Here is a 72,089-nt window from a genome sequence, read left to right as displayed (position 1 = left end):
CTTGTTTTTCACGCGTTTTAATTTTGTGGTCTCTTTTCTTCCGGGCACTAAGAATGTTAAGGCAGACGCCCTTTCTAGGAGTTTCTTTGCTGATTCTTTTAATGTGACCGAGCCTACTACTTTCCTAGGTGAGGGGGTAGTTCTTTCTGCCATTTCGCCCGATTTGAGACGTGCCCTGGAGGAATTTCAGGAGGATAAACCTGAGCGTTGCCCTATGGGAAGATTGTATGTTCCTGACCAGTGGAGAAAGAGAGTGATGTCTGAAGTCCATTGCGCCGCATTGGCTGGTCATCCAGGTATTTTTGGTACCAGAGATTTGGTGAGTCGGTCTTTTTGGTGGCCTGCCTTATCTCGTGATGTCAGGAATTTTGTACAGTCCTGTGGGACTTGTTCTCGGTCTAAACCCTGTTCTCATTCTAGTGGGTTGCTGATGACCCTGCCGGTGCCCAAGAGGCCATGGACCCATATCTCAATGGATTTTATTTCTGATCTTCCTGTCTCTCAGAGAATGAGTGTTATCTGGGTGATTTGTGATAGATTTTCAAAGATGGTCCATCTTGTACCATTCCCAAAGTTGCCATCTTCCGCTGAGTTGGTACCCTTGTTTTTACAACAGGTGGTTCGGTTACACGGGATTCCTGAGAACATTGTGTCCGATAGAGGGGTCCAGTTTGTGTCCAGATTCTGGAAAGCCTTTTATTCCAATCTGCGAATTCAGTTATCCTTCTCCTCCGCGTTTCATCCCCAGACCAATGGGCAGACTGAGAGAACAAACCAGACCCTGGAGTCTTATTTAAGATGTTTTATATCTGCTGATCAAGATGATTGGGTCTCATTTTTGCCCTTGGCCAAATTTGCTCTGAACAATAGAGCTAGTTCTGCCACCTTGATGTCACCCTTTTTCTGTAATTTTGGGTTTCATCCTCGATTCTCTTCAGGGCAAGTGGAATCTTCGTCCTGCCCAGGTGTGGACACTGTGGTTGAGAGAAAGCAGCAGATATGGGACCAAGTGGTGGATAAGTTGTCACTCTCTCAGGAAAAGGCCCAGCGTTTTTCCAACCGGCATAGGACCATTGGTCCCCGGTTTAAAGTGGGTGATATGGTTTGGTTGTCGTCTAAGAATATTCCTATGAAGGTTGCATCTCCAAAATTTAAGCCAAGATTTATTGGACCTTATAAGATTTTGGAGATTCTTAATCCTCTTTCTTTTCGATTGGCTCTTCCAGTTACATTCAAAATCCATAACGTATTTCACAAATCACTGTTAAAGAAGTTTGTTGAGCCAGTAGTTCCTGTGGCGGCACCTCCTGACCCTGTATTTGTTAAAGGCAATGTGGAACATGAGGTAGAGAAAATATTGGATTCTCGTTTGCTTAGACGGAGACTCCGGTATTTGGTCAAATGGAAGGGTTATGGCCAGGAGGATAATTCTTGGGTCTCTGCCTCTGATATTCATGCCAATAAATTGGTTCGTGCTTTTCACCGGGCCCATCCTGATCGGCCTGGTGGCATAGATGAGGGTTCGGTGACCCCTCCTCAAGGGGGAGGTACTGTTGTGAACTCATTTTCTGCTCCACCAGTTGATAGTTCTCCTTCCGTTCTCCCTCTGGTGGTGACAGGAGGTAGTGAGGTTAGTTTAATTGGTAGTGATCTGCCACCTGATGAGGAGGATAGTGATTGGATCTCTGGAGTATCAGACTGGATATAAGACAGCCGACGCCCTATCCTGGTGCTGGTGATTCAGTCTGCTTCTCAGGTCTTGGACTTCAGCTCTGTTCCAGTATTCTCAAGCTAAGTTTGTTTTTGCTAATGTTCACACTTGCTCTTGTTGGTCAATTCAGTTTTTTGTGTGGTCAGCCAGCCCCAGCTGGGGCTGTGCTGAATTTCCACTCTTATTTATCTTTAATTGCCAATTTGCCTTTTTTGTCCCTTATTAGATTGGCCTCTTTTTGCTCTGTCTCAGAATATTTCAGAGTGCTGATATAGTGGGAGAAGTCTAGTGACTTCAGGGTTAATTTTGCTATCAGAAGTGTTGGACATTATTTTGGTAGAGTTTTTGGCAGATTGCAGACAGTGTCTTTCCTTTCCTGTCCTTTCTAGTTAGTTTGGCCCCATCGTTTGCTCAGCCTATTTTCCTGCCTGTGTTTGTGTTTTCATCTTGTTTCACCGTCAAAACATGCGGGGGGGGCTGTCTTTCCTTTGGGGTCTGCTCTGGGGCAATTAGTTTTCCCCTTTTCTTGCTTTAGGTTTATTTAGCTCTCCGGTTGTGATGAGGCGTCTGGGTTCATCATAGGTGCGCTCCACGACTGCTGCTAGTTGTGTGGTTAAGATCAGGGATCTGCAATCTGCATCATTACCAACCTCTCTGGTTTTCTGGGACTTAGCTTTTTGTTGTCCTCCTCGGTGACCCATTCATAACAATAGCCGCTTGGAAAAGGGCCTCCAATCTGGACAGGCTGGGGCGGGCAGGTGGTGGACAGTCCACTGCGGGACTGAGCACGGGGGTCTGGCTCCTTGGGGAGCCCTGGCTGAGTTCCCCCTCGCCTTCATTGGTATTGTCCTCCACCACCTCCTCATAGACCATAGCATTAGCCTCCCCCTTTGCCTTACTCCTGGTGCCTTCTGCCATCTTGGGAACCTCTGGTTACTGACACAGGTGCAACCCTGGCCTTGCACACAACTTATTATATTTTCACTCTGACCATCTAGTGCTGGGCCGACCTTAAGACCCCAGCAGTGAAAGTTACCGCTGGTAGTCTCTAGTGTCTGGGAGTAGGGGTCCCACGCACACTATTACTCTGATCCCACCGCTGCCACCAATGTGGAGGACACAGGACACGTTCCTCCAACGTCACCACTTTGACGTAACTACACAGGCACAGCTCTCCGGCGCCCCCCCTGGTCTCTCAGGTCAGTAAGGGAACTGCACCTAGAGCAAATGGCCGCCGGGGAGGATGTCCTGTTACCTGCTGGGTATTCTAAGATTCGTGATCAAAGTAAAAGCATCAGCCCAAGATTAATTTTATAGTTTAATTGCCTTAAGGGCGCACTAGATAATTGCAGAAATATGCAGAAAGCTATACAATAAAATTACAGTGGATTTGCAGTCAGAGTAAAATATAACAATAGGGTACAAGACTTAGAGATATTAAGCTGGAGGTCAATTTACCAGGTTGCATGTGGGTGTCAGGAGCTCTGCAGTCCACAAGTACAAGAATCTTAGTTGCTGGACAGTCCCCAAAGCATGGGCCGCTGCTCCCCTTGGCAGGTCTGTCCCCAGTTTTTAGATCATCATCGTCTGGTTCTTCTGAGAAAGAGTGTCTGTCTCTGCCATGGGCTGCTAGTTCTTAAACACGCTAGGTTCCTCCCCCTATGTCAGAGGGTGGGCTAATAATCTCCACCCTTTAGCTCTCTGCAGAACTTATTCCCAATATCTAAGAAAGGGGGTAACTTTCTACAGCATGGTCGGATCAGGACATGAGAGGTACCAGTGAATGCGGTTTGTTTTGCATGTCGTGTGGAGAGCAAACATGGCCCCATTGGGTCACTGTGGAGGGCCAATCTCTATATCTCAGGTCCCAGCGCCCTCACCAACTCGGGAGTCACACTGCCAGATGCGCGATTTCCTCAGGGTCACTCGGATATTTTCATGAGTTCACAACTCCCAAGATGTGTTCATAACCCATGATCCTAGGATGGAGCCAGAGCGACTGGGACACACAATGGATGTGTATTCCTGTGTCTGGCTGACAGGTATATTATAATTAAAGCCCACAGGCATTTTCCTGCCCCATGCTGGCACGGCTCCTTACCTAAGCTTTGAAGTTCTGTTTTGGGCCTTATCTCATTATCATACTAAAAGGCCTTGCTATTCAACATTGGAGCACTAATTCCTGCTTTATTCACTATGCACACAGGCCCTGGGGGGGTAGGAGCAGTTGGCTGCCTGCAATTCTGGTGAACTCAGACCAAAATGGATGCCAAGCTCAGACATGAGGCGAGCATTATGCCCCATATCTAAGATGGCGGCTGCTCCTTCATCACACCGTTTCTTTTCAATTGGCTCTTGCAGTTACGTTTAAGATCCATAACGTGTTTCATAAATCTTTATTGAAGAGGTTTGTGGAGCCAGTAGTTCCTATGGCGGCGCCTCCTGACCCTGTATTGTTAAAGGCAATTTGGAGTATGAGATAGAGAAAATATTGGATTCTCGTTTGGCTAGACGGAGACTCCAGTACTTGGTCAAATGGAAGGGTTATGGCCAGGAGGATAATTATTGGGTCTCTGCTTCTGACATTCATGCCAAAAGATTGGTTCATGCTTTTCACCGGGCCCATCCTGATCGGCCTGGTGGCGTGGATGAGGGTTCGGTGACCCCTCCTCAAGGGGTACTGTTGTAAATTCGCTTTCTGGCCTCCCTCTGGTTATTTCTGAAGGTAGTGGAGCTGGTCAGATCGACAGAGCGGTTGTGAGTTCTCTTTCTGGGCTCCCTCTGGTGGTTACTGGAGGTAATGGAGCTGATCTTATTGACAGAGGCTTGCCACCTGATAATGATGATGACGATTGGAGATCTGGGGTTTCAGATTGGGATTTAAGACAGCCGACTCCCTCTATCCCTGCTGGTGATTTGCTTCCTGTTCTTCCTGAGGTCTGATTTCTCCAACTCTTTCCCTGCATGTTCAGCTAAGTGGTTTATTTGCTATTTTGTTTGCATTTGATCTGGTTTTGTCTATCTCTTCTTGGTGCGGGTCAGCCAGCTCTGCTAGATTGGTCTCTTTTTGCTCTGCTTTCAGAATATACCAGAGTGCTGATATAGTGGGGGGCGAAGTCGTGTGGCTTCAGTGGTTTTTGCATCAGAAGTGTTGGACTTTTTGCAGGGTTTTTTGCATGATTGCAGACAGTGTCTTTCCTTTCCTGTTCTGTCTAGTCAGTGTGGGCCCCATCATTTGCTCAGTCTATTTTCCTGCCTGTGTTTTTATTTTCATCTTGTCTCACCGACAATATATGTTTGGGGGCTATCTATTTCTTTGGGGTCTGCTCTGGGGCAGTTTAGATTTCCTCTTTCTTGCTTTAGGCTTAGTTAGCTCTCCGGCTCTGCCAAGGCATCTGGGATCATCGTAGGTACGCTCCACGGCTACTGCTAGTTGTGTGGATAGGATAAGGCGTCTGCAATCCGCTTAGGTACCAACCTCTCTGGTTTTCTGTGGTTAGCCTGGACCTGCTCTCCTCCTCGGTGACCCATTCATAACAGGGGTTGGCTTATACTTGGTTCGGCTTATACTTGAGTATATACGGTATTAGTCAAAGACATATAAAAAAAATGAAATGGTTTACTGTATGTAAACCATGTGTCATTTCATGTCGGGTTTTGTATTGATTTAACAGAAGCCAGCAATTGATTTTGCGGCTATTCTGCTATGTAGAATGCTATGAAATATAAATATATATATATATATGTGTCTCAATGAGATGTATATATATATATATATATATATGTATTCTATGTGTATATATCTATTCTTTCGTTTGGGTTTTAACCTGTCATTGGGCTCCATTATATGTCCATTTTGCAAGCCTGCAAGAAAATCTCGGCATGTGGATGTCATACGGATGCTTACATGCGCAAAAAATGGAGCCACACCTTGACAACGGATGACATACGGACCACTGTTCAGGGAACATTTCTGCGTATTACGACCGTAAAATAATAATAAAGTATTTTTATACGTTGGGTCTGACCCCAGCCTAAGTATCATTTACAACAGGACTATAAAGTAAAATAACGTATATACTTGAGTATAAGCTAAGGCACCTAATTTTACCACAAAAAAACTGGGAAAACTTTCTGACTCGAGTATAAGCCATGTATGCATTGTCCCCTCATCCCTACTCTTGTATGCATGACTCCTCATCCCTATACTGGTCTGCATGGCTCCTCATACCTAATCTTGTTTGCATGGCTCCTCATCCATATCCTAGTCTGCATGGCTCCTCAATCCAATTCTTGTATGCATGGCCCCCATCAAAAAACATAAAAAATAAACCATTATACTTATCGTCTTTACTCTCCCTCGCAGCGTCTGTTCCACTGCTAGCTGCTGAATTATGCTTGTAAGCAGAGCATGGCAGTGATGCTATGTATTGCTCACAAGCAGAGCACAGCTGTCAGAATACCAATCGCTCCCCATGCCGGGACTATGTGCGTGGAGGGCAGTGAGTATTTATTGTTGTTAAGTAGCGGGCACAGTGTTAGCCGCCAGGTGATCACGTGTGCCCGCTACTTAAGAGAAATGAATATTCATCTCTCTCCACTCCCATGTGAGTGGAGAGAAGTGAATTTTCATTACTCTTAAGTAGCGGGCAATCATGATCGCCCGGCCGCTCTAGGAAGCCTGCGGCTGAAACTGTTCACGCTATTATAGAATCGTGGCATTCCAACATGGATAAAGAGGGAGCCCCGTCCCTCATATAAACACCTAGATCTATTGACAGCGACCTCTGAAGGGTTAAATGGCTGTGATCAGTAGTTGTACTGATCGCAGCCATTGCAGCAGGTTGTTAGCTCTGATATAAAGCTGACACCCACCGATAAGTTCTGCTTGTGATCCTGCAAAATCATCATACCATACATATATGATGGTTTTCAGGAACGTATTGACCTCCTGACCATATTTGTTTGGTGGGTGCTTAAAAGGAGTCAAAAGACTGTGTCTTAAAGGGAAATGGAAAAAAAACTATGAAAAAAAGTTTTTAAAATATAAAGAATAATTAAAATAATAAAACATCTGCCTCTTCCTCTTCACAAATAAATAAAATAAAAAAGTGAAAATGAAATACATTTTATATATATATAATATCATATCTGAAAAAAAAGGCTGATCTATCAAAATTGGTAATCTAGAATTATCACTTTTTAGCCACTGCTCTTCCTTAAAAAAAACAGTAAAATAAGTAATGCAATAAATAAAAAAATGTCAATGGTATCAAAATCCATCCAGTCAGGTTGCAAAAAAAGCCGTCACACAGCTCGAGTAACGGAAAAATATTTCAGAATTTTTTTCACCAAAAAGTAAATAAAAAAAATAGGCAACAAAAAAAGACAAATTCTGTACCTCCAGGTACTGACTTGTAGAACCATGCTGATGTGGCGCCCCTGAGGCTCAGTCGCCACAGAGGTACTGCACCTCCTCCTGAGGTGTGGTATCCCACCATCCAGGTAAGGTGGAGACTCCCAACCACACTCCAACACCTGCACCCCACACCACAAAGTAGTGTAGCAAAGCACCTTCGGCAGCTCCCTGCTTGGAGTATAGCAAAGCACCCATTGGTGGCTCCCTGCTTGGAACACGAAACGTGCTGGGAGGTGGGTGGAGTTAGTTTACATTACAAGGAGCGGGAAGAGATTAGGATTAGAGGTCAGTTGGTTAGAGAGTTGGAGAGAAGAAAATCCCCGGAGAGAGGGATAGATGGATGGAAGTGCTGCAGCAGATCCCAGTGACCTGGGTCTTCTGGCATGGGAAAGGAAGAGAGAGAGCAACATAGACTGAAAGCCTGATTCTCCATTGAAAGAAAGGATTAGTAGGGAACGTGAGGAGTAAAAGAGAACAGAGGACGTGGGTTAGAGGAGAACCCTTCCTAGAAGTTCTAAGCGCAAGGCCGGGGCCGATCCCTGAGGCTGTATGGATACTAATGGTCCTGCAGCAGACACCGGAGGAATAGAAGTAGTGACCACTTTATTGCCACACAAGACTTGGGGGGCACAACAGCAACTGGATAGTGAGCCGGGACTTAGTAGCAAGGAGTCCCCGAAGCAGGCTACAGCTGTCTGCCGTACAAGTAGAGTTCATAGGAACATCGGACAGGAGGAACTCCAGTGTAACTCAGTACTAGGAGTACTTCATCTAAAGGCTCTATAAGAGGAGACGTTCAGAAAGGCACATGTTGGCGGAGTGTTGGAAAGGAGTATTCCATCTGGCCTGAAGGTTGACTGAGTCCCTGACCCGGAGGACACGGCACGGAGGCAGGCACCTGTTTGCACAACAGACTGTGAGTAAAGCTTTGGAACTACATGCTCTGGTGTCCTCCACTTATTCCTGCGCCAACACACCCAGCACTGCTACATCTTGGTGCTCGACATTGCCTCACCTACGCCTTCCCTTTGCCTCTACATCTACACTGCCCTGGGACTACAGCTCCACCTGTGGGGAGCTATAACATCTTTGCTGCGCCATACCATCAGTCCTAGAGGATCTGCATGCAGCGTCGGCTTAACACCTCCCTTGCCGAACACCACAGGTGGCATCACGAACTATTCATTTCAACTACATTTCACAATTCAATCTCCCTTTTACTTGGGCGCCCAGGGCCACGGACCGGGTCACCGCTGCTGTGACATTCCCATCTGAGAAACCGGCCCGGTACCGAGTACCCCACAGCCCTGGGTGACCCACTGACAGATAATCTTTACCACATGCTATAAAAGCAAAACCCAGAAAATGATGGTGGAATTATGTATTTGGGGGGGTGGGTGCAGTTTTACCAAGCTTGGAAATTTTTTCCACCTTCCATTCATTTTACAATACAAATTATTGGTGTCATCCAGTAGCGTAGCTAACAGGGATGCAGAGGAGGCCATCGCCCCAGGCCCCGTGCTCTGAGAGGGCCCACCCAGACATGCGCTACTGTAACTGTATCTGCATGCACAGCGCACCGATACAGTTACATTCTGCAGCAAAGCAGGGAGAATCGATCTCCCTGCTCTGCCACCCAGCCGCTACAGGGTCCCTGAGCCAACTGCTCCTGCCATTGTCCAACGGCTTGCCTGCGTTTAAAGGGAATCTGTCACCCAATTTTTGGCCTATGAGCTGTAGCCACCGCCATCAGGGGCTTATCTACAGCATTCTATAATGCTGTAGATAAGCCCCCGATGTAACCTGAAAGATAAGAAAAACAAGTTATATTATACTCACCGGGGGGCGCGGACGGGTGCGGTGAGTGTTGCGGTGCGGTCCGGCGCCTCCCATCTTCTGGCGATGATGTCTTCCTCCTTACTTCTGCCGCGGCTCATGAGCAGGCGTACTTTATCTTCCCTGTTGAGGGCTGAGTACTGCAATGCGCAGGCGCCAGGAAAGGTCAGAGAAGTCAACAGGGCAGATAAAGTACGCCTGCGCAGGAGCTGCAGCAGAAGTAAAAAGGACATCATCGCTAGAAGATGGGAGGCGCCGGACCAGACCGCGACACCCATTGGACCGGACCGGACCCCCGGGTGAGTATAATCTAACTCGTTTTTCTTATCTTTCAAGTTACATCGGGGGCTTATCTACAGCATTACAGAATGTTGTATATAAGCCCCTGATGGCGGTGGGCGGTGGCCGCAGCTTATAGGCCAAAAAATGGGGTGACAGACTCGTTTTAATTAAAAGCAGGTCTTTGTTATGCCTGTATGCAGTTTGACAGAGGGGAGTGCAGGAGCAGAGAGACAAAGACATGTCTTCCTGCAATCCATCTCAATGTCTCTGCTGCTAGAGATGGATTACACATGATAACAAGTTGTGGACAAACGGTAGACCAGTGATCCAAACGGGGTGGATTGCTGACTGCTGGAGCTTCTGCCCGCCATTTCATTAGGTAATTTATGCTTCCTCTCTTATTACTATGCTTCTTAGGCATCATATATCTGTCTAACCATGGTGAATGGTCACCTGCTACCTGATAATGTTCTGTGTATCTAGCTGTTTACTTGATGGATGGAGCTGGTATAAAGAGATATATATCTACATATATACTGTTTGGCGGTCTATTCTTAATTGCCATACATTGCCATGCACTATATGCACTTTGTGATAATTTAGTAACTTTATGTATGTCTTGTTACTGCATAGGTTCTGGTTGTACAGCAATCCTTTTTTATCCATGCGGTGTGCGGTTTCGCACTCTATTGCCCACTCCCCCCCATTTGTATCTGGATGTGTCTTAATTAAAATAAAAACTTTTTGACTTTACTCTGAACTTATAGTCGCTTTTTTGGAGCTCTGCTCAGTTTCTCTCTCAGTGATCCAAATTGCAGTGATCTTTCAGTGGTATGATAACATAACTATAGACCTAAGAGTTTACATTTACTGTATCTATGTTTAACTTTAAGTTCTGTAAGGTAATCATCACAAAGTTTTGCCCTCAGTAGACATGTTTGGGTAATAAATCGCACTCTTGTTTAGGGATTCATATCTTATTTTAAACGCATTGCCTTTTCTTCAGATCTGAGAGGGTTAAGGACTATTTCCATGCTTGCTGAGACCATACAACCTGGTTGTTCTCAGCTGCAACTGCCTATATGTATACATGCTCTGGGCATTTAGTCCCTGCTGGTGAAAGATTTCTCTTCCTGTGCTGAGTGCTAAAGCTTAGTGGTTGGTGTGGAGTTGTTGCAGTAGTTGTCTGTAGTTTCCTGTAGTACATGTGTGTTTATCGCCTGGTCCCTATTCCCATTTAGTTTGTTCCTTCCTGTCCCTATCCTCCTCCCTATTCTTGGTTTGCTTTGTATGATAGTGGTTTTCTGTTACCCCTGTTTTGTGTTTGTATCTTGTTTATATAGTTCTGTCCCATTCCTCATGGGGTGGGGGAAGGGACAGATTAGGGTTTAATAGGAGTGTAGCAAGGTTGGAGACCCAGGCCTATCTACCTTGAAGAGTACCTCCAGGACAGCAATAGGTAGGGTCCTAGCTCCAGGGACAGTTTGAGGCCCCTCTCACTTACTGTAGACTGTAACAGCATTCTTAATCAAACGTATAAGGTCCTCACAGAACAGCTGTTGTAATACTGAGAATAAATTACACACAGGTGCACTCAATTTAGTAATTATGTGACTTCTGGAGGCAATTGGTCACTCAGGATTTTATTCAGGGGTATCAGTATTAGACTACAGGGGGCTGAATACAAGTGCACAATTTTGTTTCTGGTGTCCTTTGACAGCTCTTTGGTCTTCACCATAGTGAAGTTTGGAGTCAGACTGTTTGAGGGTGTGCACAGGTGTCTTTTTATACTGATAATAAGTTTAAACAGGTGCCATTACTACAGGTAATGAGTGGAGGAAAGAGGAGACTCTTAAAGAAGAAGTTACAGGTCTGTGAGAGCCAGAAATCTTGATTGCTTGTTTCTGACCAAATACTTATTTTCCACCATAATATGCAAATAAAATGAAAAAAAAACAGACAATGTGATTTTCTGCATTTTTTTTTCTCAGTTTGTCTCCCATAGTTGAGGTCTACCTATGATGTAAATTACAGACGCCTCTCATCTTTTTAAGTGGTGGAACTTGCACTATTGCTGACTGACTAAATACTTTTTTGCCCCACTGTATTTGAATTGATGATTTATTGTTTTAGGTTATGTTCACACAGAGCGTTTTTACAGTACTTTTTTTTATGAAAAATGCAGGTGATGGCAGGTAAAACACTATGTACGTTAGGCTTCTTTGATGCGTTTTTAGTTGAGTTTTCGTTGCATTTTTAGTTGCGTGCAAAGCACTGCAAAAGAAGACTGTAAGAACTGACATGCTGCAGATTTGAAAAAATAAATTTTGGAAATTACATTCATTATGCTGAGACTGTAGAATGCACAGAAAAAAAAAGTATTCAACGTGTGAACACTAAACGACTACAGTGGTTATATATTATGAGACGGTGCCATGACGTTACTCTTTTACCTCCGCAATGCTGCTAATTTCGACACTATAATTTACTGTATCCACCTCTACTGGAAGAATGAGGAAACAAGAAGATCAAGGAATTATTGGAATTTCTGTTTCATCTTCCAGGCTCTCGCGCTCACCAACATGACCAGCTGAACGATGCACAATACAATTCAGCTGAAAGCCATTAAATATCAAGGATATCAGAAACTATTCTATTGACACCAAAAAAAGAGACTTTCCAGAGGCTCAGACAAGCGCAAGAGAAGAAAGGGAACGGACTACAAAAGAATCCTCCAGGCAACGTCCAATTGTACTGAAACTTCCCCTCCTGACTGACACCAGGTGAGATGAAAATTCTAAAAATGAATTTCTATTACCTTTGAATCTTATCAAAAGGGCTCAGAAAAATAAAATAGAAAAAAAAATTCTTAATCTGATCAGAATTGTGTATCGTATCCTACTCATTTATAACATAGGCACAAGGTAAAGTCTAAAAACTCAACTCAAAGGTAAGAACCAATTACACGGTACATAAACTGCAAACAGTGATACTATTATATCGGTCGGAACATATATTTACTGCACAGCTAGGCTTATATTAATTTGTTGAAAAGAAACGTTAAAGCGGTTACCATCAGTGGTTGATACCTTTTAATGGCTAACTGAATAGATGGTATTCATTTTTTTATGAAGAGGTAAGCTATAGACTGGACCAAGGTGAGTCACTGGATGTGGTATATCTTGATTTTTCCAACGCGTTTGATTCCGTGCCACACAAGAGGTTGGTACACAAAATGAGAATGCTGGGTCTGGGGGAAAATGTGTGTAAATGGGTAAGTAACTGGCTTAGTGATAGAAAGCAGAGGGTGGTTATAAATGGTATATTCTCTAACTGGGTCGCTGTGACCAGTGGGGTACCGCAGGGGTCGGTGTTGGGACCTATTCTCTTCAACATATTTATTAACGATCTGGTAGAAGGTTTGCACAGTAAAATATCGATATTTGCAGATGATACAAAACTATGTAAAGCAGTCAATACAAGAGAAGATAGTATTCTGCTACAGATGGATCTGGATAAGTTGGGAACTTGGGCCAAAAGGTGGCAGATGCAGTTTAACAATGATAAATGTAAGGTTATACACATGGGAAGAAGGAATCAATATCACCATTACACACTGAACGTGAAACCACTGGGTAAATCTGACATGGAGAAGGACATGGGGATCCTAGTTAATGATAAACTTACCTGGAGCAGGCAGTGCCAGGCAGCGGCTGCCAAGGCAAACAGGATCATGGGGTGCATTAAAAGAGGTCTGGATACACATGATGAGAGCATTATACTGCCTCTGTACAAATCTCTGGTTAGACCGCACATGGAGTACTGTGTACAGTTTTGGGCACCGGCGCTCAGGAAGGATATAATGGAACTAGAGCGGGTACAAAGGAGGGCAACAAAATTAATAAGGGGGATGGGGGGAACTACAATACCCACAGAGATTAGCAAAATTAGGATTATTTAGTCTAGAAAAAAGACAACTGAGGGGCGATCTAATAACCATGCATAAGTATATAAGGGGACAATACAAATATCTCTCCGAGGATCTGTTTATACCAAGGAAGGTGACGGTCACAAGGGGGCATTCTCTGCGTCTGGAGGAGAAAATGTTTTTCCACCAACATAGAAGAGGATTCTTTACTGTTAGGGCAGTGAGAATCTGGAATTCCCTGCCTGAGGAGGTGGTGATGGCGAACTCAGTCGAAGGGTTCAAGAGAGGCCTGGATGTCTTCCTGGAGCGTAACAATATTGTATCTTACAGTTATTGTTAGGTTCTTTAGAAGGATGTAGATCTGGGGATTTATTCTGACAGAATTTTATAGGCTGAACTGGTTGGACTAATGTCTTTTTTTGGCCTTACTAACTATGTTACTATGTTACATTGCAAGCTTTTGAGACTACTCAGGTCTCTTCATCAGACTAGACTAATACAACATCTGAACAATCACATATTTATACAAATATGCTTAGCTACTTACCGGTAGCGGTGTTTTTCAGGAGCACACGACAGCACCACGAGAGAGGGGATCCGCCCTTCGGGGACAGGAAACCTACAGCCACAAAGAGGGCGGCCCTCTACCTCGCCTCAGTTGGATTACAGAGCATGAGAGGACCTCCCTGGTTAGTAGCAACTTATATATACATATATATACACAATTTATTAAATACTATTTTCACTCGTGATTAAGGTCTAACTTCCAAAACAAAAAAAGGTGCTGATTCAGACTTGAGAAAACAGAGAAAGAGAGGGAATAGAAAGGTGCTGTCGTGTGCTCCTGAAAAACACTGCTACTGGTAAGTAGCTAAGCATTTATTCAGTCGCCACGAAAGCACCACGAGAGAATTACAGAGCTGTAAAGAGCCTAGGGAGGGATAGCTGCCTCAAGCACCTTTCTCCCAAATGTGAGATCGGAGGAGTCACCTAAATCCAATCTATAGTGTTTAAAGAACGTAGATGGAGAGGAACACATAGCTGCCTTACAAATGTCCTCAATGGATACCTCCGAGCACTCTGCCCATGATGTCGCCACGGCCCGAGTGGAGTGTGCTCTTGCGCCTTCCGGAGCTTCTGCGCCACCTGCCGTATAAGCCAGAGAAATTGCCTCCCTAATCCACCTGGCTAAAGTGTTCTTGGACACCCTAAGCCCTTTCCTAACACACTGAAAGGAATCGAATAGGGATTTATCCTTCTTCCAAGAGTCTGTGGCTCTAATGTAAGCAAGGAGACATCTCCTTACGTCTAGCGAGTGAAGTTTTCTCTCTGACTGGCTAACAAGATTTGGGCAGAAGGAGGGAAGGACTATCTCCTGCAGTCTGTGGAACTTTGAAGCAACCTTGGGCAGATACAAGGGGTCTGGTCTTAGTATGACTCTATCTTCCCTAAACTGGGTATACAGGGAGAGTCTAGAGAGAGCCTGCAAATCACTAACTCTCCTGGCCGATGTCAGTGCAACCAGTAGGGCAGTTTTGAAGGATAGGACCCAAATAGGGGCAGAATCAATAGGTTCGAACGGGGCTTCTGTTAGGGCTGATAACACTAAGTTCAGATCCCATGGAACTAGCTTCTTTTTAATGTGGGTCTAGACCTAGACGCTGCCTTTATGAACCTGGATACCCAGTAGTTGGTCGCTAGGTTACAGTTGTATAATGCCCCAATTGCCGAGACCTGGACTCTGAGCGTGTTTGTGGCCAGACCCATCTCTAACCCCTTCTGCATCAACTCCAAAACCTGACCAATACGGATTCTCTGACCAATCTCCACCCCAGAGGCCGACAAGAATCTTCTCCAAATTTTTACGTAGATGTTTGTCATGGAAGATTTCCTACTTTTTAGTAGGGTGTTGACTAACCCCCGAGAGAAGCCTTTCCCACTCAATAGTGCCCCCTCAAATTCCACGCCGCTAGATGTAGGTTGGATACATGCGGGTGGAATACTGGACCCTGGGAGAGATCTGGGAGCTCCGGGAGAATCCACGGCTGGGTCACTGACATCTTCCTCAGCCAAGGAAACCATATCCTCCTGGGCCAGAATGGGGCTATCAGGATCAGGCGGGCCCTGTCTTCCCGGATTTTCCTCGGCACTATTGGAATTAAAATCAGTGGGGTGAAGGCATAAGCCAGGCCAAAGTTCCACGGAATTAGGAGAGTGTCCACTGCGAGTGGGTCTTCCCTGGGATCCAGCAAACAAAATTGATATAACTGCCTGTTTTTTCTGTTGGCGAACAGGTCTATTTCTGGGGACCCCCACATGCGCACAATCTGTTTGAAGATGGCCCTGTTTAGTACCCACTCTCCTTGCTTGAGCCTGTTGCGGCTTAAGAAGTTGGCTGTAATATTGTGTTTCCCTTTTATATGGAGTGCTGTAAGGGACAGAAGATGAACTTTGGCTATCTGAAAGATATGATTTGCCACCTCCATTAAAGCCCTGGAGCGCGTTCCCCTTGATGGTTAACGTAAGCTACGGTTACCTGATTGTCTGAGAGAACCCTGGCGTGTCGGCCCTGTAGGGACATAAGGAAACCACTTAAGGCCCGTTCAACTGCTAGCAATTCCTTTATATTAAATGAGTAGTCCTGCTCCTGCGGTGACCATACCCCCTGGATCCACATCTCCCCCATATGTGCCCCCCAACCTTTGGGGCTAGCATCTGTGGTTATGATTCGGGAGACCTGATTTATCCAAGGAACCCCTCTGTGCAGGTTTGGTCTGTGACCTCCACCACCGTAGGGAATGTATCGTCTCTTGGGACAGTGTAAATTTCTTCTCTAAGTGGCCCTCTAGCCGACAAGTATTGTGTAATACATCCCACTGCAGGGACCTGGTGTGGTATGGGGCCCAGAGAACCGCTGGTATACATGAAGTGAGTGAGCCTAATAGTGACATTGCCCCCCTTAGAGTGACTGAGGGGTTCTGTATTGCCCTGAGTGTTTGCCGTTGGATATTGTCCCACTTTGTTTTCAGTAAGCGACATTCCTGCAACCTGGAATCTATTAGCAGGCCGAGGAACTGCTGCGTCTACATGGGTTGCAACCATGATTTTTTGAAATTAATAATCCAACCCAAATGTTGGAGGCTGGCAACTACTTTCTGTAATGTGCGGTGCAATGTGACTGAGTGTCCCACAATCAGCAGGTCATCTAAATAAGGGATCACGAGAATATCTTGTTCAGGTAAATGAGCCATAACCTCTGCCATTATCTTAGAGAAAACCCGTGGTGCGACTGCCACCCCGAAGGGAAGTGCTCTGAATTGGAAGTGACTTACTATTCCCCCCAATGAAACTGCTACCCTTAGGAACCGCTGGTGATCTATGTGTATTGGGACATGATACTAGGCGTCTTTAAGGTCTAACACTACTATGAAACAGCTGTTAAACAGTAACTTTATGGCAGATTTAACTGATTCCATCTTGAAGGTGCATATGAAAATAAATTTATTGAGGCCTTTAAGGTTTGTGATGGTACGGAAGGAACCATCAGGCTTTTTGACCAAGAAGAGGGGGGAGTAGAATCCCTTACCTCTCTGTCCCTCTGGAACTTTCACCAGGACACACTTCTGCTGATGTTCCCGGACCTCAGACTCTAACGCCCGTTGTTCTGCAGAGGAAGAACGAGCGGGAGTCAAAACATATCGATCAATAGGCGTTTCTCGGAACTCAAATTTTAGCCCTGTTTTAATGACGCTATGGATCCAGTGACTATTTGAAATGTCATTCCAGGCCGGAAAGAATTGTAAAAGCCTGCCTCCGACCTGGTCCGTCAGTCATTGCAGCTTTCTGCGGTCACGAGATGAAAACATATATCCTCTATCTTTCCTCCTGCCGGCGTAGTCCCTCGTTCTCTCTCTGTTTGACCTTCTTCGGTCAAACCATCTTCTGTTATAGTCCCGCCTGTAAAAGGGTTTTCCTAAGTAGGGGAACCGTATTTTACCGTCGCCTGCCTTCTCTAGGAGCTCATCTAGTACTGAGCCAAACAAGTGTCCCCGTTCACAAGAGATGTTGCACAGCTTCGACCTGGCCTGCATATCCCCTGGCCAACACTTCAGCCATATGGTCCTGCGGGTGGCATTAGACAAGGCCGCTGATCTGGCTGCTAGCCTTACAGGGTCTGCTGATGCATCTGAAAGGAACGCTGCCGCCCCCTGAATCATAGGGATTGAGGATAGGATCTCTTCCCTAGGGACCTTGTCCCTGAGCTGTTCCTCTAGGCGCTCTAGCCACACCATCATAGACCGGGCTGTACACGTGGCTGCAATAGCTGGCCTAAGAGATCCCGCTGAAGTTTCCCAAGACCCTTTCAGGAACACATCAGCTCTTCTATCTAATGGATCTTTGAGACTACCCAGATCCTCGAATGGCAGAGAAGTTCCTTTGCAGGCCTTGGCCACCGCCGCATCAAGTTTGGGGGCTTTATCCCATTCGGCTGATGCTGACTCTTCAAAAGGGTCCTTCCTCTTAAATGCTGGCAGCAAGGAACCCTTTCATTTGGGTTTCTTCCACTCCCGCAAAATCAGGGAATTTATTTTGTCCATAACTGGGAAGGAACTACGAGACTTCCTATCCAGTCCTCTAAACATAAGATCCTGTATGGAACTTTCTGACTGGGGCTCCTCGATCCCCATAGTGGTGTTCACTGCTTTTATTAGCCAGTTAATCTGGTCCGGCGGAAAACAAGAACGACCTGCTCTCGCCTCTGAGGATGAGGAGGATGAAGGGGATGAATCTGATATCAGCTCCCCTGAGTCGCTCTCTGAGTCTGAACCCTGGAGCCCGGGGCCCACTTCTCTAACCCGTCTTTCCTGCGATCGGGCTTTAACAGAACCCTTAATCTCCTGTCTAACTAACTCCCTCAAAGTGGTGGACAGGTCTGGGGTCTCCTCCGCTATTAGGTTCTGTATGTAGGGTCTGCAAAGTTTCTTCCCAAGGCCATCAGGGAGAGAAACGCCACATTCGGCACACTCCCTGTGTTTGGTCTTAGCGGAACTCTTTTGTCCCTGCTAAATTTTGGAGAGAGGAAACATAAGGAGAGATAATATATCACTAAGTGAACTTTCACGAAGATCACTTACCCCCTGCCTGTAGTAAGAGGTACCGTAGTCTGTGGGGGGTCCTTCTTAGCCAATGATGTGTCTCTGCGGCCTGAGGACCTGCCGGACTTATCCTTCTCCTTTTGGCTGGCTTTAGCTTCTGTAAGGCGGCTACTGCCACTAGACAGCTGAAGTGCAGGGCTTTTCCTGCTGCGGATGATCTGATGATGCCGCTGATGCTGCTGCATGCTCCGAAGAATCCATTACGCATAATGGCCTAGAAGCCTCTAGGTGCCTACGCAGCTTCCTTATATATGCCGGCTCCCCCAATGGTACCTGCCTCCCGGTGGGGCCAGCAGGCGGATCCGGGTGGCCTGCCCGGTACTACTGCACGTTGGGGACGCCCCCCCGGAGCACGCCCCGACCCGCGACGCCCATCCGTGGGCTCCGGTGCCCCCCCCGCCCGCCGATGCTTACCAGTGCAGCGTTTCAGAGAGGCCCGCGCCGCCGGTCCCCCCATGCATGCCCGGCCACATCATCAGGCCGATGGAGGAGCACCATCCCGGATGCTGCCAGCTGGCCCGGCCCGGAGAAGGGAGGCCTTGCACGTGTACTTACCCGTACACGTGGCGATGGGCCCCCTAAAGACAACCCTCCCCCTGGAGGGTGCTTTGCGCTGCTGCCGCACAAACAGTCCCCCTGCTGTGGGCACCTCCAGGACACCGGGAAGCCGCAGCAGGGGCCCTCCTACTGCCTGACCTGACCCCGCCAGCCCTGGGAATCTTCTGCCACGAGGTATGTCTGCAGGGGTCCACCTGTCCAGGACAGGAAACCAAACTGAGGCGAGGGAGAGGGCCGCCCTTTTTGTGTCTGTAGGTTTCCTGTCCCCGAAGGGCAGATCGACTCTCTCGTGGTGACTGAATAAATACAAGTATAATACAAGTATAAATATGTGATTCTTCAGATGTTGTATTAGTCTAGTCTGATGAAGAGACCTGAGTAGTCTCGAAAGCTTGCAATGTGTTACCATCTTTTCAGTTAGCCATCAAAAGGTGTCAACCACTGAGGACTCTCAATTCTAAATATTCTTCTATCTACTGGCTAACATGGTACAAAGATATATATCTTTCCTGTGTCATCTTTGGGGACAATTTCGTCTTTTTTTTTTTTTTATTACTTAAATACATCCATTTGGTGCTAAAAAATATATATTCTTTTCAACTGGGTTTCATTAAAAGTGTTGCATTGTTTGGTTTTTACAGTCTCTTTGTTTTCCCTGCACATTCAACTTTGATGTGGTCTGTGGTCGTAAAAGGAGCTCAGAAAAAGAATTGAAAATGTTAAAAACACTCGTAGTTCAAGCTCTCAGTTAAAAGGATTGTCCTGGACTTTTTTCTTTTACACTATGGACCTAAAAAATAACACGCAGACAGTTGCTATCCGGCACCAGCTCAGAGCGGTCATTGACTGCTCCTGCTGGCAATTCAGCTGTTCCATGTCAACAGAGCAGCTCTTCTTCCGGGCTGCTCTATCGATGGGGCGTGACATCTAACGTCATGGTGGTTGACAGCCGTCTTCCTGCAATTAGGCAGCTGAATATAACTGTCAATTAGAATGATGTCAGCAATCATGCCCCGTCAACAGAGTAGAGCGAAACAGAGATGTAAGCTGCTTCTCTGTCAACATGATGTAAGCAGAAGCCGCTGAATCGCCGGAAGGAGCGGTCTGTCACCACTGTGTGCCGATAGGCGCAGCAGGCAGGTCGTTAGCAATTAGGCACTTAGTAAAAAAAAATGCTCCCAGATAACCCCTTTAATTCATCCTGTAGCCAGCAATCAGTGGCGTAGCAACTGTTTGTGGCGCCCGGGGCGGTCGAAAAATTTGCCGCCCCTTTGGTCGCTGATAATCCGGAAGAATCCGAAGAGCCCACACTACACTCAAAGATCTAATTTTTAGTCTACTACTAACTCTGCTGTTATTATTTCTAAATTTCTAGACTTTCATCTTCTTGCAGTTCTCTCTCTCTATATATATGTGTATGTATTAGCGTGATGACCCTACTGAACCTCCACCACTGCCCTGCCGAGAGCTGCACCATAAAACAGTGTAAGGAGACCCACGTGTCTTCCCCCTGCACAGACCCACAGTACACCCCCTACAGAGCCCTCATGTTCTCCCCTTGCACAGCCCCCCTCCCCCGTGTACCCCCCTGCACAGCCCCTCCATGTCCTCCCCTACACAGCCCCCCCATGTCCTCCTCTGCACAGCCCCCCATGTCCTCTCCCTACAGAGCCCCCCCATGTCCTCCTCCTACAGAGCCCCCCATGTCCTCCTCTGCACAGCCCCCCCATGTCCTCTCCCTACAGAGCCCCCCCATGTCCTCCTCTGCACAGCCCCCCCATGTCCTCTCCCTACAGAGCCCCCCCATGTCCTCCTCTGCACAGCCCCCCATGTCCTCTCCCTACAGAGCCCCCCATGTCCTCCTCTGCACAGCCCCCCATGTCCTCTCCCTACAGAGCCCCCCCATGTCCTCCTCTGCACAGCCCCCCATGTCCTCTCCCTACAGAGCCCCCCCATGTCCTCCTCTGCACAGCCCCCCATGTCCTCTCCCTACAGAGCCCCCCCATGTCCTCCTCTGCACAGCCCCCCATGTCCTCTCCCTACAGAGCCCCCCCATGTCCTCCTCTGCACAGCCCCCCATGTCCTCTCCCTACAGAGCCCCCCCATGTCCTCCTCTGCACAGCCCCCCATGTCCTCTCCCTACAGAGCCCCCCCATGTCCTCCTCTGCACAGCCCCCCATGTCCTCTCCCTACAGAGCCCCCCCATGTCCTCCTCTGCACAGCCCCCCATGTCCTCTCCCTACAGAGCCCCCCCATGTCCTCCTCTGCACAGCCCCCCCATGTCCTCTCCCTACAGAGCCCAACTCTTTTGCATAATATCAGCTATATGAAGATGTAGGCAATCCAACTCCAAGGATTAGGGAGCCTCAACTTTAGAATTAGTAAATGGGGGAGAGGGAGCAATTACCTAGATGCCGCCCCCTGTAGCCTAACATTACATGATGGAATGAAATTCAAGGGGCAATCACATACCGCGGTGTCTCCCTCCCCTCACAGACATCACGGGCAGGCTGGGCAGCGCTTCCCGCCGTCCCCCTCACTCACCGGCTCCTGTGTCCCGGGATCCGCTCCTCCTGCGTCACCTCAGCCACACGCCACGTGTTCTTCTGGCAGCTCCGACCGAACAACCAGCCCCGAGCGGCCAACACCTCCGCCCAGCACCGGCTCTGGAGCGGAAAGCAGCCGGGGCTCCGAGTCCGAGTCCAGCAAGGCAGTGGCGTAGAAGGTAGAAAGCGCCTGCACTGTGCCTCCGCGGAGTCCGCGCTGTTCTCCCAGTCAGAGGAGGAATTGAATTGCTGCTGCCGCGCCGCCCCCACACACGTGCCGCCTGGGGCGGACCACCCCCCCGCCCCCCCCACGCTACGCCACTGCCAGCAATAGAAAGAGCAACACAAAAGCTGTAAGAGACAAATGGTGCAATATTTTTTTTTTATGTTAAACGTGTTCTTGGAAATTACATGTTTCTCTCTGACAAGTGACCTTCTTGCACCTCCAATGGCAATGCTTCTCTCTGACTGTTTGGAGACAAGTTGTGGAGCTCAGCTAAGTCATCCTTCATCTGATCCAAAGTTCCCTCCTTAGGGCTTATTCAGACAACTATTCTTATGATCAAGTATGATCTGTGATTTTCACATTTAGAATTTGAACCTGATAGTTTGTCTTTTTACATATTCAATGTTTTGATGGACTGATTGGTCCACGCTACATTGTGGAGACTTCCAATATTGATCCAAGTGTCAGATCAAAGTCTACAATTCAAGTCTGTGTCCATGAAAAAATGGGACAACGCTTGGATGCGATCTGAGAGCTGTAAGTTTTTCAAGGATTTAGGTTCTCATGGACACAACAGATTTTCTCATTCAAGTGCTATCCATGATTTTCATAGATAGCACACACACGCAAGCGTTCCCACTTCCATTCTACTCACTGCATTCCCCGCGCTCTTAACCGTATGTCTGACAGACACGCTGAGTCCATGCAGCACTTCCAACTCTGCTGCATATCTGTCACGCTCGCGCCTTGGCTGAATGGCGTGAGCCGGGGGTTGTGGCCCCACTGTGCCACAGACCAGACTACCGTGGAAGGGGCGTGACTGCGACAGCTACCTTGGTCTTCACTGGAGCCTCTGACGGTGAGGTCAGGCTTGTGCGGCAGATAGCTGTCGGGTGCCACTCCAGGGTGGTGTCTGGCTGTGGCTGCTGATCCCACTTCGAGACAAGTCACTTGGACAGATGTGACTGACAGGCAGACTGAGACACCGGGCAAGAAGGTACGACAGATACAGGGCAAGCAGGCACGGCTTGGAGACACTGGGCAAACGGGCACGGCTTGAGACACAGGACAGGCGGGCACGGCTTGAGACACAGGACAGGCGGGCACGGCTTGAGACACAGGACAGGCGGGCACGGCTTGAGACACAGGACAGGTAGGGACCTATTCACACAGGAGGTGCAGGTATGGATGCAGGCAGGCAAGAGTGGAATATGAAGGAACAGGTTTGGACCTGTTCACACAGGAGGTGCAGGTGAAGGCAGGAGTGGAGAGAGAAGCTGCAGAAAGAGGTTCTGCAGCAGCAGCAGGACTGGAGCAAAGCAGAACCACAAGGTCTGTGGAGAGAAGCTGCAGCAAGGGGTTCTGCAGCAGCAGCAAGAATGGAGCAAAGCTCAACCACAAGGTCTGTGGAGAGAAGCTGCAGCAAGAGGTTCTGCAGCGGCAGCAGGAGCCATGCAGACAGAGCGGCTAGAGTGCAGATGCACAGATAAAGCTGTGAGTGCAGATGCACAGATAAAGCTGTGAGAGTGCAGATGCACAGACAGGGAGGACACAAGGAAAGACACAGCAAGGAAGGGAGCCACGGACAAGGAGAAAGGGAGACTGATAGACAAAGGTAAGACTGAGTTCAGACAGAGAGACAGGGACAAAGACACAAGGACCAGGATATACAGCCTCCTGGCAGGCAGACAAGGTACAAGGCAAGACAAGAAGTATTCCTCCAGAGAAGGAGATACACAGAACAGGACCTGGCTTCCTCAGCTGCAAGACACTAACTGAGTTTAGACATTGCACAGGCAATGTTTCAGTGGGAGTGGTGAAACTAAATAGTCAAGGGCTCCAGGTGATTGGTCAGGGAAAGATTACCCAGGTGCACCCTGACTGCATAAGAACCAGAGAGTTCAGGCGCCGCCCCCCTATACACACAGTCTGGAAACATGGAGAGCAGAGGCACAGAGCTGGCAACAGACAGATTTCACAGCATGGCTTGAAGCAGAAAGTAAGTTGGTGTGCGGGGGATGGGAGGCCATGCAGTGATGCCAGCAGGGTTGTTACACTATCCCTGATGTTTCCACATGGCTATAGGGGGCACAGCCAAATCCTGCAGGAATTTTATCCTGCTGTGTCCTGCAGGATTTGGATTCCCCAGCCAACTACCAGCTAGCAGGTGCTATATCAGGCTGCGCCCCCCTCCACACCTTGCCTGAGCTTAGGATCTAGTTTGCTGTGAGCATCTTGTTACCAGACAAGGGGTTTTGTTGTTTATTCATCCCGTTACTGACGAGGCTTGTCTTCTCATCCTGTCTGTTCTCTCCGCTCCTCCTGACCTAGGTATCCTGAACCTGTGCTGCCTGTCCCGACTCCGAACTGTTTGACTACGCTTCTGTCTTGCTCTCCTGTACCTCATACCTGTGTCTCTAACCCTATGATCAGCTCCTGGAGTGGTATCTGCTGACTAGTGGCAGCCCAGCCTATCCTCACCATCAGAGGCTCTAGTGAATACCCGGTAGTCACTTAGTTACACCCCTTCAGGGTAAGCCCAGCCCATGGCACAGTGTGTGTCCAGAACCACCAGCGCTACACACTCATACCTATGATATTCTATTGGGCTGTGCATATGTCCATATTTTTTCCCTCAGACCAAGTGGTTCATTGAAAAAAATCGAAAACATATCCAATTCTGTTCCAAATGTTGAATTAAAATAAGTAATGCAAGTCTATGTGTCCGTAAACAAAATATTGTATCGCACTTGGATGGCAACCAAGTGCATTCCGATTTTCACGGATTGAGAGAAAGCGACTCATGAGCCACTGCTTCCACCTCTTCTGTTGTCCCATTCAGCAGGCCAAAAAGGAACAACCAGAGGGTTAGATGTGACCCATAGCATGCTCAGATCTGTTCTAAGGGATACATAATGAATTACATAAATACATTAAATACACACGTTGTCAAAATTGCTGGTACCCCTTGTTTAATGACAGAAAAACCCACAATGGTGACAGAAATAACTTGAATCTGACCAAAGTAATAATAAATCAAAAATCTATGAAGATGAACATAGGTCATCAATGTCTGATCGGTGGGGTTGAGACACCCAGCACTCCCGCCAATCAGCTTTTCTTGTTGTCAGCCAGAACTGACCCAGGGGCAGATATATTATTGGTGCAACCTATGCAGGGGCCCAAGAAGTAAGGGGGCCACTACCACCACCAAATGCATTTTGATGAGCTCTTGGACTGCAAAGTGCCCATGTATTTCTCTTGCATAGGGGCTCTCTACTGTCTGTGTCCGTCAGTGAACTGACCGGTTATGGAGCTGCACAGCTCCGTCAGCCTCATAGTGGCTACGGCCGGATACTGCACCTCAGCCCCCTATTCTAATCAATAGGGGGGTGGATGGGCAATACCTGGCCGCGGCCACTATACAGTAGATGGAGCTGTGCTGTCCAGCTCCATAACTGGTCAGTTCCAGCTGCCACTGATACCAAGAGCAGCGGATCGGTGGGAGTGCCAGGTGTCACACCCCCACTGATCAGACGTTGATGGCTTATCATAAAGGTACTGTCACACTAAGTGATATCGCTATAACTTGTGACGTTATAGCGATATTGCTAGCGATATCGCTATGTCTGATACTTACCTACAACCCGCTCTCCCGCTGGTTATCGCTGATCGCGCGAGAACATCCAGGACTGTTTCTCGTCGTCAGCTTCCTGCGGCGCTTCCTGTGGAGAGACGAGCGTGGAGCCGGGCGGGAGGACGCAGGATCGCCTAGTGTAACAGGTAAGTAGCGACCCCCATCCCCTGCGATGTCGCTGGTGAGATCTGCCTGTGTGACAGCTCACTAGCCACCACTTAGCGATGTACCAGCGATCCTGACCGCGTCATATCGCTGGTCGGGATCGCTGGTACATCGCTAAGTGTGACAGTACCTTAAGGATAGGCTATCAATGTTATAGTGGACAACCTTTGTAATGGATTAAAAGTTTTCCTTCACTTTTCTGTTCATGGTGGTGAACGACTACAACGGCAAACAAATCCATGCATAGACTTTTGCCATTTTGTAGAACACAGCGCATGTTATGCTATGATTGCATAGTAGCGCGTCACTCCCTGTGCCAGTATAAGTAAATATGCCCCCATTGTGTTGTGAATTAGGTATCCATTTGTCTTCCTTCATATTCCTTTGTTTCATCATTTCCTCTAGTTTTAGTGTTAATTTCTTGTGATTTCTCAGCACTAATAGGGGACAGGAGGCCTGTGACTACTAACAAAGAGCTGCGCTAGTACTGAATAGCGTGAATAATGGAATTATTATATAAAGGGAGGTGTTAAAATAATACGATCATGTTATGGAGTTAGGTAAGTAATTGCCCCATATTGATCTTGTTCATTACAACATACAGGGAGCTCGGGAAGTAATAATTAACTAGTCAGTGTTTTTCATTAGGTCTCACTGTGCTCAATGCGGAACAGTAAAGAATAGTTATTACTCTCATGAATTTATAATTACCAGGTGTGTTACTGCTGGCACAGAATGAATCTCCTGGCAGTCTCTTTGTAGTTGAATCAATAATAAAGGCCAAGAATACAACCTACATCAGTAATTCATGCTCTGACATGGTCCGTTTATTACATCCATAATTTAAAGGAATTGTCCAGTTTTGACAAAAATCATATTGCATGATCACCCAGCTCATAATTGTAAGCAAAGTCTTACATACCCCTTGGGGCTCATGCGCATAGCCATGTTACGACTCTGTTTTGGACAGCGGTGTAATAAGGCTGCCATTGAAGAGCTTGGGCTCTATTTTTATCTATTATTTCAATTATGAATAATTTTGGGGATTCAATATGAAACATGTCATCATGCTCCAGAAGAATAGGAGCTGCTAGCAGGAAGTGAATCAGTGTGTGGCTGAAGCCACATGGTAAGCAAGGATCCCCCTGTAACTGAAGGAAAAAATGATCTTAGGCTGGTTTTACACTTGCCGTGTTTTTGCGACACCAATGCATTTCTATGGGGCCACAAAAACGGGCCGCAAAAATTAGTAGGATGGCCATGCTCCGTATGGCTGTGAGTCTCAAACACGGGACTAGCCAGATCTTCCTTCAGGGAAGTACCCAGTCAAGGGGTGGCTCCTTTCGGAAACCACCATGACCACCATATTATGTGGCCCTTTAAGTCAATATCCAGCTCTTTACGAGTTTACAGATATGGCAAGGAAAATACCAAGGCCAGGTATCCATCCACAAACAGCTGTTTCGGGGTGTCGCCCCTCATCAGTATTTCCCAGGGAGCATTGCACCAAGGATTTCACTGATTGAGTGCCTTTGTCGGCTGCCGCAGTGTTTTCTTTGACTGGTCTCCCTGAGGTCAGTGATTGTTTCGTGATGTTGGTCTACTAGGCATTGCTCCCACCTAGCCAGAATCCTACTTCACACTGATGAGGGGCAACACCCCGAAACAGCTGTCTGTGGATGGATTCCTGGCCTTGGTATTTCCCTTGTCATATCTGTAAACTCGTAAAGAGCTGGATATTGACTTAAAGGGCCACTTAATATGGTGGTAATGGTGGTTTCCGAAAGGAGCCACCCCTTGGCTGGGTACTTCCCTGGAGGAAGATCTGGCTAGTCCCGTGTTTGAGACTCTTAAATGAGGCTCCACGGACTTTATTTGCATATTCGTAAATCAACTCTTAACAGACTATTACTCTTACTTTAATAACATAAGGAGTTACTTAACTTGGGTAACCCTTTTCTTTTCTCTTTTTTTTGTTTTGTTTTTTTTTTTCTCTTTTGTTCCCAAACACGTTAACATATTTTTTCCAAAACATTTTCCATACAGCATTCTTAAAATAAAGACTCCCCCTCCCTTTAACGTTAGTACTTTCCTTTATGCATCCCCGCTATGTCAGGAAAAACAAACTTAACCATATAAAAATAACATTTTTCTTTCAACCCGGACAAACACTGTCCTCGTGGCCTGCACAATGGTGCGGCGAAATCCCGATAGTCCAAGCCATCTCCTGGTGGCCGGTAGCAAGGGGCCCCACAGCCGCGGACCTCCCAGGATGCAGGGAGTGTCTTTAGGGGTCCTTTCTACGGGGCTCGTGAGCTTCGGGTTCAGCGATTACGGCTACAGCATAGTAGCCGCGGGGACAGTATTCCTTGTAGTATGACACCATGTCCCCCTCTCGCAACGTCCGGCCGTGACGAATGGAGGTCACATTGATGTACACCTTCTGGCCGGTTGCGAGGTTTCGGATGAACCCATAACCTTTCTGCAAGTTAGTATACGCGAGCCGTCCCATAGATCATGTGGCCGCCATGCCAGCCTCTCCTCTCTCATGGAGCAGGTTCCAGACCTCCTGCTCCCTGGCCTTTTTCTTCCGGATGACCTCCGCGACCCAAACGGAGGGTCCGGTGCAGGCCCCGGAGTCCGATGGGCGGGACACCGCCGGGGTTGAGAGCGGGGCAGAGGCGGCCATAGATGTCGGCAGCCCGGCAGCCACTGGGGCCGGGCGGTGAGTAGGGGCAGCCATAGTTCCTGATGAATAGGCCGCAGAGCCCGACAAGCAGGCCGCGGTGGACTCCGGTGATGACACAGATGCGGCCGCTGGACGGGCCGCAACTTAAGTTGCAGACGGGGCCGGAGTAGCGGCCGGCTTCAGGGACGGGGCTGCCGCTGCCAGGTGGAACGCAGCAGCGTCGGCTGCGGGCTGGCTCCGCACCAGCAACACTGGACATGGCGCCGCTACGCGAGGTGGCTCTGGGACGGGAGCAGGGGCTTCGCTCAGCCCGGCGGAGGCCGCAGAGCCCTTCGCCGCCGGGCTTCCAGGAGCACAGGAGGCCGCGCGCTGTGGCCGAGTGGTAGGGGCCGCTTGCGGAGCTGCCGGCAGAGCCGGGGGAACTCTCACCTTCCCCGGCACCGCGGCCTCCAACACGTCATCCCGCGGCTCCTCCCATAGCCTCCATTCTTCACCCCGCCATCCAGCAGGGCTAGCCTCCAGGCTCGGGGATCCCGCGGGGAGGCTCCCCGGTGGCGTCTTCGGCGGCCGCTCCCGCGGGGCCCACAGTCGCTGCTCTTCTCCGCCCGAAGTCTGGAGGACTGTCCGTGACTCCAAGAAGCTGGTCTCCCAGCGAGACTCAATCTCCCGACGCCATTGCCATTCCAGGCGTCCGAGGCCACGGCAGCTGCAGCGTCGCACCCGTCCGGTGGGCAACAATCGAATGGCGCCAAGCAGCCGACCTTCTCTCCCAGGCCACTCCCGCTCCTGGGTGGGGCGATGACCGACTTCTCCACCCAGCTGCCCGGGTCCAGTATGAGGGGGCGGCGATCTCCAGACACACACCGCTCCCCCCGGGGGTACGTTGGAGGGGGCCCCAGTCCATCCAGAACAATTGCAAATGCCCGGGCCTCTCCCCGGCGTTGGAGTACCACCGCCATCTTGGACGGAATCTGGCACCGCCCCGGATCCTTTGTTGGCAACGCAGATCCAAAACAGCGTCCCCAATTTGCAATCCACAGGTCAACGATTTGTAATCCACAGTTGTTTGTAATCCACAGGCACTTGTAATCTACAGAGGAACAGTCCACGTCCTTCTAGGTTCTTCAAACGCAGGCCTGCAGCGAGAGGTGTCGTATTAGCTGCGGCGATCCTGCCGACTACGCCAAATGTGGTAGGGGCCAGGATTGGAGGGTGGACCACTGCTTACCCTGTTCGGATGCTGCAGACACCAGGCGACTCGAAGGATGAGGCGGAGACAGAATTCACGTGTAACAGTTCCGGATTTATTCATAGTCCTGACGACCACCAAACACGCACCGCAGCTTCTTTACACTGTCTCCAGGCCCGGGTACCTGCACCTTCGTTCCAGTCACAGTAACGCACCTCGCGGATCTTTCACTGGGGCTGTCCTAGACCAATCTACCCCCAGCGCTTCACCTGTCCGAGGTCGTCGTCCAGTCGGTACCCCCGGGGCCTCACTTGTCCTGCGGTACGTCACCTCGCCTGTCCTGCGGTCCGTCGGGTCAGGGCCACCCCCTGACTGTCTCTTCTCTGTCCGTCCCCTGGCCGAGCTCTTCTCTCTTCCCTGTCTTCTTCTGAGCTCCTCCCGGGACTAGACTGCTCTCGAGCCCCGCCTGCTTCTATTTATCCCCTCTCCCACAGGGGAATTTCCCTCCCGGGCTCCTATCTCCCCGCCCCCATGACTAAGCATATCCTGAGCCATAAGCTGATGTATAGTCCTGCACTACTCTCCCCTGCCATCTTGTGGTCACTTCTCAGTACTACACCCTCCTATCCTGCCTTTCCTAGCTGTCACCCTTCTATCCTGTCAGTCTCCGTCTCTGGTAAACAAACCATCCCCTCCTACTACCAGTCACGTCTGTCCGTCAAGTCACCTTCCCCACACTTGCAGTTCACTTCGAAAGTGGGGGCTACGTCGAGTTACGGGCTGTCAATCTGGTAATTGATATGATCCATCTGCATATATCTTTTGTACTACCTCTATTTATATTTGCATATCTGATTATTGTATATGTATAACCATTGCGTATATATTGTATTGTCTAGTGTGCCCTTAATGCAATTAAATATATAATTTAACCTTGGGCTCCTCTTTTATCCGCATGTCTGTATTATCAATTTAACTTTCCATGCTACCAGGGCTAGTTTCTGGCCCAATATAATCCCGTTAGTGGATCGGGCTTACATCCAACGTGGAAGTGGTGGCAGTCCTACCAGGCTGGCAGCACTCTGTTTCACTGGTGCAAGTGAAAGGGGTCTCTCAGCCTGTCAGGGTTGCGGGTGAGTGTGGTGCCATGTCAGTGAATGTGTGGGTCACATCCTCTCACTCCCCATGCCGCCGTGGTCCTGTGTGGACATGGGGTGTCTGTGTAAAACTGTACCAAGCTGACCTTACGTGTCCCCAGGGGGTGTGGAACGTGATGTTGGTGCAAGTGGGGAGGCTGCACTACATGACCCTTCTTAATAGCGACATCAGTCGGGGTGCCGAGGTGTGGGTTCGTCACAGGTTCTTATTCTAAGTTATGTTGTAAGACTCATTAAACGTTCAATATAGACTTTTAGGATTACTACATCTTAAAGGTAGTGCTAGAGAGCCATTTAGGAGGCTATTTGCATATTTACATTCCCAGAAGAGCATAGCATGGCCTATAAGTCTCCTTACTCTGTCATGTCCCTCTTCACAAGAAGAAACGTTCACCTTTAGACCACAAGTAAGAGGTCTCTCACTAGCCATATCAGATCTCCTGCTTTGCACTGAGTAGAGACAACACCCAAATCATGTGTCTGCAAATGAAGTTTCTGATTTGGTTTCTTATCCTAAGTCATGGTGCAATGCTCATTAAAGGATTGATATTGACTTTTAGGATTGCTAAATACAATAGGTAGCACCAGAGATGAAGTCCCTTTCCTCTCTGAAGTAGCTATTTGCATGTTAGTAGATGGTGAACTGTCAGAGGGAACTGTTGTCACCTTTTGAGTAGTGGGATATTTTTAGCTATGAAAGTGAAACTTTTTACAGGCAGTTCTTAGGGTAGTGTAAACTAAGCGTACCACCAGTCCTGTGAGGAGTAGGAACTGGAAAGTCTGCTGAGGGTTGCGAAAAAAAGTAAGCCAGAATTGGGGTGGGCAAGGTTGATTCAACCCTTGAGGCCACAGCTCGGTCTAACATGAGATCCAGGAGATTGGTTACTGTTATATAGCAGAAAATTGGATGCCTTGAGGCTGTTAAGTGGCCCCAGTGGTTTGGTTCAGTAGGGCAGGCAGTGGGCTGAGTGGGAGCACGGGAAGAATTGCAGCAGAGTCAGGTGCATGCAAAATGTCCCTTTGTTCATAAACTCTTTATGGTTAATAATTTTGTTAAGTTTATATCGGTGCTAAATTGAAGTGACATGTGTGGAGATAACACATTACAGTGGACTTTATAATGTGAGACCAACAAGCTGAACTTCCTCACCTAATGGGTATTGCAGCCATTAAGCATATGGTGTAATTTACTGTAAACTGTAACCACCATACTTATTGTGTCTTAGCAATGTGAACTGTAAGGCTGAGTTCACACGTAGCATTTTTTTTCGCATTTTCGCGGCGGTTTTAAACGCGCGATTTTGCCGCAAAAAATAAGCATCCCATGCATTCCTATGGGATTCCGCAATGCTGTGCTAATGCTGCGTTTTTTTCCGCGGCGGAATCACTTCGCGGTAAAAAACGCAGCATGCTCATTAATTTAGCGGAATCGCAGCAATCCCGCACCCATAGGAATGTATTGTTCTGCTTACTTTCCGCATGTGGCTGTGCACACCATGCGAAAAGTAAGCAGAACATTTGCGGATGGTACCCACGGTCCGGAGGAGAGGAGACTGTCCTCCTGGTTTTGGGAACCATATCCCTGTAAAAAATAGAATTAAAAAATATTGTTATTCTCACTTTCCGGCATCCCGCGCAGCCTTCCCACCCGTTCTCCATGATCCCGGTCCCAGTAATCCTTTGCGAGAATGACTGCAATGGCGTCCGTTCTCGTGGGATCGCGACGACCTCGAGATGTCACGATCCCACGAGAACGGACGCCATCGCGGTCATTCTCGCAAAGGATTACTGGGACCAAGAGCGTGGAGAGAGGCGGGAAGGCTGTGCGGGATGCCGGAAGGTAAGAATAACAATATTTTTTATTTTTTTTATTTTTTACATCCTATCTTTTACTACTGATGCCGCATAGGCAGCATCAGTAGTAAAAAGTTGGTCACACTCGTCAAACACTATGTTTGATGAGTGTGACCAACCTGTCAATCAGTTCTCCAAGCGATGCTCCAGATCGCTTGGAAAACGCTAGCATTCTGCAAACTAATTACGCTTGCAAAATGCTAGTTTTTCCGTGGGAAAATCGCGGGAATTTAAAATGCCATTTTCCTGTGGAATGGAATCCGGAATTCTGGCGGTAATTTCCGCGAGAGTTCCGCTACATGTGAACGTAGCCTAATCATCAAGCATAATTCTCTACTTAATGTGATTGCAACCATCACAAGTTTGTGTCACTGTTGGGTGAAAAAAAAAAGTCTAATTCTTTGCTGGTCCCAAAAGGGCTCGTAGGTAACTAAAGCTATATAGGATTACATTACATTGCACACCATTGTCTTAATTTACCTTTGATACATGCTGGTCAAACCATGGGCAGCATATACAAATCACTAGAGACTTAATCCACCCGCTGCCAGTGACTGACAGTCCTTTCCCTGTGTGCATGTATAGAAAGAGACCTGTCAGTCACTGACAGGGGGCAGGGAGAAGCCAGCGCCACTTAAAGTATATTTCTGCAGCGTTTCAGACTCAAACATTCCTAGTGAGATCATGTATCTCGTGTTTGATACATGGTGCTCGTGATCTGACATTCTGGATTCATCTTCTATAGTATTCTGTGTTGTTTTTATCACCTCCCAGCAGAGTGGGCGGCACAAGTTGATAATCGGGATGGCAAATATACTGCAGCTCTGACTACAGCACCATCTGTTCCGTACTAACCTTATGGCTCACTACAAAAGGGTTTGTAACATCAGGTTGAATTTCAGATTCAGTGCAAGACAATAGAGACAGTCAACACATAAACTCTACGGTGAGTGTCATGTAAATCAGATACTATTTTTCAGATCATTAATGCCAGATGCAGGTTACCAAGTATATAGTAACATGCTCTATGCTACATTAAAGGCATAAAAATCCTTACACTAATTTAAATATGGTGAATCGTTTTGCACTGTCTTTTTTACAAAAAATAAACAAATCTTTATTATCTTTTCAAGAAATGAGGTTTTTTTAAACCTTCAAAATAACCTTGTGGATGGGATTGAGAGTAAAGTGTCGGTCTTTGCTGACAACATCAAACTATGTAGACTATTAAAATCTGACCTTGACATTTCAATATTGCAAAACAATCTTAATCAGACACTTAGCAAATTAGATTTATTGCTGATAATTGTGGAGTACTGCACCTAGGACAGAGTAATCCTAATGCTGCATATACAATACGTGGGAGTATACTCAATCAGGACTACAGAACAGGAGAGGGGTATTCTGTTTACTAGTAAGCTGAGTATCAGCACTCAATGTCAGGCAGCAGCTGCAAAAGTAAACAAGATTTTAGGGTGTATAAACAGAGAGAGAAAATCCCGCGATCCCACTATATTGTTACCCCTTTATAAATCACTGGTGAGGCCACATCTAGAATATGGGATACAGTTTTCACCTCTACATTCACAAATTAAGAGTCACTTAAAACGTGAGCCACTAGATTTTTACAAGAGATTGAAGGCCTTTCATATGATGAGAGGTTGGAAAAGTTGGGCCTGTTTAACTTAGAAAAAAGACATCTCAGAGGAGATTTATATGTATAAATCTGTGTGGTCAATATATGTGTGGTCAGTACAAAGGACTGACACATGACTTATTCCTTTCAAAGATGGTACTAAGGACCAGGGGGCACTCATTACGGGTGGAGGAAAGGTGACTCCAATAGCTAACAAGGAAAGGGTTCTTTTCAGTTAGAGCAGTCAGACTGTGGAATGCCGACCACAAGAGGTAGTAATTGCAGACTCTGTAGCAGCTTTTGAAAAAGAGCCGGATGATTTCCTCAGTATACATAACATTGTGGGTTATAGATGATTTAGTGACAAACGAATAATTGGTGGAGAAAGGTTGAACTTGATGGACCTAGGTCTTTCTTTCAACCTATGTAACTATGTGGCCATGTCACTAAAATGGAAAATGAAGCAACTTTACTAATTGCTTTGGTTAAAAATCCTAGCATTTTAGGTCTGCACCTCCTATGCAGAATTCTGCGGGACTCATTCATCAAAGTTTTTACTCCAGAAAAGTTGCATAAAAGCTTTGAAATGTTGCAAAATTCTTGCTCAACTCGTAGTGTTTTGCCATATTCATTCCAGTTTGAATCAGCTTTGCAGAAATGGGTTGAGCTGGGGAAAAGCAAAGGCCAGATGGGTCATCAGCATGCCCATTTGTCCAATTCCTCAAATGTGCCGGTGTTTTGTACTGTAGAAATTCTACTAGCCTTTCTAACGTAGAACATGGAAGCATCGGTCAAGCAGAAGATGCTCCAAATTCATTAAGTGGCTGTTATCACGGGTGTGTTAGAGGCTGCAGACAGTCGCACTGCATCTAGCTGCAGAAGGTCTGAGCGGTTGGCTTTGCAGACTCCTTCCTAAATCTTCTGACTTTAGGGCCCAGTGGCAACCCCCCCTTGCTCTAGTTTACACACCTGGACCGGGTTGTATATAATTCCCAGCTTGCTGATGGAAGTTGTGTTTGATATTTATATTTCCAGTTCCCTGTTGCGGTTTGGAGATATAGCAGTCGACAATCTTTCTCTCTGGTGTTTGGAATACGTCCGTGTTTCTCTCTGAATCTAATCAAGCTAACAGTAAGGTTGCACCATAATTTACCAAGAATGATTGCTCTACAACATTGAAACTGCCTTGCTGCCATAGAAAATGGGAAAAAATGGGAAAAAAGAACTATATAATTTATATATGAAATATTCATCTGCAAAAATTTCTATGAAAAAAAGGAAGGTGCTTAGCGCATAGATAGGCCAATATATGTGAGCCCAACTGCCACGTCAAAGGATGATAAGAAGACAGGAAATCAATTCTGTGGTTCATTGGTCAATGCGTTTCAAAGTTTCAAGCTTCTTCATCAGGACAAAAATCTTTTGTCCTGATGAAGAAGTTTGAAACTTTGAAACGCGTTGACAAGTAGACTGCAGAATTGGACTCCTGTCTCCTTATCATCCTTTGACGGCAGGGCAGGTTAACCCATCTGATTCTAGGTTTCTTGAATTAGAGTTTTTAGGTGTAGCATAGAGCAAAGCTCAGAAATCTACCCTACAACCACACCCCTGATTAGTAGCTTTCTGTGTACATTGTATAATGACAGAAAGCTGATGATCAGTGGTGGGGGGCAGGGTTGGACCAGGATGCACATGGGTTGTAGACACAGACTAATAAGTGACACATCCCTGAAATCAGTGTCTCAGCCCCTACCTTCTGCTACCCTCAGACTAAATAGCAAAAAAAATAGCCTGTTTTTAAAGAGCTATACATTTTTTTCTTGTTTCGATATTCAAGTACTTTTTTCTCCTTTTTGTTGTTATACATGGGGCTTCATTTTTATGTCACTGTCATAGTCTCTCGGTTTTTTTTTACAATTATTGGGCGATATCAGTGGAAAAATAAGGACATAAGTGTCTATTTTTCCCATTTTTTAATTATATTTTTATGACCGCTAAGAACTACTAAAATACATTTAAAAATGTGCTGTCCATGCTATAACACTGTGAGGTGAGTATAAGTGCTATTATCTTACAAGGGGGAAACATACGGATTGAGAAGGGGGTCATCCTAGTAGTGGACAATACCTTTAAGGCTAGTTTCACACTAGCGTTTGGCGGCGCAGCGCACGCTCGGTGTGAAGCTCCGCCCCCTGCTGCTCCTCCGGTCAGCTCCGCCTATGGGTGCATGACGCTGCATGCGACCTGCGTACCCTATATTTAGCATTGGGTATGCAGGCCGTCTGCAGGTATGCTTTTGCCGTCGCATACGTCCACTCCTTTTGACGCATGCTTCCCCCTTGTAAGATAATAGCAGTTATACTCACCTCACAGTGTTATAGCATGGATAGCACATTTTTAAATGTATTTTAGTAATTCTTAGTGGTCTTAGTCTGGAAATCTGATATTTCTGTGTTATTACCTATGCACAATCTATATTTACAATCCCTTTTACTTGTTCAGTAGATGAGATGTGCACATATTTATATTTTAGATGAATAGGTAAGTTTTTTTTTTTCAGATCTGTAAGTTCATTCATGAATTATGTATAACCTTTTTGCTTCTGCTTCCTTTACAGCAGGAGCCAGTTGGGCATTTTTTCCATTCCTTTACCTTACACCGCTACCTTCCCCGTCGGCGGCGCTGCGCTCCAGTATACGGCAGCCTCTGCATGACGTCTGTGCATGTAACCACAGTATAGCAGCTGCTGGCATTTTATGGGTAAAAGTGTTTAAGTAAGTGGATCTCAGATTTTACTAGCTGTATAAATTATTTATCTAGCGGAGAAGTTATCTGTCAGAGATTTGGCCATTACCATAGCAACTCAACCACACTCGTATCTGCACTTAAAGAGCACCGATTACATAATGGGACAAATCTGCGTAATTAGAGGCTCTTTTCTCCAGAGCTGAGATCTGTTTCCTAAGAACTCACCAAGCAATCAGAGATTATCCCTCAAGCCAACGAAAAGAAAAACATTGCCTCTCCGACTGGGCGATGGTGCCCGATGGAACGGGCCGTGTCACAATGTCAAGTGTGTTGAACTCCGCAGCCCAAAACGTCTTTCCTGCTTTTTTTAACCATTGAAACCCAATGATAGCCAGTAATTAGGGTTGAGCGAACGTGCATCAGAGCATGCTCAGGTGCTAACAGAGTGTCAGAGTGTCTTTGGAGTGCTCGAAGAATACTTGTTTCTAAATGGGCCTTAAGGGCCTGTCACACTAATATCAGCAATATCGCTATAACGTCACTGGTTTTGTGACGCAGCAGCGATATTGCTAGTGATATCTCTATGTGTGATACTTACCTCCGACCGCTCCCCCGCTGGTTATCGCTGATCGCGCGAGAACGGCCTGGGCCGTTTCTCGTTGTCAGCTTCCTGCTGGGCTTCCTGCTGTGGCGACGTGCGACGCGTGGACGCGGGCGGGAGGACGTCTTCATCGTCTCGTCTGACAGGTAAGTAGCGACCGCCGACCGCTGCTATGTCGCTGGTGAGATCTGCCTGTTTGGCAGCTCACTTGCGACCACTTAGCGATGCACCAGCGATCCTGACCGGGTCATATTGTTGTTGGGATCGCTGGTGCATCGCTAAGTGTGACAGTACCTTAATTCCCTTAACCCCTTCCTGACATCCGACGTACTATCCCGTCCACGGTACCCGGGCCCGTATGACCGTGGACGGGATAGTACGTCTACCGCGATCAGCGGCGCCCACGTGGTGAGCGCCGCTGATCGCGGCCGGGTGTCAGCTGATTATCACAGCTGACACCCGGCACTATGTGTCAGGGGCGGTCACGGACCGCCCCCGACACGTTAACCCCTTGCACACCGCGATCAAACATGATCGCGGTGTACCGGGAGTTAAAGGGAAGCATCGGGAGGGAGGGGGCTCCCTCCGTGCTTCCCTGAGCCCCCCACGGCAGCGCAATGTGCAGCGCTGCTGCGGGGGGCTCCTATCCTCCAGGCCCCCGAATCCAAGATGGCGACGGGGGCCTTCGGGGACCTGAGGAAGCTGGCTTCCTCAGTGCCTGCAAAGCGCAGGCAAGAGGAAGTCTTCTTCAATGCCTGTGACAGATTGCTGATCTGTCACAGTGATCTGTGATGTGACAGATCAGCGATCTGTCACAGGACAGTGATGTCCCACCTGGGACTATGTAATAAAGTAAAAAAAAAATTAAAAAAAATGTAAAAATAAATTTAAAAAAATCGCCAAATAAATTAGAAAAAAAAAAAAAAATATTCCCCCAATAAATCCATTTTTTGGAAATAATAAAAAAAAAAACAATAAAAGTACACATATTAGGTATCGCCGCGTCCGTAATGACCCGCCCTATAAAACTGTCCCATTAGTTAACCCTTTTAGCGAACCCCTTAAAAAATAAAAATAAAAAACGAAGCAAAAAATAATGATTTATTATCATACCGCCAAACAAAAAGTGTAATAACGCGCGATCAAAAAGACGCATATAAATATCCATGGTACCGCTGAAAACGTCATCTTGTCCCGCAAAAAACGAGCCACCATACAGCATCATCAGCAAAAAAATAAAAAAGTTATAGCTCACAGAATAAAGCGATGCAAAAATAATTATTTTTTATATAAAATAGTTTTCATTGCATAAAACCGACAAAAACATAAAAAAAGACCTAAATGAGGTATCGCTGTAACCGTACTGACCCGAAGAATAAAACTGCTTTATCAATTTTACCGCACGCGGAACGGTGTAAACGCACCCCCCCAAAAGAAATTCATGAAACGCTGGTTTTTGTTCATTCTGCGTCCCAAAAATAGGAATAAAAAGCGATCAAAAAATGTCACGTGCCCGAAAATGGTACCAATAAAAACGTCAACTCGTCCCGCAAAAAATAAGACCTCACATGACTCAGTGGGTCAAAATACGGAAAAATTATAGCTCTCAATATGTGGTGATGCAAAAACTATTTTACAATAAAAAGCGTCTTTTAGCGTGTGACAGCCGCCAAACATAAAAACCGCCATAAATAGTAAGTCAAACCCCCCGTTATCACCCCCTTAGTTAGGGAAAAATAATAAAACTAAAAAAAAAGTGTTTATCTCCATTTTGCCGTTAGGGTAAGGCTGTGTGCACACGCTGCGGATTAGGTGCGGATTCATCCGCGCGGATTTTGTAAAATCCGCAGGTGAAACCGCAGGTCAAAAGACCTGCGGTTTTACCTGCGGATTGCTCTGCGGTTTTGTCCTGCGGTTTTTCATCTCCTCAATAGAGGAGATGGCAAACCGCAGGAGAATCCGCAGAAAGAATTGACATGTCAATTCTTTCTGTGGATTGAAAACCGCAGATAATCCGCGCGGAAAATTCCGCACCGTCTGCACTGCGGTTTTTGATTTCCATAGGGAATCATGGTACTGTACACCGCAGCAAAAACTGCTGCTGGTCCGCAGCGGCCAAAACTGCTGCGGAACCGCAGCAAAATCCGCAGCGTGTGCACACAGCCTTAGGGTTAGGGCTAGGGTTAGGGTTAGGGCTAGGGTTAGGGCTAGGGTTAGGGCTAGGGTTAGGGCTAGGGTTAGGGTTAGGGGTGTGTTGGGGTTAGGGTTGGAGTTATAATTGGGGGTTTCCACTGTTTGGGCACATCAGGGGCTCTCCCAATGCAACATGGCGTCTGATCTCAATTCCAGCCAATTCTGAGTTGAAAAAGTCAAATGGTGCTCCTTCCCTTCCAAGCTCTGCCATGCGCCCAAACAGTGTTTTACCCCCACATGTAGGGTATCAGCCTACTCAGGACAAATTGCAAAACAATTTTTGGGGTCCAATTTCTCCTGTTACCCTTAGGAAAATAAAAAATTGGGGGCAAAAATATCATTTTTGTGGAAAAAAATGATTTTTTTATTTTCACGTCCGAGTGTTATAAACTTCTGTGAAACACTTGGGGGTTCAAAGTGCTCACCACACATCTAGATAAGTTCCGTGGGGGGTCTAGTGTCCAAAATGGGGTCACTTGTGGGGAGTTTCAATAGTTTAGGTACATCAGGGGCTCTCCAAACGCACATGACACCCGCAGACCATTCCATCAAAGTCTGCATTCCAAAACGTCACTGCTTCCCTTCCGAGCCCCGACGTGTGTCCATACAGTAGTTTTCTCCCACATATGGGGTGTCAGCGTACTCAGGCCAAATTGGACAACAACTTTTGGGGGTCCAATTTCTCCTGTTACCCTTGGGAAAATGAAAAAATTGGGGACTAATTGATCATGTTTCTGGAAAAAATACGATTTTTTTATTTTCATGCCCTGGCATTATAAACTTCAGTGAAGCCCTTGGGGGTTCAAAGTGCTCACCTCACATCTAGATAAGTTCCTTAGTGGGTCTAGTTTTCAAAATGGGGTCATTTGTGGGGGGTTTCCACTGTTTAGGTACATTAGGGGCTCTCCAAAGGCAACATGACACCCGCAGACCATTCCATCAAAGTCTGCATTCCAAAACGTCACTGCTTCCCTTCCGAGCCCCGACGTGTGCCCATACAGTAGTTTTCTCCCACATATGGGGTATCAGCATACTCAGGACAAATTGGACAACAACTTTTGGGGTCCAATTTCTCCTGGTACCCTTGGGAAAATAAAAAAATGGTGACTAAAAGATCATGTTTGTGGAAAAAATATGAATTTTTTATTTTCACGCCCGGGCGTTATAAACTTCTGTGAAGCACTGGGGGGGTTCAAAGTGCTCACCACACATCTAGATAAGTTCCTTGGGGGGTCTAGTTTACAAAATGGTGTCATTTGTGGGGGGTTTCCACTGTTTAGGTACATTAGGGGCTCTCCAAAGGCAACATGACACCCGCAGACCATTCCATCAAAGTCTGCATTCCAAAACGTCACTACTTCCTTTCCGAGCCCCGACGTGTGCCCATACAGTAGTTTTCTCCCACATATGGGGTATCAGCATACTCAGGACAAATTGGACAACAACTTTTATGGTCCAATTTCTCCTGGTACCCTTGGGAAAATAAAAAAATGGTGACTAAAAGATCATGTTTGTGGAAAAAATACGAATTTTTTATTTTCACGCCCGGGCGTTATAAACTTCTGTGAAGCACTGGGGGGTTCAAAGTGCTCACCACACATCTAGATAAGTTCCTTGGGGGGTCTAGTTTCCAAAATGGTGTCATTTGTGGGGGGTTTCCACTGTTTTGGTACATCAGGGGTTTTCCAAACGCGACATGGTGTCCGATCTCAATTCCAGCCCAAAACGTCAAATGGCGCTGCTTCCCTTCCGAGCTCTGCCTTGCGCCCAAATAGTGGTTCACCCCCACATGTGGGGTATCAGCGTACTCAGGACAAATTGCACAATAACTTTTAGGGTCCTGTTACCCTTGGAAAAATAAGAATTGAGGGTGAAAAGATCATTTTTGTGGAAAAAATATGATTTTTTAATTGTATGGCTTTATGTTATAAACTTCTGTGAAGTCCATGGGGGTTCAAAGTTCTCACCACACATCTAGATAAGTTCCTTAGGGGGTTTAGTTTCCAAAATGGTGTCATTTGTGGGGGGTTTCCACTGTTTTGGTACATCAGGGGTTTTCCAAACGCGACATGGTGTCCGATCTCAATTCCAGCCAAAAACGTCAAATGGCGCTGCTTCCCTTCCGAGCTCTGCCATGCGCCCAAATAGTGGTTTACCCCCACATGTGGGGTATCAGCGTACTCAGGACAAATTGCACAATAACTTTTAGGGTCCTGTTACCCTTGGGAAAATAAAAATTGGGGTGAAAAGATCATTTTTGTGGAAAAAATATGATTTTTTAATTGTACCGCTGTACGTTATAAACTTTTATAAAGCCCTTGTGGGTTCAAAGTTCTCACCACATATCTAGATAAGTTCCTTGGGGGGTCTAGTTTCCAAAATGGGGTCACTTGTAGGGGTTTCCACTGTTTAGGTACATCAGGGACTCTCCAAACGTGACATGGCGTCCAATCTGAATTCCAGCCAATTTTGCATTGAAAAAGTCAAACGGCGCTCCTTCCATTCTGAGCTCTGCCATGCGCCGAAACAGTCGTTCCCCCCCACATATCAGGTATCTGCGTACTCAGGACAAATTGCACAATAACTTTTGCAGTCCAATTTCTCCTGTTACCCTTGGTAAAATAAAAAAAATTGAACCTGAATTATTTTTTTTATGAAAAAAAGTTAGATGTTCATTTTTTTTAAATATTCAAAAAAATTCCTGTGACGCACCTAAAGGGTTAATAAACTTCTTGAATGTGGTTTTGAGCACCTTAAGGGGTGCAGTTTTTAGAATGGTGTCGCTTTTGGGTATTTTCTATCATATAGACCCCTCAAAGTGGCTTCAAATGTGATGTGGTCCTAAAAATAAAATGGTGTTGTAAAAATGAGAAATCGCTGGTCAACTTTTAACCCTTATAACTTCCTAACAAAAAAAAATTTTGGTTCCAAAATTGTGCTGATGTAAAGTAAACATGTGGGAAATGTTACTTATCAAGTTTTTTGTGTGCCGTATCTCTGTGATTTAAGGGCATAAAAATTCAAAGTTGGAAAATTGCGAAATTTTCAAAATTTTTGCCAAATTTCCATTTTTTTCACAAATAAACGCAAGTTATTTGAATGAAATTTTACCACTAACATGAAGTACAATATGTCACGAGAAAACAATGTCAGAATCACCGGGATCCATGGAAGCGTTCCAGAGTTATGACCTCATAAAGGTACAGTGGTCAGAATTGTAAAAATTGGCCCGGTCATGAACGTGCAAATCACCCTTGGGGGTGAAGGGGTTAACGACCAGGGGTCTTTCAGTGTTTTGAATTTCTGTTTTTTGCTCCCTTCTTCCCAGAGCCATAACTTTTTTATTTTTTCTCAATATGGCCATGTGAGTGTGGCGCCCACAGGGGTTTGGCCGCCACAGTGGCTTTGCCTTCCTCCAGGGGAGGGTAATGCCAGGCTTGGAGGCAATGATGGGTCTCTCTCGCAGTCAATCTATGCATGCAACACAGTTCCACTCCAGGCCAGCAGGGGGAACTCTGAACCGGGATTGAGGGGAGGAGTGCTCTCTGAGGGCCAAGAGGAAGGAGTGGTCAGTTAGTCTGCAGAGGGTGAAGTGTGTGGAAGGAGCACTGAGATAGAGCTGAGAGGAAGAGCTCATCTCCAGAGAGAGCGCATGAACTGGAGCCTGGTCTCCATGGTTGTATGGACACTGATCAGGGCCGGACTGGGACAAAATAGCAGCCCTGCCACACAAATCTCACCAGCCTACATACTAGAACACTCCCCCCACACCCGATCAGTGGATTTTACTATATTTTGTTGTGCCCTTCAACACGCCTCTAAGGCTGGTTTCACATTTGCGTTTTTTAGCGCTGGAAAAAAACGCATACGTGCGCATGCGTTTTTTCCCCTATATTTAACATGGGTGCGCATACCTGCGCGCTGGTAAGCGCATGTATGCGATTTTCATGCGCTGCGTTTTTTTGGGGTGTGCGTTTGTATTTTCCAGACGCAGCATGTTGCATTTTTTGGCCCTGCAAAAAAGCGCATGCGCACATATGCGCACGTTTTGCGCTAAAAATGGCCATTATAGCCTATGGATGCGCATACATGCGCACTGGCATGCTCATGTATGCGTTTTTTTGCACATGCGTTTTTTTTTGTTAACCATGGAATTTAGGGGTTTGGGTTAGAGTTAGGGTTAGTTAAGGGGGTTTAGGGTTAGGGTTAGGGTCAGGGTCAGGGTTAGGGTTGGGGTTAGGGTCAGGGTTAGGGTTAAGTATGGTTTGGTTAAGGGTCAGGGTCAGGGTTAGGGTTGGGGTTAGGGTCAGGGTTAGGGTTAAGTATGGTTTGGTTAAGGGTTAGGGTCAGGGTTAGGGTTAGGGTCAGGGTTAGGGTTAGGGTTAGGGTTAGTTAGGGTTTGGGTTAGGGTTAAGTATGGTTTGGTTAATGGTCAGGGTCAGGGTTAGGGTTGGGGTTAGGGTCAGGGTTAGGGTTAAGTATGGTTTGGTTAAGGGTTAGGGTCAGGGTTAGGGTTAGGGTCAGGGTTAGGGTTAGGGTTAGGGTTAGTTAGGGTTTGGGTTAGGGTTAAGTATGGTTTGGTTAAGGGTCAGGGTCAGGGTTAGGGTTGGGGTTAGGGTCAGGGTTAGGGTTAAGTATGGTTTGGTTAAGGGTTAGGGTCAGGGTTAGGGTTAGGGTCAGGGTTAGGGTTAGGGTTAGGGTTAGTTAGGGTTTGGGTTAGGGTTAAGTATGGTTTGGTTAAGGGTTAGGGTCAGGGTCAGGGTTAGGGTTAGGGTTAGGGTCAGGGTTAGGGTTAGGGTCAGGGTTAGGGTTAGGGTTAGTTAGGGTTTAGGGTTTGGGTTAGGGTTAAGTATGGTTTGGTTAAGGGTTAGGGTCAGGGTTAGGGTTAGGGTTAGGGTTAGGGTCAGGGTTAGGGTTAGGGTTAGGGTTAGTTAGGGTTTAGGGTTTGGGTTAGGGTTAAGTATGGTTTGGTTAAGGGTTAGGGTCAGGGTTAGGGTTAGGGTTAGGGTTAGGGTTAGGGTCAGGGTTAGGGTTAGTAAAGTCATGGTTTGGGTTAGTGTGAGGGGCCACCTAATGTTGGAAAAAAACGCAAACGCGGTAAAAACGCACTAAAAACGCATACAAACGCATAAAAACGCTGCGTTTTTTTCATGCATGCTCATAAAAATGCTTGAAAAAAACGCAGCAGTTGTATGCTTTTGTATGCGTTTTTTCAATGCGTTTTTTTGCGGGAAAAACGCGCTGCAAAAAAAAGCAAGGCGCTATTTGAAGAGCCATGTGTGAATGCCGCCGGAGTGTGCATGATCGACCTCTTTTTTAGAGTGCTGGTTCTCGGGATCATGGGGGTCCCAGAGGTCGGACCCCAGAGACTACATAGGTCTCATGATGGGGGATTGCTTGGAATAATCCCTATCCTGGTATGCATGGCTCCCTCATCCCTATCCTGGTATGCATGACCCTCATCCCAATCATGGTATGCATGCCTCCTCATTCCAGGCCTGGTATGCATGGCCTCCTCATCCCTATAATGGCAATCGCCATCATCCCTATCCTGGTATGCAGGGCCCCACCTCGTCCTAGTATGCATGGATCCTCTTCCTTATCCTGGTAGGAATGGTCCACCTCATCCTTATCCTGGCAGGAATGATATCCCTCATCCCTATATTGGTATGCAGGGTCCTCATCTCGTCCAAGTATGCATGGCCCCATCCCTATCCTGGAATGCAGGGCTCTATCCTTTACCTGTTTATTATTGACCCCCATCCCAGTCCTGGTATGCATGGCCCCATCCTTATCCTGGTATGCCAGGGATGAGGAGGCATACATACTATGATGGGGATGAGGGCCATGCATACCAGGATAGGGATGGGGCCCTGCATACTAGGACGAGATGGGGCCATGCATACCAGGATAGGGATGGGGCCATGCATACCAAGATAAGGAAAGGATCATATCAGGATAAGGATGGGGCCATGCATACCAAGATGGGGGAGGGGGCCAATCATACCAGAATAAGGATGGGACCAATCTTACCAGGACAGGGATGGGGGCAAATCATACTTGGTTGCTAAAAAGAAATGAATATTCATTGCCCTCCATGCCCATGGGGGTGGAATGCAGTGAAAATTAATTTCTCTTTAGCATCGGGCACAGGAGTTAGCCACAGCTGCCGGCTCCTGCCTCTGTAACCCACTGCTCCTCCGATGCCGTTCCCCCACCTCCCCACCACAACCGGTTCATCCGGACTATAAGACGCACCCACATTTTCCTCCACATTTTGGGAGGAAAAAAGTGTGTCTTATAGTCTGAAAAATACAGTATTTTTTATTTTCCCATAGTATTCCTGAAAATAATAAGCCAATATTAACCCTCCCAAAGACCAATGTCATCTCTCTAACAACAGCAAAGGAGTGGTACTGTGCAGTGTATATATACAGGACAGGTAAAGTGGTACTGAGCAGCAGGGCTGCCATTAGGAATTTCGGGGCTCCATACTGGCAACATTTTCAGGCCTCCTTGAGACATCGCCCAGGCTCTACCCCAGCTCCACCTCCACCCTTCAAACCTTCCACAGTCCCACGGCTCACTCCTCATCAATCAGATATTAACAGTTCCCATCAAACACCAGATCACATACAAAGCCAGCAGCTTTTGTTCTGACCAAAAGATTTTTTAAGCCATCACCACGACACGGTACTCTTTAGGCCGGACCCTACTCGATTCTAAGTGCCCCATCACACATAGCGACGCAAGAGCAATCTCGACAACTATATGACCTTGTCAGGATTGCTGGTGTGTTGCTACATGATCGCTGGTGAGCTGCCAAACAGGCAGCTTCACCAGCGATCAGCACCAGCGACACGCGGGTAACAAGCGACGCACGTCGCTTAGTTACATAATACACACTGTGTACCTAGAAACCAGCGCGCTGGTGCAGGGAGCTGGTAACCAAGGTACACATCAGGTTTCTAAGCGGCGCGCACCGCTTAGAAACCCGATGTGCACCTTAGTTACCAGCGCCAGCTCGCTGATCGCTGGTCTCCCGCCTGTAACACACAGCGATGCGTGCTGGCCAGTGGGAGACCAGAGATCAAAAAAATGTCCAGGCCATTCCAGGACGATCAGCGATACCCGGCAGGGGGGCCGGTCGCTGGTAAGTGTCACACACAGCGATCTCGCTGGTGAGATCTCTGTTGCATCACAAAACTTGTGACTCAGCAGCAATCTCGCTGTGTGTGACGGGAGCTTAACTTATTAAATATAAATGTATCTTTATGTATTTTTCTTTAAGGGAATGAGTCACATACATTTTTTTTTAAATGACCATTAATACAACATACAAGGGACAAATACTGTCACACCATGACCAGACCACATAATACCACCACAAAGTGACCTATAATACCACATACAAGGGACAAATGCCATTACACCATGACCAGACCAAATAATACCACATACAAGGAACAAATATCACCACACTATGACCAGACCACATATTACCACCACATAGTGACTGAATACTACAATACTGATCATTAATAAAAAACAAAACAAAAATAATAAGTGACATTATACACAGGAATTCTGTATTTACTGTCAGTGTACAGGTAATACAGTGATCACCAGTGATATTATACACAGATCTGTATATAGTGTACAGGTAATACAGTGATCACCAGAAACATTATACACAGAAGCTCTGTACATAGTATATGGACGGTGTCAGTGTACAGGTAATTCAGTGATCACTGGTGACATTATACACAGGAGCGCTATATATATTGTACAGGTAATACAGGGATCACCAGTAACATTATACACAGGACCTCTGTATACAGTGTAAGTGTACAGATAATATAATGATCACTGGTGACATTATACACAGGAGCTCTGTACAGAGTATACAGTGTATAGCATTAGTGTACAGGTAACACACTGACTCACCAGGGACGTCTCTAGCTGAAGTCCTTTATCTTTACTTTTCTTTTTCATGCAGCGCAGACCTCTTCACCTCTTCCAGCCAAGACTCATCTCTGCATAAAATAACACATAGTTACCTATTGCACGGCTTCCAGAGCACATTCCCCTCTTTTTTCCTTTTCTTCTACACTACACATCTGAATACAGATATGCACCCACCATTAATACCATTAATACATAATTGGTTATCATGCAACCCACCATTCCAAATATAAATTATAATATGCCACTGAGCCCCTTCTAGCTATACATAGCCAATATCCCCACCTAATAAATATAGTAATTAATTAGCACCTGTACTCTTTCCCCCAATTCATTACCAGTCACTGCATACTCAACGTCCCCACTATGTACCTCCTGATCCCCCAACTCATATTTACATGCCCCTTGAACCCCAATTCATTGTCATTCTCCCACCTGCTATTCATTATCAACAGCTCTACCCCCACATTCAATAAATCATTTACTCTCTCACCCTCAAAATTCATTATTATTTGCTCTCCCCAGATTATCATTCGCTCTCCCCACCCTCAATTCAATTGCTGTCCCTCTTCCCTCACTCTCAATTCATCATTTGGAGTCTCCCGTCCCCTCCCCCCACATCGTGTGCAGTCCTCTTTACCCCCACTTCATCAAGTGCAGTCCCCTTTACCCCCACTTCATCATGTGCAGTCCCCTTTACCCCCACTTCATCATGTGCAGTCCCCTTTACCCCCACTTCATCACGTGCAGTCACCTTTACCCCATGTTATCTTTTCAGTTCATTTTAACCCCCACATCATGTGCAGTCCCCTTTACCCCATGTCATCCTTTGCAGTTCCTTTTAACCTCCCTATCTACGTCATGTGCAGTCCCCCTTTAACCCCCCACATCATCATGTGCAGTCCCCCTTTAACCCCCTCTCCACATCATCATGTGCTGTCTTCTTTACCCCCGTGTCATCTTTTGCAGTTCCTTTTAACCCCCACATCATGTGCAGTCCACCTTTAACCCCCATCATGTACAGTCCCCCTTTAACCCCCTCTCTACATCATCATGTGCAGTCCCCTTTACCCCATGTCATCCTTTGCAGTTCCTTTTAACCACCACATCATCTGCAGTCCCCCTTCAAACCCCCCTCCCACATAATGTGCAGTCCCTCTTCAACCCCCCCGCATAATGTGCAGTCCCCCTTTAACCCCTCTCTACATCATTATGTCCAGTCCCCATTTAACCCCCCTCTCCACATCATGTGCAGTCCCCCTTTAACCCCCACATCATCATGTGCAGTCCCCCTTTAACCCCCCCTCCCCACATCATCTTGTGCAGTCCCCCTTTAAGCCCCCCTTCACATATCATGTGCAGTCCCCCTTTATCCCCCCTCCCCACATCATCACCTGGAGTCCCCAGTCCCTGTTGTATATACATCATCAGCCCAGGCAGGCGGCGGCCCCCCAGCCCCTGTATATACATCACATCAGTCATCAGACCAGACAGGGCCCCCCAAGCCTCTGTATATACATCACCAGCCCAGCCATGCCCCCCCAGCCCCTGTATATATACACACACACATCATCACCAGCCCAGCTATGCCCCCCAGCACCTGTATATATACACACACACACATCCATCATCACCAACCCAGCTATGCCCCCCAGCACCTGTATATACACACACACCACCAGCCCAGCCATGCCCCCCAGTCTCTGTATATATATACACACACACACACACACACATCACCAGCCCAGCCATGCCCCCCCAGCACCTGTATATATACACACATCATCACCAGCCCAACCATGCCCCCCCAGCACCTGTATATATACACACACACATCATCCCCAGCCCAGCTATGCCCCCCAGCACCTGTATATATACTCACACATCATCACCAGCCCAGCTATGCCCCCCAGCACCTGTATATATACACATCATCACCAGCCCAGCTATGCCCCCCCAGCACCTGTATATATACACACATCATCACCAGCCCAGCTATGCCCCCCCAGCAATTGTATATATACACATCATCACCAGCCAGCCATGCCCCCCCAGCACCTGTATATATACACACACACATCATCACCAGACCAGCCAAGCCCCCCCAGCCCTGGTCCCTGCATACAAATCACATCAGACCAGGCAGCTCCCCCAGCCCCAGCCCCTGCCTTTATAACTCACCCTGGCCACACTGCTTACTTAGTAGACCGTCTCTCTCAGCCTGAGCCGGCGTGCGTGGGTAGGAGAGCAGAGCTCCTCCGGATTCCTGGATGACGGTCGGTGATAGGTTAGTGCTGCCTGCCTGCAGCCATTGGGAAGAGAAGAGCAGAGCGCGCTCTCTCCAGCTCTCCAGCTCTCTGCCCTCAAAGAACGTCAGATGACGTGCATCATCACGTCGCGGCGCTTTCTGAATCGACCCCTTGGGTGCCAAAAGCCTTGTTGCCACAGTGCCACTGACTGATGCGCGCGTGCACCTGTAAAACCGCTGCCGTGCCGTGGATTTAAAGGGCCGGCGGCAGGAAAAATAGGCTGGTGGCCGCCGGTGCCGAATCAGCTGGCAAGCGGCCCACAAGTTATAGCAGCCCAGCGGGAAAATGCCCGGTTGGGTACATTACCAATCCGGGCCTGACACTGATGGTCCTACAGCAGACACCAGAGGAGTAGAAGGCTGTAAATGCACTACTCCCATCTAAGACTTGAGGGCACAACAGCTACACGGATAGTGAGCCAGGACTCAGGAGTAAGGAGTCCCTGGAACAGGCTACAGTTGTCTGCCGTACAAGTAGAGTTCTTGGGAACATCTGACAGGAGGAACTTCATTGTAACTCAGTACTGGAGATCCCTTAAGTAAGCGCTAGGAAGGAGACTGCACAGCCCATCTGCTGAGAGAGAATCCTTGAGTTGCTTCCAGGCTAGCCTGCTCTGATACCATCTGTAATCAGGACCCTGGACTGCAGTTATCAAGTAAAGGTACAGAAATCGCACTTTGCTGTGTCTTATCTGCTTCCTACCTTTCCGGCACCGCTACATCCCTGTGCCAACTACATCTACACTGCCCTAGGACTATAGCTTCACCTGTGGGGAGCTTTTACATCTTTGCTGCACCGTACCATCAGTCCCAGTGGATCTGCATGCAGCGTCGGCCTAACATCTCACTTGCCGAACACCACAGGTGGCGTCACGAACTATTCCATTAACTACATTCCCCCATTACTTGGGCGCCCAGGGCCACGGACCGGGTCACCGCTGCTGTGACACATCCCCCTGACACCGGCCCAGTACCGAGTACCCCACAGCCCTGGGAGGGCGACCCAACTTGGCGTCACGAACAGGATTATGGAGCCCGGTACCCCCCGGGTCCTGAGTGCCATAGACTGTGTTGGTGTAAAAGACTGTGTGTGAAATTGGCGACAATTGCCACCATTGCCGGGCTGCTTGGCGCGCGCGGGAAGAAAAAGGGGCAGGCCTTTGTGGGCGGAGCATGCCACATGGCGCGAAGAAGTGAAGTGCCGCTCGGGAAGAGAGGACAGCGCGCGAGAAGAGGAGGAGCTGAGGCCTACAGCCCGGAGCGTCGGGCCTGCGAAGCGGCCGCCGGTGAGCTCACACAACCCCCAGCCCTGGCTAACGTTAACTAGGGGGGAAGAGAATGTCCGCGCAAGACGGCAATGCAGTGGCGGACCCCGTTGCCAACCCCGCGGCACCACAAGGAGGAGCGCCCGCCACAGCGGTCCCCATAATGCCGCTGTCTATGCCCTACATACCGGGAGCGGCCTGGCTACCGCAGTACTCGGGTGAGTCACATACCCTGAGTGAATTTAAAGAGAGACTGTGCAGTTTGTTTAAAGTCTACTCTCTGTCTGAAAGCCAGAAAGTGAATATCCTGATTGGACAGCTAACGGGTGCAGCGCAGAGAGAAGTGAAAGCTTGGCAGGACACTGATAAAGAGACTGTTGCAAAGATCCTGGCCAAGCTGAGAAGCACCTTTGACACCCGCACTGCAGCTGAAATCAAGATGAGGTTCTTTGGCTCTAAACAGAAGGCGCAGGACAGTATCAGGGATTATGCTCTCAACCTGCAGGAGGCCCTGCGAGCAGTTAAGCAAGTTGATCCTGACAGTGTGAAGGAGGAAGATAAACTGTTAAAGGAGCAGTTCATTGAAGGACTCCTATCCAGTACACACAGAGGACAGTTGTGCATCATAACCCTGCAAGACCCTGATCTGGACTTTGCTGATTTTAAGGACAGGGCTATACGGGTACTGCAGGAACCCACTGACAGCCGTCCAGCGCCCCTTAGGCGCCCAGCGATCACCTACCATCAGGAAGCAACATCTTTTCCTTCCATCCATGCGGAGGCTGATGCACAGACTCTGGATAAAGATCGAACTGAGGAGCTGCGTCTTCAGGTCCAGGAGTTGACCAAAGGAATGGCTGCACTTACTAAAACCGTTCAGTAACACCTCAAAAAGAGGAAAAAATCCTCCAAAAAATTCAGTTACATACCAGACAGGCCCAAATGCATCTGCACTAATCCAGGGTGCAGCGGACCCAAGTAAAATGGCAGCTGCACAGGTGCATAAATACCAAATGAAACAGCCAGCCTACAATCAGGGATTGGCCGTGTGGTACACCAGTGCAGAAAAAATAATCTGCATATGGCAGTGTTCACACAGGGAATGCAGGGCTTCTGGCTCACAACCTCTTAGTAACACCATATAGGGGGGCTGCCCAGTGCCAACTAGAATGCATCCCGTGTGAACAGAGGCCACAAGTTTGCAGAACCATTAGGGCCCAACTGCACCCTGGAAAAAATATAAAAAGTGCACAAAAAACATATAAATATATGTAAGGTATTGGTTAATATTAAGGCCTTAATACGGAAGCTGACAAACTGCGTCAAAGTTCCTTACACTTCTCAGTCCCTACTCTAACATAAACACCTCAAAAAGAGGACTGACAAGTGTAAGGAACTTTGACGCAGTTTGTCAGCTTCCGTATTAAGGCCTTAATATTAACCAATACCTTACATATATTTATATGTTTTGTGTGCACTTTTTATATTTTTTCCAGGGTGCAGTTGGGCCCTAATGGTTCTGCAAACTTGTGGCCTCTGTTCACACAGGATGCATTCTACTTGGCACTGGGCAGCCCCCCTATATGGTGTTACTAAGAGGTTGTGAGCCAGAAGCCCTGCATTCCCTGTGTGAACACTGCCATATGCGGATTATTTTTTCTGCACTGGTGTACCACACGGCCAATCCCTGATTGTAGGCTGGCTGTTTCATTTGGTATTTATGCACCTGTGCAGCTGCCATTTTACTTGGGTCCGCTGCACCCTGGATTAGTGCAGATGCATTTGGGCCTGTCTGGTATGTAACTAAAACCGTTCAGTCCCTGCAGGTGTCCTCCAAAGAAAAGATCCAGCTTGCTTCCAGTCCAGAGGATGTCCCGTGGCTCCGGAGGAGGAGAGCCCCGCCACTTTGAGGAAGGAACAACGATCGCTATGACCAGGACGGACGTCCCATCTGTCGTCACTGCTACAAGGCAGGTCATCTTGCAAAATTTTGTCCTTTAAATGAGCAGCCCCTCGGGCAGAGAGCCAACCCCCAGGAATAGGATCCCCAGGCCCAAAGAACTGGAGAGCCAAGTATGTGGGAGGGAGACCGATCCTTCCTGTGGTGATTGACGGCATCCCCATGAACGCTCTGCTGGACACTGGCTCCCAGGTGACGACTATGCCGTACATTCTTTACAATCTTTACAAGCGGTATTGGGCTGATTCTGAACTCACCCGTGGCACAACTGATGAAATGACAGTAGTTGCCAGTAATGGTCAGTCTTTACCGCAGATTGGATGTAAAGAAATTACTGTTAAAGTGGGTCGGGTAGAGCTAAAATCTCAAGGTCTGATAGTTGTTGATATTGATCGACGTGAATATAATCCCATGATGACTCTCGGTACAAATGTAATTGAAAACTGTCTGTTCAAGGTTATTGTTTTGTTGCAACAGGTGGCTGAGACTACTGGTTCCAGTGAACAACGAGTCCTGCAGAAGGAGATCAAGGCCCTGATGCAAAGACAACAGGTAGAACTCTCTGGTGGAGAAATTGGCAGTGTCAGAGTGAGTGATGCTTTCCCCATTGCAGTACCCCCCAGGTGTGAAATGTTGGCTTGGTGTCGGGCAGCTATAGGTCTCAGAGGGAGAGATTACCAGGCATTGGTAGAACCCGTATACTCCGATAGCAGGCCCACTGTCCTGACAGCCAGAGGGGTGGTGGATGTACGTAAAGGGAGAGTACCTGTACACCTTTTGAATTGTGGGGAGGAGGAGGAGGCCACAATACCTCGGTACGCCACAGTTGCTAAGCTGCTCACTGTTAACAACAACTCATTGCAGGTAGCAGAGCCCTTGGTCTCATCCGACCAGGTGGAGGACAATGGCTCTGTGAAGCAGCCAGAGGAGTGGTGTCAGCAACTGCAGGTGGGAACTGACTCTACACCCTCATACCAAAAAAATGGGGTTTACAGAGTGACACAAGAATATGAGCGGGTATTCAGCAAACACCCACTAGATTTTGGGCAGGCAAAAGGGGTTCAACATCAGGAGACCATCCACCCATAAAGGAGAGGTACAGACCTATACCCCCAACACAATACCAATGTGCTAAGAGTATGTTGAGAGAGATGAAGGAAGCTGGGGTTATCAGAGACAGTTGTAGCCCCTGGGCAGCTCCAATAGTTTTTGTAAAGAAAAAGGATGGTATCATGAGAATGTGTGTTGATTACAGGAAAATTAACGGCATAACACATAAAGACGCCTACCCATTACCTAGAATTGAGGAATCATTAGCTGCACTTAAAACTGCTAACTACTTTTCCACCTTGGATCTCACCAGTGGGTATTGGCAGGTTCCCGTGGCGGAGGCAGATAAGGAGAAAACAGCATTTACCACTCCAATGGGTCTCTGTGAGTTCAACTATATGCCATTTGGGCTTTGCACCGCTCCAGGAACATTTCAACGGCTGATGGAGTGCTGCCTGGGACACATGAACTTTGAAACGGTCCTGTTGTACCTGGATGACGTCATTGTTTTCTCTAAAACCTATGAAGATCATCTGGAACACCTGGCTGAAGTGTTTGAAGCTTTGTCCAATTTTGGCCTGAAGGTGAAGCCTTCCAAATGCCACCTCCTGAAGCCCAAGGTACAGTACCTCGGTCATGTGGTCACTGCAGAAGGTGTGGCACCAGATCCTGACAAGGTCACAGTCATCCGGGACTGGCCGAAGCCCAGCAACCTCCATGAAGTACGCCAATTCCTTGGACTGGTAGGCAACTACCGAAGATTCATCAAAGGCTTTACTGAAGCGGCCACCCCTATGCAAAATCTCCTGGTGGGGCAGTCCAAGAAAACCAAACAGAAGAATGGACTGAGGAGTTGGAGAGATCCTTCACCAGATTGAAGATGGCTCTCACAGGTGACGAAGTTCTGGCCTACCCAGATTAAGACAAACCCTTTGTGCTGTACACTGATGCCAGCAATGTGGGACTAGGAGCGGTACTGTCGCAGGTACAGAATAGAAAAGAAAGAGTGATCTCCTATGCCATCAGGAAGCTGCGTCCCACTGAAAGGAACCCTGATAACTACAGTTCTTTCAAGCTGGAGTTCCTTGCCATAGTCTGGGCTGTCACCGAAAGGTTCAAACATTACCTAGCCTCTGCCAACTTTACTATCTTCACGGACAACAATCCGTTGACCCACTTGGAAACTGCAAAACTAGGTGCACTGGAGCAGCGATGGATGGCTCGGCTATCCAACTATGAATTCACCATCAAGTACTGAGCAGGGCTCAAGAATGCCAATGCTGATGCGCTGTCCAGGATGACTAATCTGCCAGATGCAGGAGAAGACCCTGAGGCTCTTGAAGAAATAAAGCTACCTCCCTTCCACCGGCCACTTGCGGCCCAACGTGCTCAAGGAGTGAGAAACAGACGGTCTGGCTTGAAGGAGGTCACCCTGATGTTATGAACGGCGGAACACACTAAATAAAAATATAAATAAAGTGTGTTCGCAGCTTGGGGTCCACTGTGCGGTGGATGGAAAAATCGCAGCCAAGTGATGACAGAGCAATATGAAGGTAGTGTGCACAGGGTTTGACGACACCCAAGTGCACAGATCAATCTCTGTTGAATCACAGAGCTGCAACACAGAGAGAAACACAATAAGTCTGAGCCTGTTAGTGTCACAGGTACTCAGAGTAACACACGCGGTAATGCGGTCACAGGAGTAGCCCTAGATGGCGGTACTACGTCCGTCTAGACCTATCGTAGCTATTCGTGTGTCGAGCGTCGCAACCGCGGACGCCCAAATAGGCTGCTACTGCAGCGCGGCGTGGATTGTGCCGCAGAGTGACACCGCTGAACAGCAGGCGCGATGTCTGACGCAAGCAAGTGTGCCTGGAGCAATGGCGCGCTGGCGCTGGTACTGGCTAAATAATTCGATCCCACACACAGTCTTAATAACCAAGGGAAGGGGTTTCAAATGAGTCATTCACCAGATCATGCATCCATCTACATACACACAGCAGCAAGTATGACTATACTAGCGCATGGCGGAACAGCCATGCGCACTTTTTATAGCAAACAGGACCTTCCAGAGGCTTCCAGATTTATGAGCTGAGCCAATGGAATCTGGAGCAGGACCTGAGCACCTGACTCCCGAACTCCAATGGGAGATCGTCCCATGAGCATGCTCAGAAGAAGGGACGAAGGACTTAGCCTCCGGAGAGATTTGCTGCAAAGCAATCTCCTCGGCAAGCTCCTCTGCATTAGACAAAGAGCAGGAGACTGTAGAATGTGAGGGTCTAGATTCCTGCCTAGTAATGGCAGAAATTTGACTCCTAACACCTGAATCCATTGCCCCATCATGACTGGGCAGAAACGCAAGATAGTGACCCTGCAGTCCGCCTGGGGAAGGAGCTGCTGGCACAAGCTGACTCACGCCCAGAGTCGGATGCTCCTGAAGAAACCCAGCAGTTGTGAAAGGAGAGAGGCCAGCTGTTCATCTATGAAGGAAAGCTGTGACGGAGGAGTATCAATGCCCGCACTCATGAGCTGGTCTGGCAGGTGATAGTCCCAAAGAGAGAGGCATCAATGGTCTTGGAAGCATACCACAATGGAGCTGGACACTTCGGATGGAAGAAGTTGGAAGCATTGCTCCGGGAGAGGTTCTACTGGGCTGGTATGAGGAAAGCCATTGAGAGGTGGTGCCAGGAGTGTGGACAATGTAACCTGCGCAGAAAGGATCGAAACAGCCAGAGAGCTGCTCTGCAGCCAATCATCACCAAACAGCCCCTTGAGTTGGTAGCCCTGGACCATGTGAACCTGGTTCCAAGCCGGTCAGGCTACATCTATGCTCTTACCATTGTGGACCACTATTCAAGATTCCTGGTAGTAGTGCCTGTCAAAGATCAAACTGCCAGGACATCAGCCAGAGCATTCCAACAGCACTTCTGTAGACCACATGGGTATCCTGAAAGAGTGCTTACAGATCAAGGTCCAGCTTTCGAGGCAGAAGTGTTCCAAGAATTCTGTAACCTGTATCATTGTAAGAAGATCCGGACAACACCGTACCACCCACAGACCAATGGCATGTGTGAAAAGATGAACCAGGTAGTGATTGACCTCCTGAAGACTTTGCCCTTGGAGGAGAGAAATCTGTGGCCAGAAAAGTTGCCAGATCTGGTAGACCTCTACAACCATATTCCAGTGAACTCCACCAACTGTACCCCAGCATACCTGATGAGAGCAAGGCCTGGTAAACTGCCTATAGATTTGGACATGGGAGTCCTTACGGCTGAGGTGACCTCCCCGGATGCTGACTGGGATACAGAAAGACAACAACAGTACAGAAGAGTTCAGTAGTGCGTGGAAGGGAGTCTGGCTAAGGCAAGACAAAAGCAGGAGAAGTGTTATGAATGGGTCACCGAGTAGGACAACAAAAAGCTAAGTCCCAGAAAACCAGAGAGGTTGGTAACTGCAGATTGCAGATCCCTGATCCTAGCCACACAACTAGCAGTAGCAGTGGAGCGTTCCTACGATGATCTAGATGCCCCGTTACCGCCAGGGACTACATAAGCCTAAAGCCAGAAAAGGGAAAACTAACTGCCCCAGAGCAGACCCCAAAGGAATAGACAGCCCCCACACATGTATTGACGGTGAAACAAGATGAAAACACAAACACAGGCAGGAAAATAGACTGAGCAAACGATGGGGCCCGACTAACTATAAAGAACAGGAAAGGAAAGACACTGTCTGCAATCTGCCAAAAACTCTGCAAAATAATGTCCAACACTTCCGATAACAAAATTAACCCTGAAGTCACTAGACTTCTCCCACTACATTAGCACTCTGAAATATTCTGAGACAGAGCAAAAAGAGGTCAATCTAATAAGGGACTAAAAAGCAAATTGGCAAATACAGATAAATAAGAGTGGAAATTCAGCACAGCCCCAGCCAGGGCTGGCTGAACACACAAAAAACTGAATACACCAACAATATCAAGTGTGAACATTAGCAAAAACACTTAGCTTTGAGAAGGCTGGAACAGAGCTGAAAACCAAGACCTGAGTAGTCAGAAGCAATCACCAGCACTGACTTAGGGCGTCGGCTGTCTTAGATCCAGTCTAAGATTCCTGAGGTCCAATCGTCATCATCATTATCAGGTGGTAAATCTCTTCTGATTAAATCAGCCTCACCACCTCCTGTCACCACCAGAGGGAGTCTGGAAGGAGAACTCACTACTGGTGGACCAGAGAATGAACTCACAACAGAGAAGCTTTACAATCAAAATGCACCTGCCGTGCCTTTGTCGCCGGGAGAACAAGTCTTAAAAAGAAGAGAAGATTGCACAAATTGGATGATCAATGGGAAGCTGAACCTTATACCATTCTGTCCTCAAACTATGATAATACCAAGGTATGCCTTATTAGCAAAGATGGAGGAGAAACCTCAGCAGCTGTATCAAGGGATCATTTGAAATTATGCCCTGACCTGTTGAAGGAAAGAGTGGAAGAACCAGATAACGTCCAACCCATAAAAGAAGTAGAGAAGGTCAGCACGATACTTGGAGAATTCCCTGCGAATTGGACTAAAGTAAACGATGCTATAGTGGTGCCAGTGTTGACATTTCCCCAATTGTTCGCACAGGAAGACGTGATTCCAGAAAACCCTGAAGATCAGGAAAATCAGGCAGCAGATGCCACACCAGCAGTGGAGCCAGAGAACCCACGCCCTGTCAGTGGTGAACCTGTTGTGCCCCTGGTGAGTCCAAGAGTTCGCAGACAATCACGTATCCCTGTGCCATGTAGAACCACCAGTAGTGTATCTAGTACATTACACACTACACTGGTAGTTAGAACCAGACAATCGGTAAGGGCCATTACAGCACCAGTGTTACGCAGATCTACTCGTACCACACAAGGTATACCACCCATCAGATATCGTATATAGCTAAGTTTATGTGAATGTTGAAACTGTATGTATATATGTAACTGTTCTCAAGTTTTCTACCTACAGGTAACCTGTAAGACTTCCCTTTAAATTTTCCAGTTTTTACCTTGGTTTATGGACATTGTACCACAGGACTTGTGTGTGGTCAAAAACTTTCCTTGTAAAAAGTACACCATTTGCCCAGGAATGGACCATGGACATTGATGCTTGGACTCATCATCATAGGACCATTTTTGAAGCACTTGGTTTTTGTAACTTTTTCATTTTTAAATCTTGTACAATTATTATTGTTTAACTGTTTATATGTTTTCATGTTTTGTTCATCCCAGGAGTGCTGACTTGCACTAGGGGGGAATGTGGCACCCCAGGGGCATGGCCGCCACAGTGGCTTTGCCTTCCTCCAGGGGAGGGTAATGCCAGGCTTGGAGGCAATGATGGGTCTCTCTCGCAGTCAATCTATGCATGCAACACAGTTCCACTCCAGGCCAGCAGGGGGAACTCTGAACCGGGATTGAGGGGAGGAGTGCTCTCTGAGGGCCAAGAGGAAGGAGTTGTCAGTTAGTCTGCGGAGGGTGAAGTGTGCAGACGTGTGGAAGGAGCACTGAGATAGAGCTGAGAGGAAGAGCTCATCTCTGGAGAGAGTGCATGAACTGGAGTCTGGTCTCCACGGTTGTATGGACATTGATGGTCCTACAGCAGACACCAGAGGAGTAGAAGGCTGTAAATGCACTACTCCCATCTAAGACTTGAGGGCACAACAGCTACACGGATAGTGAGCCGGTACTCAGGAGTAAGGAGTCCCTGGAACAGGCTACAGTTGTCTGCCGTACAAGTAGAGTTCTTGGGAACATCTGACAGGAGGAACTTCAGTGTAACTCAGTACTGGAGATCCCTTAAGTAAGCGCTAGGAAGGAGACTGCACAGCCCATCTGCTGAGAGAGAATCCCTGAGTTGCTTCCTGGCTAGCCTTCTCCGATACCATGTGTAATCAGGACCCTGGACTGCAGTTATCAAGTAAAGGTACAGAAATCGCACTTTGCTGTGTCTTGTCTGCTTCCTTCCTTTCCGGCACTGCTACATCCCCGTGCCAACTACATCTACACTGCCCTGGGACTATAGCTTCACCTGTGGGGAGCTTTTACATCTTTGCTGCGCCATACCATCAGTCCTAGTGGATCTGCATGTAGCGTCGGCCTAACATCTCAGTTGTCGAACACCACAGGTGGCGTCACGAACTATTCCATTAACTACATTCCCCCATTACTTGGGCGCCCAGGGCCACGGACCGGGTCACCACTGCTGTGACACATCCCCCTGACACTGGCCCGGTACCGAGTACCCCACAGCCCTGGAAGGGCGACCCATGAGGGCTTTTTTCTTTTGCAGGACGAGTTGTACTTTTGAATGACACCATTGGTTTTAACATATCATGTACTGGAAAATGGGAAGAAAATTCCACGTGCGGTGAAATTGCAAAAAAAAGTGCAATCCCACAGTTGTTGTTGTTGTTGTTTTTTACCATAAATGTCCATAAATTAAGTTATGTGTAACAAAGGGAAATGACACAGGGAAAAAGAATTGAACACAAAGAAAGAGAGATGCAAAAAGCCATGGGAAGTCATGACACCAACTGGAATCTATCAGTAATTAAAAAGTAATCCATTCACTTGGTGAAAAATAATATCAGCTGGTCTAACTGGCAACTGATGGCCTATAAAAAGGTGTCTCATTATCAAGGTGCCACACAAGAAATATTTCATGATGGGTAAAACCATTGAGATGTCCCAAGACCTTTGCAACCGTATTGTTGCAAAATATACTGATGGCATTGATTACAGAAGAATTTCTAAAGTACTGAAGGTTCCCACTGTTGAGGCCATAATCCAGAAGTGGAAAGAACTTCATGTCACCATAAAATGGCCACAACCAGATGCATTCAACAAGATTTTAGAAAGAGAAGTGAAAAGAATTATCCAAAGAGCTGTCCAAGAGCCAGTGACTACCTGTGGAAAGGTACAGAAAGACCTGGAATCAGCAGGTACAATTGTTTCAAAGAAAACTGTAAAAAATGCTCTCGACCTCCATGGCCTGTGTGCACACTCACGACGCAAGACTCAATTGCTGAACAAAAAGCATGTTCAAGTGCGTTTACAGTGTGCTGCTCAGCAACATTTTGAGAAGCCTGTGAAATACTGGGAGAATATAGTTTGGTCAGATGGGACCAAAATGTAACTCTTTGGATGCCATAATACACAACATGGTTGGAGGCCAAAAGGCACTGCATATTACGCCAAAAATATCATTCCCACAGTGAAGTTTGGAGGTGGGAACATCATGGTGTGAGGCTGTTTTTCAGCATACAACACTGGGAAACTTCATATTATTGAATGAAGGATGAATGTACAAATGTACCGAGACATTCTTGATAAAAATCTGCTGCCATCTACCAGAGATGAAGAAGATGAAATAAGGATGACTGTCATCAACAACAAAGGCTTTTGTACAAAGTATTAAATTTCAGGATGTCATTTCTCATTCTTACACATAATTTAATTTATGGACTTCTATGGCTTGATTTCTTTGCCTTTGTGGATTGGATGGGTTGTTACCGACATCTGGTAAAAATTTCAAACTTTAGTTTGAAAATTGGTGACTTGTTCAATGCTTATTTCACCTGGTGTACCTATCGAGAAAGCAGTCAAGATGAAATCAGTATATAATTATTTCTCATGGAACGTAAAAAATAACTACTTTCTCGCTAGTAATGAGTAATAATTTGCCTCTGGTAAGGGGTCAATCGGGCATTGCAACGTTCATAATATATTTACATCCTTGTATGTAGAGATTGACCAGAAACACATATTAAGAATTGGATTGTTTTGTTAACCATACAGAAGTGTCTTTCCTTCGCAAGAGCCATTATATTCATTCCCCGGGGTTACTATTTGATAAGAGACATGTCTATCACTAATGGACTTGAGACCCCGGTAGCAGCTTAGCCAGATTTGTGATTATTCTACATTGAATAGAATCAACCCACACTTTATATTTCATTCATAAGTGCCCTGGAATGGAGGATTTTTCATAATATGGATTTGCTATGAATTGTTGCTTGTGATAAACTTGTGCCCGCTTCTCTAGTCTTATTGATCAGGACATTAATTGAAGAGCCGATGTAGGGGTCGGCGAGGGCCGGGCTGGGCTGAGCTGAGGTGATGATTTGGTGGTGCTGCTGATGTTAGTGTAGAAAGGCTGGGAAGGTGTGCTGTGCTCAGGTGATACAGATCCAACAGGGCTGGGGGGGGTGACCCACCTCCTAGCGCAGACAAATGGGAGGCTGAGACAGGAAAGCGTATGCAACAGGTCCATGCTTTATTCTCCAACTCCTTTAACAGCTTTCACAGTACATGACAAGACATCTTAGGATTGCTTCCCTCACAGACCCGGGTACCTCCACTTGTGCTGTGTTTCACTGTCGTAGTGTCCCCTGTGGTTCTCTTCGCTGTGGCTGCCCTAAGCACCTTCACCACAGCGCTTCACCTCCCAGGGTACACCATTATCCTCACCCTCAGGGTGTCACTGTCTGCTGCTACCACCCCCTCCGTGACCGTCCTCACTGTCAGGCTCTCTCTCTGAGGGTTCTCTGCTGCCTCTCCTCACAGCAGACCCTCCTCTCTTGTGAGCTCCCCAGGCTGACTGAAGCTTCTAGAAGCTTACCTCAGTATTTGTACTGTCAGCCTGGATAGCACCGCCCACTGTCACCTAACAGTCACCTTTGCCCAATCAGAGTCACCTTGTCATGTGGCAGTTACATAACCACTGACAAGAGATCTTAGGGATTGCTTCCCTCACAGACCCGGGTACCTCCACTTGTGCTGTGTGTCACCGTCGTGGTGTCCCCTGTGGTTCTCTTCGCTGTGGCTGCCCTAGGCACCTTCACCACAGCGCTTCACCACCCAGGGTACACCGTTATCCTCACCCTCCGGGTGTCACTGTCTGCTGCTACCGTCGTCTGGGTCACCCCCCGTGACCGTCCTCACTGTCAGGCTCTCTCTCTGAGGGTTCTCTGCTGCCTCTCCTCACAGCAGACCCTCCTCTCTTGTGAGCTCCCCTGGATAGCGCCGCCCACTGTCACCTGACAGTCACCTTTGCCCAATTAGAGTCACCTTGTCATGTGGCAGTTACATAACCACTGTCGTCGGTGCTCTCCACTGACCTCTAATGGACAGACTGCCACATGACACCCTCTTTTCCTATCACTCTATCTCTTACTAAAGAAAGAGCTGTCCACCAGCTCAACCTCTCCACACCGACACAAGAGTCTCCGAGAATCCTCTGCATGTGAATTGATCACTTCGTCTTTTCTTCCATAGTATCTCTTTGATGTTGTCCAGGCCCGGATTGGCCACTTACCCAACCGGGCATTTTCCCGCTGGGCTGCCATTTTCAAGAGGTGGGCGGCGGCGGGTCGGCCTCTTTTTTCCTGCCGCCGGCCCTTTAAATTTTCTGGCAAGGCGGAAGGCAGTGGGGGTTAAAAATGTGACGCGACGTGGTGACGTTGTACGTCGTCGGTCGACAAGGCCCCGCCCCCAGACCGCAGCAGGAGCAGGAGGAAACCTGGCGGCTGCAGCCATTTGTAATTTGAGCGCATGGCGTGGGTGGGTGAGTCGGACTTGGTGAGTGGCGACCCTGGGCCTGGGCCTGCTCCTGGTAGAGCAGAGTAATGCAGCCTGTTTGTAGCAGTATTTTTTATGAGTCACTCACATCACATCATGGCCGCTGTGTGCTGAGTGCGGGCCGGCGGCAGAAGTTGTGCGGGGCTGGAGCGGGGGATGTGCGTGGCTCGTCCTGCTGCTCTCCCATGTGTGCGCTGCCATAGAGGCAGGAAGTCTGGCTGCAGTCATGAGTGACAGACTGGAACTCACCTATAGGGACGACTGCGAGGTGGCCGTGAGTGAGGTAAGTGCTCTCCTCAGCTGGGTGCTGTCACTGCCTCTGTGTGATGGCAATGCTCGGGGCTGGTGACTTGGCCAGTGCAGCGTCAGTGGAGACTATTCATGTGTTTGTAGCCTTATGGCGCCCAGCACCCCACTGCTTTCACTGTGCCCTGCAGGGTCCTGGGTGGCTCACAGCTATGGGTACATGTCACTAATGAGACCCCCACAATGGATATGCTCCTTGTACCCGGCACTGTGGTCTCCAAGAGAGAGATCCTATAACTATTCCTACTATTCAGTCCTCTGTGCATTGTCCGTCTGCACTGAGCTGTACAAGTACTGCACACATGGACTCCAGCCCTGACCAGAGAGGATGGGGATCTGGGGGAAGTGAAAGGAAGTTGGTTCCTTGGGGAAGTTTTTGTCTCTGGAATATTTTCCCTGCTGTTGCTAGAATCAGGCCCGGATTGGTAATATAACCAACCAGTCATTTTCCCTCTGGGCTGCTGTCATGTGAGCCGCGGGCGGCAGCGCCTGCTCATCTGGCCGCTTGCTAGCTGATGCGGCCACTGGCCTGGCTGTTGTTCCTGCTGCTGGCCCTCTGCGGGCACGGCGGTTATAGTTTCCAACCCTCCCGCACTGCAGGGGGTATACGGAGTGGAGCCGTGTGTGTACGGAGTTGAGCCATATGTGTACGGGATGTACGGAGCGGAGCCAAGTGTGTACGAAGCATACAAAGTGGGCTTTTCCCACGGACACAGGAGTACACGGCGGAGCCCCGAGGAGCATTTTAAAACTCACACATGACGTTCCACCGGAAGTGATGTGCTGGAAGCTGACAGGAAATTAGATAATTTCATGAGGAGATTGTGACGGAACTAGGAATGCTTCAGTTCCGTCACCATGTCCTCTTCCGACAGCGCGGACAGCGGGATCACCTTGGAATCGGGGATGCAGGCCATGTGAGCGGATCATGATATGTCCTGCATTGGGAGGCTCAGGTGGGCACTACAATGGGAGCCGGGCTGCTATACTATCTTTATAGAATCTTTCTTTATTTCTCTTTTTCTTTCTTTCTCTGTTCTTTCTTTCTCATTCTCTGTTCTGTCTTTCCCTCATTTTCTTTCTCTCTCTCTGTTCTTTCTTTCTCTCTCTAATCTTTCTTTTTTCTTTCTCTCTCTCTCTGTTCTTTCTTTCCCCTCTTTCTTTTTCTTTCCTCTTTCTTTCTCTCTGTTCTTTCTTTCTTTTCTTTACTTCTTTCTTTCTCTGTTCTTTCTTTCCCCTCTTTCTTTCTCTCTCTGTTCTTTCTTTCGCACTCTCCTTTCTTTCTCTCTCTCTCTCTGTTTTCTCTCTTCCTTAGTGCCAGTCAGTGTGCCCATAATGCCAGCCACTGTGCCCTCAGTACCAGTCGGTGTGATCAGCAGTGCTAAATGGGTGTGGTGTGGCGTGGACATGGGTGTGACTAGTTGCAAAATGGATGTGGGTGGGGCGTTGCCTAAAATTTGCAGCGCCCTCTTTCCCATCTTAAAAACTTGGGAGGTATGATAGGGGCGGCTATGACCAGGGGGTCTGGTTGCCCAATGGATAGCAGTTCTGCCAGAAATTCTGTCACCGTGCGTACAAAAGGGGGCTGAGCTTTGGGAGGAGTACTGTGCCTAAAAGCAATAAATAGGACTGAGCTGAAATACTGGGCACAGCTGTGACTACATGTTATATAGTTGTGTTAATCTCCTCTCACTTTTTGTAACCTACAAGTGTACAAAGTTATTATATAGTTGCCATGTGGCTAGTGGGCCTGTGTAACTTCAAATGCCAGGGCTGAATTTTAGTCCCAGTCCGGCCTTGATGTTGTCCTTAGTAAGTCAAGAATAATTGTTGCATCAATCAGCAGCTTTCAGATTACTATACTTCTTTGACACAGGGAAAGATATTTTTGGTAAAATACATCATTATATGACGCCAGTAATTTTGGGAAAATTTAATCTCATTTGATTGATAGTATGCTAAATAGGCAATTATCAAATCACAGTACTTAAAAATTATGTTGTCATACCCCCAAAAAAAGTAAAATTCAAAGTGCCGTCCTTTTTGCCTAACTGGGTGTCAAACTGGCATATAAAGTAAGCTCCAGAACCTATAGTGCTGGCAGAATGAAGGATGATAAAAATGAACCGCTCATTGAAAAAGAGTGGATGACAAGTTGCTGAGCATGAGAATTAGGACGTATTAGATAGAATGTGCACCAGAGGCAGTCATTTATTTTGGGAGATGACTACAAAAACAATGCTTTTCTACAGGTTGGGTGTGAAAGCATAGGTATACTTTAAAGCCTTAGGGTACTAAAAAAGATATGATTATAGTAACCCCCAATATCACGATCAGATTGTTAGGTTTTTGGAGCTGTTTTCTGGGTTAGGCCGGGATCACACACAGCGAGATACGGCCGAGTCTCGCAGGTTAAAACCAAGCTCTGGCGCCGGCACTCCGTAGCGCAGCGTGCAGCCCCACAGCAATACATGGCGCTGCACGCTCCGTTCCGGAGTGCCGGCGCCAGAGCTTGGTTTTAACCTGCGAGACTCGGCCGTATCTCGCTGTAGTGTGACTCCGGCCTTACTCTCACTGTTGAATTAAAGGGGTTTTCCAGCAATAATTATTGCCATGTGTAGTAATAACTCAAAGAACTGTACTTATCCGTCACTGCCTCTCCACAGCTCTCTGGTTCTTTGTTGACAGGCTGCAGCTGCACCATCATAATTTTAGGGCACGTGACCTCAGCAGCCAATCACAGAGCACAGCCTCCTGCCGAATACTCCCTGCTTTAATCTGCTTGATTGACGGGTCTCTCCCTATATAATGTAACTGAGGGGGTGCAAAGAAGCTGCAAGATCCTCCCCCTTGACAAAAAAGAGCAAACAAAAAAAAAGGAAAGCATTGCAATTATCAGGAAGAAACAAAGTTATTACATCCAAATTACTTCTGTTGATTCAGCTCTTTCTACTAAGAACTCCTTCTGTTAATTAATACTCTGTGGGCTTTGTAATTATGTTTACTCCGCATTGGGGTCACAAATTCTACAATTAGTTCTGTAATTATTATAAATTATAAGAGACTTCCTACGGCACATTAAAAAACAGCTTAGTAAACTGACCCTGTGATGGAGATTTAGTGGGTATAACTATCCTATGCATGTCCCCATATGTATAATTAGTACCTGCATTATTGAGAAGAGGTATTCTCTTACAGAATGCTGCACTGGTAGTAATGAAAGGGGCTTCTTGAGATATGGCGGTAGAGCTGCTTGGGTAAAAAGTCACAGTGTCCAGTCCCTAATAACGCTTATTCTGGATTAATTGACGCCCTTGGTCAGGATTATTGTGATGCCAGTCATTACTCATTGATAAGCTGTGAGGCTCGGTAGTCAAGAGGTCCAAGGTCAAAAGGTAAGAGAGTACATTATTGACAGAGGGGTGAGACAAAGACGAAGTCAGCAAACAGTCCGAGGTCAATATTCTAAGAAGGTAGTGGATCAGGACAAAAGGGCTAGGCAAAACGGATGGTCAACCCAAATCCTAGATTGAGCAGCAAGGATCAGAATACCAGACTAGAAGCACAGAGCAAGCACACGCCTCATAAGCAAAGCTGCAATTTACAGCAATCAAAGGCAGAGAGCTGGTTAAATAGCCAGGTGCTCTAGACCAGAGACACATAGATGAGTGAAACAAAAATTAATCCCTGAAAAACGATGCCACATATCCTGTATAATTGTGAATTAAATAACTCCCCCTAGTGAAGGCACGCCGCCGAAACGTGCGTAGGGGTTGTGGTACCATTGCTGACTGCAGGTAAACCATTTACTATAGCTTTGGCAGTACTAAACATGAATTTTAATGTTAGCAACTTTGTTTTCTTTTCCATTGTGTGGGAGCCTTATGCACTTTACAACTGACTCAGTATAAACAGGCCCACATAATCCTTGCTGCTGCTATCATAACATAGTTTCCTGCTAGGCTGTGGTGCCACTAATAGTTCTTTTGCTCACTTTTGAGTGTACTGGCCCACAGGCTTGATTATCGTGTTTTTACTATTGTTGTGTCTTAATAAAGATTTTGTGTTGCATTGTAGTTCTGTGTGCGCCTTTTCTTTATACACTCACTGGCCACTTTATTAGGTACACCTGTCCAACTGTGTGTTAAGACTTAATTTCTAATCAGCCAATCACATGGCGGCAACTCAGTGCATTTAGGCATGTAGACATGGTCAAGACAATCTCCTGCAGTTCAAACCGAGCATCAGTATGGGGAAGAAAGGTGATTTGAGTGCCTTTGAACGTGGCATGATTGTTGGTGCCAGAAGGGCTGGTCTGAGTATTTCAGAAACTGCTGATCTACTGGGATTTTCACGCACAACCATCTCTAGGGTTTACAGAGAATGGTCCGAAAAAGAAAAAAAATCCAGTGAGCGGCAGTTCTGTGGCCGGAAATGCCTTGTTGATGCCAGAGGTCAGAGGAGAATGGGCAGACTGGTTCGAGCTGATAGAAAGGCAACAGTGACTCAAATTGCCACCCGTTACAACCAAGGTAGGCAGAAGAGCATCTCTGAACGCACAGTGCGTCGAACTTTGAGGCAGATGGGCTACAGCAGCAGAAGACCACACTGGGTACCACTCCTCTCAGCTAAGAACAGGAAACTGAGGCTACAATTTGCACAAGCTCATCGAAATTGGACAGTAGAAGATTGGAAAAACGTTGCCTGGTCTGATGAGTCTCGATTTCTGCTGCGACATTCGGATGGTAGGGTCAGAATTTGGCGTAAACAACATGAAAGCATGGATCCATCCTGCCTTGTATCAACGGTTCAGGCTGGTGGTTGTGGTGTCATGGTGTGGGGAATTTTTTCTTGGCACTCTTTGGGCCCCTTGGTACCAATTGAGCATCGTTGCAACGCCACAGCCTACCTGAGTATTGTTGCTGACCATGTCCATCCCTTTATGACCACAATGTACCCAACATCTGATGGCTACTTTCAGCAGGATAATGCGCCATGTCATAAAGCTCGAATCATCTCAGATTGGTTTCTTGAACATGACAATGAGTTCACTGTACTCAAATGGCCTCCTCAGTCACCAGATCTCAATCCAATAGAGCATCTTTGGGATGTGGTGGAACGGGAGATTCGCATCAGGGATGTGCAGCCGACAAATCTGCGCCAACTGTGTGATGCCATCATGTCAATATGGTCCAAAATCTCTGAGGAATGCTTCCAGCACCTTGTTGAATCTCTGCCACGAAGAATTGAGGCAGTTCTGAAGGCAAAAGGGGGTCCAACCCGTTACTAGCATGGTGTACCTAATAAAGTGGCCAGTGAGTGTATGTTCTGAGACACATGGATGAAGCCCCAGGACACCCGGTCCTGATTGGACGGCTAAACTGTCACTCCTGACACTTAGAACTCACCATGCCCCAGCACCTGATTGAATGGCTGAGCTGTCCATCACCACAGTGATAGCTCAGCACGCCCCATTCCTACATTGGACGTCAGAACTGTCATTTACTGCATCCAGACACACAAATAGGAGGAATAGTGACAATTATGTTATCACTGCCCATTCTGATTCTTACAATGACATGTAGATGGATTCTGAGTCATCCATGCGCAGTACACTGATGAAACTAAGGCATGTACATCCAGCTGAAACACAAAGATTAGAATAGTATTTTGCTGAGGTTTTCCTCTCAAAAAGTCATGCATCAAGCCAGAAGAGTGTCATGAGAGAACAGCTACCATGACTGTTGACCCAACTAACCCCGCCTCCATGACTCCCAGAAACCTATTTGCATATAGTGCATGCTGAATTTAAGGTACACTTTGCACCGTCAGCAATAGTGTAGCATTGATTTCCAGCACCCTGGGCAAGGCAAGTATTTTACACCCCAGAGACAGTCAACTGTTAGTACTCTCAGTCTCCTGCACAAGTCCCATTATTGAATCCTATTACACTGAAATGGAGGCCAGAGGGGTAGTCGTGGCCAAGGGTGGCAGTACTGGCACACCCTGGTCCTCTGCCACATCAACACTTGTAGTCCATCACTTGTAAATCATGGTCCATTCCACACTGCCGGGGTTCCTTTTCTCTCAGCACCACACAATGATGTTCAGAGTCCAAGTTCATCTTCAACAAAACAATTTTACTCGGCTCGTCCAGTTTAGTTACAGAAACAGCACAAGATTCTTCGCAGAATATCCCCATTCCGTTCCCTGTACTGTCCCTCACTGCTCCAGGAATATCACATATCTGCACCCTATACCCGCTGGTACCGCAGCTTCCTGACTGTTCAGACTAACCCGCTTCAGGAGTTCCCCGCCTGCTTCCCTCTCTGAAGCTGAAGTCGAGGAATGGCTCTTCCATTCCTTACTAGGCTGTAGGCCTCAGACATTTAGGGTTGTTCCCACGAAGTTAGCTGCTACCATTCTTATGCTGCCCTGATATTCGACCATGACGTGTGACTATCAGCTCTTAGGCCCTGGACCACTGGGCTCCTCTGCTTAAACGTTCCTCCGGTTACGACTGTCCTGTCCTTGCTCCCGGCTCACACTGACTAACTCCAGGAAGCTCCCCAACTACTCTTTTCCTAGCCCCTCTTAACCAGACAAATCCTATTGTTTAAACTAACCCCTATCTTATTCTAATGTGTTCTCCCTACTGGTCTAAAGCCCCCGTTACACACTGCGATATCGCTAGCAATATCGCTGCAAAGTCACCGATTTTGTGACATTGCAGCAATATTACTAGCGATATCGCTGCATGTGATACTTACCTCCGACCGGCTCCCCCGCTGGTAATCGCTGATCGCGCGAGAAGCTCCTGGACCATTTCTCGACGTCAGCTTCCTGCGGCGCTTCCTGCTGTGACGACGAGCGACGTGTGGAGCCGGGCGGGAGGACGCAGGATCGCCGCATCTGACAGGTAAGTAGCGATCCCCGTCCCCAGCGATGTCGCTGGTGAGATCTGCCTGTGTGGCAGCTCACTAGCGACCACCCAGCGATGCACCAGCGATCCTGACCGCGTCATATCGCTAGTCGGGATCGCTGGTGCATCGCTAGGCGTAACGGTACCCTAAGTCCTACACTATCCCTATATCTTTGCAACACATAAACATAAGTACAATGCATCACACAGTATATCAACATTACATTGGAGGTGTGCAGATCTCCTGGACTGAATACCTTTGCTAAAGAACTAAGAAGCTGAACTCTAAGCCAGGCAGGCTAACCAGCTCTATTGTATGGACTTTTTAGTTGATGTTTCACTTTGTGCCGGACAAAGGCTGTATTAGAGTTTCCTGTGATATGGTTTATGAGGACTGCAATAAACCAGCCGGACTTTAAATAGAAACAGTTCCTGTAATACCTCAGATCGCTACCGAGTGAAGAGTCCTGTACATTGGGCAGAGACCTGTCAGTCACTGGAAGTGGTTGGGGAGTAGCCACCAGACACCAGCCTGTCTAACTAGTATGCTGCATGTTTTGGTCCCCGACGACTACTTAAATATATTTTCTCTGAAACGCCTCAACATTTTCCATTTCAAACATACCTGGCTGATACGGTACAGCCCCAGTCAGTATATTGTACTTGCTGGCCAGGAATTAGGCAGCATGATTGAGAAGTCAGGTTCACTTTAAGAAGTGCACATGACAGAATACTGTCTTCATTCATTACCAGCTGTTCTGGTGTCATCTAATTTTCTGCCTATGCAGAGTGAAACAGTTGAGACAAGCTTGTATTTGGCTTCTGCGCTGCAAAGGTAGCAACTGAGATGACAAAGCATACTTCATTTTACTGAGAGCTTGGTCATTTCAGCTGCTGCCTCTGCATAGAGCAGCAGCAGATGACAAGCTCTTTTTGACTGCTATGCTTTGCATAGGCAGTAGTGTGATGGCACTGGCTGCACTTAAAGAGAAAGTTCTGGGTTTTTTGAGCAGATTGACTAAGCTAAATGTGCCACAATTCTGGTGCACTTGTGGGCATGCCCTGCACCACACTCATTATGCGTTTTATGCATTTTGTGTACCTTACTCGACAAGGAGGTATAGCTTAGGAGGTGGAACTTCACGCCGAACACTTGTGGCTTAAGATGCAACACTGCAAC

This window comes from Dendrobates tinctorius, unplaced genomic scaffold (assembly GCF_039654945.1).
Source record: "Dendrobates tinctorius isolate UK_male_01 unplaced genomic scaffold, ASM3965494v1 ptg000038l, whole genome shotgun sequence".
In the NCBI taxonomy this organism is placed as follows: Eukaryota; Metazoa; Chordata; class Amphibia; order Anura; family Dendrobatidae; genus Dendrobates; species Dendrobates tinctorius.
This window is presented reverse-complemented; position numbering follows the sequence as displayed.